The sequence below is a fragment of the Zingiber officinale genome, chromosome 1A (genome assembly GCF_018446385.1).
Source record: "Zingiber officinale cultivar Zhangliang chromosome 1A, Zo_v1.1, whole genome shotgun sequence".
Classification (NCBI taxonomy): domain Eukaryota; kingdom Viridiplantae; phylum Streptophyta; class Magnoliopsida; order Zingiberales; family Zingiberaceae; genus Zingiber; species Zingiber officinale.
In genome coordinates this window covers 47,024,141-47,096,229 of record NC_055987.1, presented here as the reverse complement: position 1 = coordinate 47,096,229, position 72,089 = coordinate 47,024,141, and the positions used below count along the sequence as shown (strand labels likewise).

The following is a 72,089-nucleotide window of genomic DNA, read 5'->3' as shown; positions in this document are numbered from 1 at the left end:
CATGAGAAAGTATCATGGATCGTTATATGAGTGTCATATACTTTCTCATGTGGCTATTAGTATGACTATTAGTCCTTAGACCTGAAGTCACCATGGATCCCTACATAAGGAGTTATGTACTTTAGTTTCGTCAAACGTCACCCGTAACTGGGTGGACTATAAAGGCGATTACTGGGTATGTAACGAATTATGCAGAGTGATGTAGATGGGATCTATCCTCCCATATGACGGGAGCGACATCGCTATTCTTGATAGAGTGAGACCACGAAGTGCATGACCATGCCCAAATGAGTCAACATTAGATGTTGAGCTCATTTGATCGAGTGAGTCTACTTGGAGTTCAAGATTTAGATTGATTAGAGGATGACACGGTCTATGCCTCACATTAATCAATCTAGATGTCTAGGATAGAAGGACACTTGTCACATATTGTGAGGAGTCACAATTAGTAGTCACAAGGTGATGTTGGATCTCAACATTCTTGTAACTTGGGTAGCAATGATGTATTGCTAGATGCCGCTCATTGCTTATGTTTCTAAAGGAGTTTAGAAACATTGCCAACGTTACAAGAACCTATTGGGTCACACACAAAGAACAAGTGGATGGAGATTAGGTTCATATGATGAACCAATTGGATTAGGTTCATGTGATGAACCAATTGGATTAGGTTCATGTGATGAACCAAATTGGATTAAGAGTAATCCAAATTGGGCTAATTGAGTTAGACTCAAGTTGATTCATGTGTTCAATGAGTCTAATTTGGATTATGACTCATTGAATCAATTTAATTAAATGAATTAGATTCATTATATTAAGTTGGCTTGAATCAAATGGTTAGATTAGATCAACCATGAGAGAGATTTGGTCAAGTTTGACTTGATTTGAGAAGGAAGATCAAAGGTCAATTTTGAATTGACCATTTGCCACCTCATTTGTGAGTTGGCATAAGGTGGACCATTGATGATGCTCCACATCATCATGGTTGCACATGTGTGTGACACCTCATGGAGGTTATAAATCCCCTCTTTAATGGCCACATTAAATGGGAAGGGGGTTACACACACATGAAGGAGAGTGAATGCAATTCATTCTCATTCATTCCATCTTCTTCCTCCTTAGCTCTCTCTTGCTTTCTCCTCTCTTTTGGTCGTGGGTTCCATGAAGGGAGAGAAGGTGGTTGAGTTGTATTCCAAGAGAAGAAAGAAAGGGTGAAGGTCACAAAAGAGGAGACTACTTCTTGAGTGTAAGAGTTTCCTTTCTTCTTTCTTTTCCCTCCATTTAAATCCTATCCGAGAGCTCTAGAAAGTGCTAGCACACTTGGGGCTCTCTTCTCCATCCTTTGAGTGTGAGAGACACTCCTTGTTCGTGTGGATATCACTAGAGAAGTATCTACCTTGATACTTTGGAGATCCGACAAGTACCTTGGACGAGCGGGATTTTGCAAGGGCACGCATCGAAGGTAAAATGGTTTTTCCTTTGTAGATCTACTGTAGATCGTAGTATAGAACTCGTATTTGTGTTTTCGAAATTTTTCCTTGCACGGATCTACGGCTTTGGGTGATTCGGGGTTTCCGCGACGCGAAAAGCGCTTTTCGCGGCCCGAAAAACCCAACAAACCATTGCTCTATCTCCATCATGAAGAAATTTTTGATCCTTGATTTCCAAAGATCAAAACTTGTCATTGTGAATGGTGGAGGCATCCTTGTGTCAAATCCGAGTCCATCTCGGAAATTCATCTTGAAGTTGAGCTCCCTTTGATGAAGTCTTTGACTTTGTTGACTTTAGGGCTTTAACTTCTTCTTCTTCCTCTAGCTTGTTGCCTTTCGGTGATGCGCCTAGGAAAGAGTGGCCTTACTCTAATACTACTTATTGGATCACTTTGGAGCTAAAGGGGGGGGGGGGGGTGAATAGCTCACTCTCTTCATTGAAGATGATTTGCAGCAGAATTGACTCTTAGAAAGCTCCTCCAATTCTAACAAAATGGATTTACTTAGTAACCATCTCAAATGAGGTGACTAATCCAAGGATCTGATCCTCTCTCACACATCCTCTATATAAATCCTCCTTTTTAGAAATAATCTGAAGGTGGAGAAGCCTCGTACAAGCCCACACATAAAAATACAAGAAGAAGAAGAAAAAAGCTAATATAATATGAAATCTTATAAGATTTACAACATAATGAAACTCTAGCTTCTTACTTCTTGCTTGTAGACACCTCTTGATGAACTTGGAAGTGTAGCAACACTTCTCTCTAAGTCTCCAAGAACTGGTGTGAAGATCTGTGAGATTGGTGAAGAGAGTGGAAGAGGAGAGTTGCTGAAATAGTGCTCGCGCCCACCTTTTTCTTCGGTTCTTTGGGCGTCTTAATCGATTAAGAATCTCCTTAATTGACTACCACATCAACAACCTGTTAGGATAGAAAAGAATTTAGATATCTCCACAATGATATGATATTATTCACTTTAGGCCTAAGCCCTCATGGTTTTGCTCTTGGGCTCTCCCTAAAAGGCCTCATGCCAATGGAGATATTTTTTTTTTTTTATAAATCCATGATCTTTCCTGATTCGATGGTAAGATGGGGGCCGTCCGGCAGGAGTTCAAAGTGGTCAACATCCTAGGAATGAGGCTGATCAGGCGAGCTACCTTCTCGGTCAGCATGAAGAATAGCCGATCCGACACTTCGACAGCTTGGTCAGATACCGAGGTTCCGACGCTCATAAAGCTCAAGCAGGGAGGGACAAAGGTCGAGCGGTCGTCTCACTCCGCTAAATAGTGGACGCAGGCTCGACCCAGCAGGCAGGGCTCCTTTGCTCGGCAGGGCGGAGCCAGGTAGCAGATCATTGGCCGAGCAGACACTCGGCCCTGCCATTGTATCACCCAGATGACAGACTAGACAAGCGGCTCTCCCGCTCGACCCAATAACAGACAAAAGGGGCAGTTGGCGATATCTTCCTAGGGACCAGTGTCACCGACGGGCTACATGGTTGGCGGCATGGTCGGGCAGAGAATCGTATGGTGGAAGCTTCCACTATCACGTCAGAGATATGCTCGGGTTGTTCGGGTATGACGTCAGACACGCTTTTCTGACACTTCCTTTCCAAGTATTCTTTGAGAAGCGTGCACACCTTGGGAAGCGTGAACGCGCCTCCTGGTAGCCCTATATAAGGACCCCCAGGCTTCTACGGAGGTATGTTCACTACTGTAGCTACAGTTACGCTTCTCCTTTCTTTACTTCATTCACTTGCCGCCGGTAACTGATTTGAGCGTCGGAGGGCCATCGCCGGGGAACCCCTCCCTGGCTCGGCACTAACAACTTGTGGTTGCAGGCTCAGCTCATTGGAGGTCCACGTCATTTTCAGTCGACATCTAATCAACGTGAGCGCCATCTCCCTAGCGTCCATTGACTCACTCTCGGACAGGATCAAATTTGGCGTTGTCTATGGAAACGCACCTGAATTCGAGCCGAGAAGATGGAAGAAGATGGACGTCTCCACACCGTGACGCTCGCGCAAGAGGAGACTCTCTGAGCCTACATCCAGCGCTTCAGCCAGGTGGCGATGGATATCCCCTCGGTCTCATCTGAGACCATGATGAACGCGTTCACACAAGGGCTCGTGGACGGGGACTTCTTCCGATCGCTTGTCAGGAAGTCGCCTCGCGACTACGACCACATGCTGAAGAAGGCCAACGAGTATATCAATGTAGAGGAAGCTTAGACAGCAAGAAGAAAGGAGGCACCGTCCGACCGCCCTCGGCGGTCGAACGAAGGCCGCCGGTTAGCCATCAACCTCTGAGAGGGCCCCGAGCCGAAAGAGTACGCCCACACCAGGAAGCAAGGCCACACGCTGTCCAATATGTTGCCGCCAAGCGACCGAGACCCAAGGGGAAGGTATGGACCCCTTTGTTCTGCTCATTCCATCAGTCTGCAACTCACAACACCCGCGATTGTCGCGGATTCAACTCGGTCACCCAACCAGTGCCTAAGAGTTATCGTCGCCGGTCCCCCTCTCCTGACCGGCGACACGAGCATCATCGTTCCGATCTACGAGAGGACATGAGAAGATCATCGCAGCAACCTCGTCAGAGAAGCGCCGATCCGACCAGAGCCGCACGTGACCGAAGCAGGCCGTCCGCTCGGGAGGAAGAAAATAGGAGTAACATCGCACGGGGCGAAATCAACATCATTGCTGGTGGGCTGACTAGCGGAGACTCCAACCGGGCCCGAAAGTCCTATGCTCCACGGTTGGAGATCCATGCTGTAGGTTGCAACAGGGAAAAGGCGAGCAAACCAGAGATCAGCTTCGACCCTAGGGATCTTGAAGAAGTTAAAGTGTCGCACGACGACACCCTCATGATCCGAGCGGTAATCGCCAACTATACCATTCACTGTGTATTCATTGACATTGGCATCTCGGTCAACATCATCTTCAAAAAGGCGTTCGATCAACTCTAAATCGATCGCGGTGAGCTGTTGCAGATGACAACCTCACTATACGGGTTCACCGACAATGAGGTCCAACCGATCAGCCAAATCAAGTTGGTCATATCACTTGGGGAGGAGTCGCTCAGAAGGACGAGGACCACAAACTTCATCGTGGTAAACACCCCCTCCGCCTACAATGTCATTCTGAGCCAACTGACCCTCAATGAATTTCGAGAGGTCATCTCAACCTTCTGCCAGAAAATCAAGTTCCCGGTGGAGGATCAGGTAGGAGAAGTGAGAGGAGATCAGTTGGTTGCTCGGCGCTGCTACGTCGAAATGGTCAAAACGGAAGCAAAGTCCGCTCGGAAGACGCCCCGGATGGAGGTAAGTGTCATAATCGAGAAGCCTCCTACTTTAATTTATGAAGAAAAAGAAGAAGTGCAGATACATCCAGGTCGAGCAGAGGCAATGACCTTCATAGCGTCTGACCTGGAGGCTGAGCAGAAGACCGTGCTGATCAGATATCTTCGGCAGAATCATGATGTCTTTGCATGGTCAATGCATGAGCTATCCGACATTTCCTCGAGCGTCGCGTAGCATGAGCTCCACATTCGACCGGACGCTCGGCCGGTGAAGCAGAGGAGGAGAGACTTTAGCGTTGAGCGGAATTTGATTATCCGGGCGGAGATTGAGAAGCTACTGGAGGCCGACCACATACGCGAGGTTCAGTTCCCGAGCTGGCTCACCAATATGGTGCTGGTCTCCAAGCCAGGCAGTAAATGGAGGGTCTTCATCGACTTCTAGGATCTTAACAAGGCGTGCCCAAAGGACTTCTATCCCTTGCACAGGATAGAGCATATGGTAGACTCCACGGCTGGGTGCGAGCTGATATGCATGCTGAACGTATATCAAGGGTATCATCAAGTGCCACTCACCCGTGAAGACCAGGATAAAGTCAGCTTCAGCACTGCCGACGGTACGTACTGCTACAACGTAATGTCGTTCGGCCTAAAGAATGCAGGAGCCACCTATCAGAGATTGATGAACAAAGTGTTCCGACGACAGATCAGCCACAACATGGAGGTATATGTCGACAACATACTAATTAAATCCTTCCGAGCCGTGGATCTCTGTGCAGATATCAAGGAGACCTACCAGACTCTCTGGGCGTACGGAATTAAGTTAAATCCTCAGAAGTGTCTGTTTGGTGTGAAAAGTGGGCGCTTCCTGGGATATATCATCACCGAGTGGGGCATTGAGGCAAACCCCAACAAGGTGAAGGCACTTCAAGATATGCCACCATCGAGAAACTTGAAGGAAGCTCAGCGCCTCACCGGCCGGATAACAACATTATCACGGTTCATCTCCAAGTCATCCGACTAGAGCCTTCCTTTCTTCAAGATTCTACGCCGGGCCACCAAGTTTCAGTGGAACGAAGTGTGTGACCAGACCTTCGAGGAACTCAAGGCGTATTGTTACGCAACTACAAGTGTACGATTTCGTCGTCAGTAATATATAAGATTTGTCTAATCCACAGGGGCTGTTGATTAAACACTAGAGATGTCGCAAAGTAAGTTATCTAGACGATCAAAAGTTGGCTTTGGCGCTTGCAAACTAACGAGAGTGATTGAAGAGAGAAAGAGAAGGTTGAGACGAAGAGAGAGGAGAGAGAGAGAATTGATCTTGGAGGGAATGAGCTTTGGGAGATGGATTCTAGGATTTCGATTTCATTATAATACTAGGAGATATTACATAGATTGCTTAGTTTCTACCCTCTATGTCTATGCTCTTGCAAGAAGTTAAATTGGTCAATATCCCTAAGTATCGAATAGAGAGGATTCATGTGAAATCCTGTAACGGTTAACCCCTGTTACGAGGGCGCCTCGGTAGATCACAGGAATACATGTCTAGTAAATAACAATAAGGATAAAGGTAGAGATTTGGTACAGTTTGCTACTTCCTTATAGAGGAATTGTCTCTCCTTTCAAGAGAATATCCTTAACGTCCGTGAACGGGTTACCCTTATCACTAGGGCCCCTCGGGTATACGATCTAGAGCACTCTTTCTACGAGAGCAGCAATTCCTGAGGGGTTGTTTCTCCTTTTAAGGGAACGCTTGTCACTAGGGCACCTTAGTCAATACACTCTAGGGCATACCCTTTGCGTGATTAACAATCCTCCACATCAATCAACAAATCATGCGAAGAAATATAAATATGTCACACACACAATTCATCAAGCATGAACAAGGCATTAACTAGTCATTGAATAGAAATATGGCAAATCTACATAGTTCTACATCTCCATCATATTACAAATACTTCCTAATCCTAGAAGAGGATATCTACTCCATTGTGAGGGAAGAACAACCCCAAAACATAAAGCAAAGCATACTTACAACCCTTGATGTGAGAAGAAGGGGAAGAAGAGATGCTTGCCGAGGTTTCCGATGTCTTGGGGATACCTTCTTGCTCTGGAGATGGACGGAACGTCAAGGGATGGCGGTGGATGAAGCTCTAGGGTTTCCAAGGAGAGGGACGAAGTCTAAAACCAAAGATGCCCCCAAGAATAGGGTTCTTGGCCCTTATATAGGTTAGGGCACGGGCGCCGCATGACCCATGCCACGACCGTGCGAGATCCGCACGGTCAACTGCCTCCTCCCTTCGGGTTGAGTGGCACGACCGTGCGAATTGACACGGTCATGCCTTCCTCTGCTCTGGTTACACCGCACGGTCGTGCGAATTACCACGGTCGTGCCTTTCTTCTACTTTGGTTACACCGCACGGCCGTACGAATTTCCATGGTTGTTCCTTCCTTCTACTCTGGTTACACTGCACGACCGTGCAAATTGACACGGTCGTGCCTTCCTTCTGCTCTGGTTACACCGCACGGTCGTACAGAATTGACACGACCGTGTATCAAGACTGTGTGGACTTTTAGATCATTTTATCATATCTTAACGTGGTATTCTTAAGTTGAAGTCTTCATCAAAGCTGTAGATCTTGAAGTTATCTACAATTCTGTATAAAGAACAGCCCAAAACTCCAACTGAACAGAAAGTTATGGCCATTTTGGTTTTAGTCTGCAGTGCAGAAATTTCACACGGCCTGGACACGATACCTTGGAAGCTCTAGACTCCACTTAAGCTTTGTTTCTGCTCCAAATCGCGTCCTGTCAACAAAAAAATACACAAAGAGCAGATCTCCAAACAAAAGAGTATTTATGCTGAATATATGCTAAGAGAGGTGAACATGCATAGAATATACGTGAATAAAGTAAGTGAATGTGCGTCAAAACATGTATAAATTATCATAAGATCTACGCACATCACACCCCCAGACTTGAACTTTTGCTTGTCCTCAAGCAAAACACGCAATCTAAATTTATGTGTGTAGATGACATGTAATAATCCCTAATGAATCAATATAAACCTATCATATAGTTTTATTGATGAGCATGATAAAAAAATTATTTGAGTGTGGCCTACGTAGAAGTTCTCCGTGCTTAGTGTAATAAGTGGCTTAACTTTTTCAAGTGTCAATCTCTAAGCCTAGTCAATTTTCCATTTAACCGTGTTCCTCATACTTCCGACGATAGGCACTTACCTGCCACACGCAAGGTTCGTTCCCCTCAAAAATGCTATGCATCGTCTACACAAGGTCTTAAATGAATACTCAGTATCAAGAGAAACATAGCATTCATTTCCCCAGTAACCTAACTCGGTCTTAAATGGATGAATTGCTAGTTTCCACTCACGATAACTATTTTTTATCCCATATATTTTTTATTTTTTTTATTGTTTGCAAAGTATCAAACTTGAACAAACTTTCATTTTTTTTGGGGGGATTTATTTTTCCAAATGAGCTTACATGATTTGAATCTATCCAGTAACCAAAATGTAGTTGAGAGGTCACCATAGAAGCAAGAGTACTAGTCCGGTTCTATGAATCATGACTATTTTCAAAAATATCTACCATCAAAGTCAAGCATAATGTGAAGAGATCCTAAAACTAAGCCAACATTCAAATTCTTCTAGTAATAACAATGCTCACTTCGTGCTACTATGGATAGGAAAATAAAGATCAATAGACATACTAGCATACCAAATCACACAACATAAATATCTAGATGAAACGTGCTAGCATTTTGTATTAAAGAACAAACAATCATTATGTGATAAATGATGCAACTAGGAAAAATTTATTATGCAAAAGAAATAAGCAAAAACTAAACTAAACCAAATACATCTAATGCATCCCCCCAAACTTAAACTTTTCATTGTCCTAATGAAAACTAAAAATAATGTGGAGGAGATTAAAAGTAAGAGAAGTTACCAAATGATGTCATTAACTTCTCCATCATATAATTGCACTCCTCCTAATCTTTGAGTCATATAAAAGAAAATTAACAACAAAAATTAAGTAGAAGATACATGCTTATTATGAGAAAAGAAATGAAACTAGAAAGGAACAAAAAATATGAATGGAAACAAGATATAAATTGGGTTGCCTCCCAAGAAGCACTTGTTTAAGGTCATTAGCTAGACCACCTCATTAAATTCATCGAAATCTCGCTCTTGGAGGGGTAAGATATTTCAATACCCTCCTACCAAGGGCTCTTATTAGGGAGAGAGCTTTCATAAGAGAAACTACAGAGTAAAGTATAACTCTCTCCATCTTCGTCTTCTTTGAAGTTCTTTCAGGTGATCAAAGACAGTTCAGTCTGAGCTTCCAATTATTGGCCTCTTGAAAACCTACACCCCCAAAAGAAAGGCAAACCTCCCACAAGCATGTAACATAAGAAGGAACTAGACCCGTATTAGTATGAACTGAATATGTACCAAAAATTAAATCACATCCAACAAAATCAATTATAGGTACCTCTATAAAATTTTTCAAAAGATCACTAGAAATACTAACCTTGCATTGTTGAGATGTACCTGAAAGTTCTAAACAAGTGGGCATGACCCCTTCAGAATTATGTAGTGGCTCTAGCTCTGACTCAAGTGGTGGTGCTTCTGAAAGTGGTGATTCTTGAGGCTTTGCTTCCATTGCACAAGTCCCTACACATTTATCATCAACCAATTCCATTCTTACAAATTCCATTGTATCAATTGGTTGTGCGACCAAAGGAGATGATCCTTGGAACATTTCCTCCATAGTACATGCCCCTACACTTTTATCCACCACATCATCATCATAAGTAGTGAAGAGTCCACTGACATCAATATCATCAATAGAAGAATCAACAGCTTTATTAGAAATTTGTAGTAATAGTTGTAAAGCTAGGATCCCCCGTTGCACCATTAGCTCTTTAGAATCATGTGTTGTGGTCTTTATCTGACTTGGAGCAGGAATGTTTGGGTTTTGAGAGTCCTCCAAGTTAATCAGCTCATCTGGTTGTGAATAATGTGGTATGTCCAATGAAAAATTATCTTGAAACTCTAACAGACTCTGATACACATGGGAAGAATGCTTAACATTTTGTATGTATTTGTAGTCCAAATTTTGATGGTTCATCCAAGATTGATTGTAATGTTGAGACAGGCCAGAGGTCCGCTGCTGGAATAATAACTGCTCACTCTGCTCTTGAATTAGCTGGAGTTGAAGGTTCTGAATTTGATGATCTCCCCAGTCATAACCATAAGTATCAGGAACTTGCTCATATGTATCTTGATGTTGATGTTGGAATAAGTGCTGAAGTTCCGTGGAAGAGCTTGCAGCATTTTGGAAGAAGTGACATAAAACAGCTGGATGGGATGAACTGCCACAAGCCGTGCTGATATTATCAGTTGGTTCTGTGGGAGGGCAATCTTCCTTTTGAAAGAGCTGACATATGGCAGACGGATGAGACGTGCCACCACATCCTCCACAAAGGAACTCAAGTTGCTCATCTAGATCATAGCCTTTATCAATGGGAGATCTGGGTCTTACACCCATGGGTGTGAAAAATTCTCTTAAACACCTACTTGACATGTTAGTGCTCAAGATATCTAAAAAAAATAAGAGACAAAATGTAGAATTTAAATTGCAAGAAAAAAAATAAATACAGAATTTAAAGACAAGAAAGAAAATGCAAGGTTTTTTTTTTTTTGATTATGTATATGGAAAATAAATTGCAATATTTTTTTTTGAATTAAGAAAATGGAAAAACAAAAACTATTCACAAGTCTAGATTAACTAAATTGCTAATCTACTAATGTTAATGCGAACAGTCCCCGGCAACGGCGCCAAAAACTTGTTACGCAACCGCAAGTGTACGATTTCATCGTCAGTAATATATAAGATTTGTCAAATCCACAGGGACTGTTGATTAAGCACTAGAGATGTCGCAAAGTAAGTTATCTAGACGGTTGAAAGTTGGATTTGGCGCTTGCAAACTAACGAGAGTGATTGAAGAGAGAAAGAGAAGGTTGAGACGAAGAGATAGGAGAGAGAGAGAATTGATCTTGGAGGGAATGAGCTTTGGGAGATGGATTCTAGGATTTCGATTTCATTATAATACTAGGAGATATTACATAGATTGCTTAGTTTCTACCCTCTATGTCCATGCTCTTGCAGGAAGTTAAATTGGTCAATATCCCTAAGTATCAAATAGAGACGATTCCTGTGAAATCCTGTAACGGTTAACCCCTGTCACGAGGGCGCCTCGGTAGATCACAGGAATACATGTCTAGTAAATAACAATAAGGATAAAGGTAGAGATTTGGTATGGTTTCCTACTTCCTTATGGAGGAATTACCTCTCCTTGCAAGAGAATATCCTAAACGTCCGTGAACGGGTTACCCTTACCACTAGGGCCCCTCGGGTATATGATCTAGAACACTCTTTCTACGAGAGCAGCAATTCCTGAGGGATTGTTTCTCCTTTTAAGGGAACATCCTAGACGTCTGGAAAGGGTTACCCCTGTCACTAGGGCACCTTGGTCAATACACTCTAGGGCATACCCTTTGCGTGATTAACAATCCTCCACATCAATCAATAAATCATGCGAAGAAATATAAATATGTCACACACACAATTCATCAAGCATGAACAAGGCATTAACTAGTCATTGAATAGAAATATGGCGAATCTACATAGTTTTACATCTCCATCATATTACAAATACTTCCTAATCCTAGAAGAGGATATCTACTCCATTGTGAGGGAAGAACAACCCTAAAACATAAAGTAAAGCATACTTACAACTCTTGATGTGAGAAGAAGGGGAAGAAGAGATGCTTGCCGAGATTTCCGATGTCTTGGGGATGCCTCCTTGCTCTAGAGATGGACGGAACGTCAAGGGATGGAGGTGGATGAAGCTCTAGGGTTTCCCCCGAAGGGGAGAACCCTTTCCCAAGCAGAGGGACGAAGTCCAAAACCAAATATGCCCCCAAGAATAGGGTTCTTGACCCTTATATAGGTTAGGGCACGGGGGTCGCACGGCCCGTGCCACGACCGTGCGAGATCCACACGGCTAACTGCCTCCTTCCTTTGGGTTGAGTGGCACGGTCGTGCGAATTGACACGGGCATGCCTTTCTTTTGGTCTGGTTACAACGCACGGTCGTACGAATTGCCACGGTCGTGCCTTCCTTCTACTCTGGTTACACCTCACGATCGTGCGAATTGCCACGACCGTGCCTTCCTTCTACTCTGGTTACACCGCACGATCGTGCGAATTACCACGGTCGTGCCTTCCTTCTACTCTTGTTACACCGCATGGCCGTGCGAATTGACACGACCATGCATTCCTTCTGCTTTGGTTACACCGCATGACCGTGCAGAATTGACACAGCCGTGTATCAAGGTTGTGTGGACTTGTAGATCATTTTAGCTCATCTTAACGTGGTATTCTTGAGTTGAGGTCTCCATCAAAGTTGTAGATCTTGAAGTTATCTACAATTTATTATAAAGAACAATCCATAACTCCAACTGAGAAGAAAGTTATGGCCATTTTAGTTTTAGTCTGCAGTGTAGAAATTTCACACGGCCTGGACACGACACCTTGGAAGCTCTAGACTCCACTTAAGCTTTGTTTCTGCTCCAAATCACGTCCTGTCAACAAGAAAACACACAAAGAGCATATCTCCGAACAAAAGAATATTTATGCTAAATATATGCTAAAAGAGGTGAACATGCATAGAATATACGTGAATAAAATAAGTGAATTTGCATCAAAACATGTATAAATAATCATAAGATCTACGCACATCATGTATCTGAACTCGCTACCCATACTAGCTAAGCCTACTGCCAGTGAACCACTCCGGATCTATCTGTCTTCGACCAAGCACGCTGTCAGCTCGGCGCTGGTTCGGCCGAACGACGAAGAACAACCAGTATACTTCTTGAGTCATATATTAAAGGATGTTGAATCTCGCTACACCGATCTTGAGAAGCTCGCATTTGCATTTGTACTCGTCGCTCGAAGGCTCCGTCCTTATTTCCTCGCTCACACTATCATTGTGATGACCAACAACCCTCTGGGAAGAGTCCTGCTTAACCCAGAGGCGTCCGGTCGGTTAATCAAATGGACAACGGAGCTCAGCGAGATCGATATCCAATATCAACCCGAATGGTCATCAAGGCGCAATCCTTGGTAGATTTTGTCACGGAGGTACAAAACCCTGAACCCGACTCGATCTGGAAAGTATATGTGGATGGGTCGTCCACCCGGCAGGGCAGTGGGATCAGCATACTACTTATCTCCCCGCAAGAAGAGCAGGTGCAGTTGTCCGTTCGGCTAGAATACCGGGCAACTAACAACGAAGCTGAGTATGAGGCGCTTATAGCCGGCCTATAAGCTGCTCGGCATGTCGGCGCTGGCAAGGTGCTTATCGACTCTGACTCTCAATTAGCCGCTCAGCAACTGATTGGAGCATTCGATATCAGTAACACGCGGCTCAAGTTGTACGCTGAAGCCTTCGAAAAGCTGAAGGCAAACTTTCAAGAGGTGGTCACCCAGAAGATCCCCCGAGCAGAAAACCACGGGGCGGACGAGCTGGCCAAATTGGTAAGCTCACTCTCGCTGGTCATCATTGCGCAGTCGATTGAGTAAGTATCTTTGGTGGTGCACGTCAATAGGATGGAGGGGCTCACTTTCCCTAGCGATTGGAGAACAGCCATAGCCGAGTTTCTACGATCGGGAGCTACGCCGTCCGATCGGGAGGAAGCTCGCTTATTGAGAAGAAGAGCTGGTCGTTTCACCCTAGTCGGGGACCAACTCTATAAGAAGGGCTTCTCCAGGTCATTGCTTAAATGTGTCGAATCGGGGGACACCGACTATATACTGCAAGAAGTACATCAAGGCTCCTGTGAAGGACATCCGGGTGGTCGGTCACTAGCAAGGAAGATTTTGTTGGCCGGGTACTTCTGGCCAACTCTATAAGAGGATGTCGCTCGGACAGTAGCTAACTGCCTATCCTGCTAGAAGGACCACCACCTCTCCCACTGGTCGATCGAAGAGATGAAGGTTTCCACTGTGTCATGCCCGTTTGACCAATGAGGCATGGATATTGCGGGACCCTTCCCCATGGCGACCGAGCAGCGAAAGTTTTTGCTCGTCACAGTGGACTACTTCTCCAAGTGGGTTGAAGTTGAGCCGCTGGCGAGAATAACCGAGCAGATGGTCCAAAAATTCATCTGGCAGCATATCATCTGTCGGTTCGGCATTCCGCGTCAACTCGTCTCAGACAATGGTAGACAGTTCATCGGACGGAAACTCAAAGAGTGGTGTGAGGAGTATGACATCCAGCAGGCCTTTACCTCCATAGCATACCCTCAGAGCAACGAACAGACTGAAGTCGCCAATTGGGAGATCTTGCAAATTTTGCGAGTTCAGCTAGACCACAACAAAGGGAGCTGGGTGGACGAGCTCCTTGGCATGTTATGGGCAATCCGCACGACCCTTAAGGAAGGCACGGGGGTAACCCCATTCCACCTGGTGTACGGCGGTGAAGCAGTCATCCAAGTCGAGGTTGGAGTCGATTCCAATCGAATACAACACTACAGCGAAGACAATGTCGAGCGGAGGCTTCTGGAGCTGGACTTTGTGGATGAGACGCGCAACAAAGTAGCCGTTCGGCTGATGGCTTATATGCAGAGGATGAGACGGAACTACAATCGACGGGTGATCCCAAAGTCGTTCTAGGTCGGCGACCTTGTGTGGAAGAAGGTGAAGTCGGTCGACGACGTCACTAAACTAGAAGCTTCGTGGGCCGGACCATTCAAAGTCGTGGAGAAGCTCCGCTCAGGCACCTGTAGGGGATCGGTGGCCGGCTAGAAGGGGGGTTGGATAGCTAGGTCACCCCAACTTCGATTTCTTCTCTACACGGTTAGTTTGCGCAAGCGGAAATGAAACTAAAACAAGAAAGCAATGAGTAAGAACACAAACGCTAACACGATTCTTTTACGTGATTCGGAGATTGCTTGCTCCTACTCCACGGCGTGTCCTTGAGGTGGACGAGCCCTTGATCCTTCGGTGGATCAGTCCCCGGCAATCTCCGGCTAGCTCTTACTCCTTTTCGGTGGAGTACAACCTCTTACAAGATGAACTTAGGTTTAGGAGGAAGAGAGTAGGCTTGGAAGCTTTGGGCAATGACAAGGAGTGATTCAACAATAATCAGTAACCTCCTTCAAGCCCCAAAGCTTTCCTTAAATAAGAGGAGAGAGTTGATCATCATATCAACTCATCTCGGCACCAGTCGACTGGCAAAACCATCAGTCGACTGGTGTTACCGTTAGAGGTAGCCAACGACTACTTTTCAGCACCAACGGTCATTTACCAATCGACTGCTAAAACTTGCAGTCGACTGATCCACACCGACCGAACGAACAGAACCATTCTGTCGCGCCCAGTCGACTGCACCAGTCGACTGCTAAAACATGCAGTCGACTGCTACAGTACTGGTATAGTAACGCTACAGTACTGCTACAGTAAACCCTAAAATTTATGCTTTTACTCCGAGTACAATCTCTCGTGCACTCGTACCCTCACCCTTACGAATCTTTTGACGCTTCCTTTGCAGCTTTAACAGAACCTTCAAGCATACTTTCTTTGGCTCTCGTCCCTCGGATGCATTCAAGCCTGCGGCTCGTCCCCAATGCCATCCTTCGCGTATGCCTCGAAATTGCTTCCCTCGGCCCTTGTCCTCGCTGCCTCGTCCACGGTCCCTCGGATGCTTCATCCTTCACCGGACCTGAAGCCATCAACCTGAGTTGCATGTGTATCCTGTGAACCTGCACAACTCAAATACACATATCAGATACAAGGGTGAACTTAACTTAAACTCTTTGACACACACATCAAAACTATGATCGTACCGATCAAAACCTAGGTCGATTGCACCAACAATCTCCCCCTTTTTGATGTGTGGCAATATGTTTAAGTTAGGCATAAATATCAACATGAAAATTAGAAGCAATATGTAAACATGAAGCATAATACCCAAGCTCCCCCTTAACATATGCTCTCAACCATATTTTTCAAGTTTTGCACATAATTAGGTTTTTAACTTAAACCTTTGCATTTCTCCCCCTTTGACAACATCAAAAATTGTACCAAACATGTATATATACTATGGTATCAATATGGACTTAAAAATACCCAAAACCAGCTCTTGAAGGTGCTGGAAAATAGCTACCAGTCGACTGCTATCTGTCGCAGTCGACTGGCACAAACCAACCCGAATTTCAACATTTTACAGCCAACTTCAGAAATGCATAGAAAATTCTAGAAAATTCAAAAAATCATGTAATTTTGAACACATATTTCTTATAATGTTCTTTAATAAGGAAAAATATGTTTTCATGAAAATTCATCATATTTTTGAAGTTTTGATAAAAACTCAAACACTTTAAAAATCAATCAAGTTTGTATCAATTTTAAACCTTGTTTTGCAATCATATGTTTCAAAATAGCTAAACCACAGTAAATAAATCATAGAATTGTTTTCAAAACATTTGAAATGTCCAACTATGATCTATGGGCAAGATGTCTATTAATTAAACATTTGCTTTCCCCATAGTTGGTCTATGATCACTAAAAATTGATACATTTCATAACTCATCAAAATGCCATAAGCATATGTGAATTACTTGAATCATCCTAGTATCTCACATTTATTGTTAGAAAATAATGCAAGTCATTGTGAGATAAAGGTAATCTCTACTTAGCCCTTTTTATCATGAATTTCTATCAAGGCTAAGTGTTCATCCTTAAGGCATCAAGTCAACCAAAAAAAAAAAAATTAGAATTATGATTTCTATGGTTGACTTGACCTAAAATCCTCTAACCCTTGAGGATTGATTTTGGCACCCAATAGAAGTTCTCTCTAATTGGGTTGACCAAGTACTCCTTAGGGATCCATTTCCTATCTATGGTCTTTGTCTTTGATTTCCCCCTAGCAAGTAGACAATGATAAGTCTTTTCATTATTGGGTTCATTGTATCCTAGCCCATTTTTCTTAAAACTTGCCCTTTGGCTCCCAATAATCATGTTTAAGGTATTTGAGCCAATTTCAAATTTTCTAAGGGCTATGGTGAGGTATTCTACCTTTTCCCTTAATTTCCTATTTTCCTCTTCTAAACATGAATCATTTGAACTTGTAGAGGAAGCATGCAAATCATCATCCCTAATATGCATGGATTCTAATTTTTCTTTAAGCATGCAAATGTCATTTCTCAAAGATTTGTTCTTTCTTTTTGCCTTAAACAAATCATCATTTGTGCTTGAAATAATTTTAATTAAAATATGGGGAGGAATATTATGTACCTCACTTACCGAGAAGTCCGAATCCGAAGTTTGACCTCCCCCTTCACTTGAGCTCCCCTCTTCATCTTCGCTTGAGCTCCTTCCTTCTTCTTGCTCGGATGAGGTGGAGGCTACATCATCAATTCCCATTAAAGCAAAATTTACTACATGGTGCTTTTCTTCCTCCGATGAAGGATCATCCCATGTTGCTTTTAGGTTTTGAGCCTTCTTCCCCTTTTCTTTTGTCTTCTTCTCCTCCTTCTTCTTCCCTTCCTTCTTCTTCAAGAGAGGGCAATCATCTCTCATATGTCCCTCTCCTTGACAATTGTAGCATTTGATCTTTCTTCTTCTACTCTTGCCCCTTGAACTTCTCCTAGCATGTGATTTGTTAGAAGAAAAAGATTTAAATGCTTTTCTCATTTTTCTTACCATATATGCCTTTTGATCACTATCCATTGAGGCACTTGATTCTTCGGAGTCGGAGGATGGTGGGGATGAAGACTTCTTCTTCTTACCCTTTCCCTTGTTTGCCACAAGGGCTACTCCTCTTGATCTATTTGCTTCTCCTTCTAATCCTTCAACCCTTGTTTCGTGAAGCTCCATTGTTGAGAAGAATTCATCTAGAGAGCTCTTCTCTAGATCCTTTGAAATGTAGAATGAATCTACAATGGAGCTCCATGTCGAGTTTCTTGGGAAGACATTGATGGCTTTCATTATGATGTCTCGGTTGGAGAGCTTCTCACCTACACTTGTTAGTCCACTTAAAATTTCTTTAATTTTAGCATGAAGTGTAGATACCTTATCTCCCTTCTCAAGCTTTACATTATTGAGTTGAGTTCGGAGAAGATCTCTTCTTGCCAACTTAGCCTCCGATGTGCCTTCATGAAGCTCCACTAGCTTTTCCCATAACTCCTTGGCGCTTGAGTAGGTTCCCACCCTTGTTACTTCTTGTTGGGGAAGAACATTTAGTAGATGATGGATGGCTTTTGAATTCGCTAAATGTTCTTCTCTTTGCTTCTTGCTTCACCTTGTTTTCTCAAGTATCTTATTGTCTTGATCCCTAGGCACTTCGAAACCATTTTCCATGATTAGCATAATATCAAAATCGGTTTCGAAGAATACCTCCATTCTCTTCTTCCACCAAGAGAAATCCCCTTCGAATTTGGGTGGATGAATGTTTGAACCGGCCATTGATGATGTTGTTCTTCTTGGCGATTAGTCCGTTGAAGAGCGTCCTCGCTCTGATACTACTTGTAGGGGATCGGTGGCCGGCTAGAAGGGGGGTTGGATAGCTAGGTCACCCCCAACTTCGATTTCTTCTCTACACGGTTAGTTTGCGCAAGCGGAAATGAAACTAAAACAAGAAAGCAATGAGTAAGAACACAAACGCTAACACGATTCTTTTACGTGGTTCGGAGATTGCTTGCTCCTACTCCACGGCGTGTCCTTGAGGTGGACGAGTCCTTGATCCTTCGGTGGATCAGTCTCCGGCAATCTCCGGCTAGCTCTTACTCCTTCTCGGTGGAGTACAACCTCTCACAAGGTTCTCTTCCTCTTACAAGATGAACTTAGGTTTAGGAGGAAGAGAGTAGGCTTGGAAGCTTTGGGCAATGACAAGGAGTGATTCAACAATAATCAGTAACCTCCTTCAAGCCCCAAAGCTTTCCTTAAATAAGAGGAGAGAGTTGATCATCATATCAACTCATCTCGGCACTAGTCGACTGGCAAAACCATCAGTCGACTGGTGTTACCGTTAGAGGTAGTCAACGGCTACTTTTCAGCACTAACGGTCATTTACCAGTCGACTGCTAAAACTAGCAGTCGACTGGTGCAGTCGACTGCTAAAACTTACAGTCGACTGATCCACACCGACCGAACGAACAGAACCATTTTGTTCGCGCCCAGTCGACTGCACCAGTCGACTGCTAAAACATGCAGTCGACTGCTACAGTACTGCTACAGTAATGCTACAGTAAACCCTAAAATTTATGCTTTTACTCCGAGTACAATCTCTCGTGCACTCGTACCCTCACCCTTATGACTCTTTTGACGCTTCCTTTGCAGCTTTAACAGAACCTTCAAACATACTTTCTTTGGCTCTCGTCCCTCGGATGCATTCAAGCCTGCGGCTCGTCCCCAATGCCATCCTTCGCGTATGCCTCGAAATTGCTTCCCTCGGCCCTTGTCCTCGCTGCCTCGTCCACGGTCCCTCGGATGCTTCATCCTTCACCGGACCTGAAGCCATCAACCTGAGTCGCATGTGTATCCTGCGAACCTGCACAACTCAAATACACATATCAGATACAAGGGTGAACCTAACTTAAACTCTTTGACACACACATCAAAACTATGATCGTACCGATCAAAACCTAGGTCGATTGCACCAACAGCGCCTATTACTTAGAGGATAAAGACGGGCGACAACTCGAACGTCCTTGGAGAGTGAACCATCTCCAGCCGTACCAAGCTGGACAAAAGGTGCGCCAATGTAATTGAGGTGTACTCTCCGTTTTTCTTGTTTCCTTTGAGTGCAGGATTGGAATGAAAAACAAAAGATTACCAAAATTCTCGTCGAGCCGTGACGTTAAACACAGGTCTCCACCGACGGTCGAGCAGCGACCTTAAACCCCGGTCTTCACCAAATCGTCGAGCGACGACGTTAAACTCATGTCTCCACCGACGGTCGAGCGACGACCTTAAACCCCGGTCTTCACCAAATCGTCGAGCGACGACGTTAAACCTAGGTCTCCACCGACGGTCGAGCGGCGACCTTAAACCTCGGTCTTCACCAAACCGTCGAGCGACGATGTTAAATCCTAGAGTCGAGCGGTGACTATAAACCCTAGGGTCGAGCGGCGACCTTAAACGCCTGACCTCATCAAATCTTTGAGCGGCGACGTTAAACCCAAGTCTCCACCAACGGTCGAGCGACGACCTTAAACTCTTGCCTTAAAAGACCGTCGAGCGGCGATGTTAAACCCCAGAGTCGAGCGGCGACTATAAACCCTAGGGTCGAGCGGTGACCTTAAACTCCTGCCTTACAAGACCGTCGAGCGACGACGTTAAACCCCAGAGTCGAGCGGCGACGTTAAACCCCAGAGTTGAGCGGTGACTATAAACTCTAGGGTCGAGCGGCGACCCTAAATTCCTGCCTTAGAAGACCGTCGAGTGGCGACGTTAAACCCCAGACTCTATCGGCGACTATAAACCCTAGGGTCGAGCGGCGACCTTAAACTCCCGTCTTAGAAGACTGTCGAGCGGCGACGTTAAGCCCCAGAGTCGAGCGGCGACTATAAACCCCCTGGTCGAGTGGCGACTTTAAACCCAAGAGGTATGATCCTAGAGAATTTATCAATAATGAAAGCATGGTCATAGCATTCGTTCGGGACTATACAACCATATACTAGCAAAAAGATAACATATGAAGAAAAATCACAAAAAGACTTCATTTGATAATAAGTCAAGCCGACCGAGCGACAAGAATACATTCAAGGCTTCCAAAATGTATTCTCTCTACAAACCCCTCGCTCACTCGATATAATCAAAGGCTTCGTCAGGAATGGAGTCGAGGAGTTGGACGCGGTTAACATCGCAGTCAGACAGGGCTTCAGAGATGTGGTCGTTCGCCTTCAACTGGCTGAGCGTCGCGTCGATGGCCAGCTCAAACGATCGGACAATCTGATTGGTCGCCTTTTCAAGGAATTGGTCCGAGCGGAGGCATTGTTGCCTTAGGACCGTGAAGCGGTCCAGTTCAGCCTCCTGGTAGGCTGTCAGTGCAACACGGGAGGCCTTCAGATCCTCTCCCAGGCGCTTCACCTAATCTTGAAGCTCAGCCTCCTTAGCCGAATGTCTCTCCCGCTCGGAAACTAGGGTGTTATCCGCATTATTGAGCTTCTCGGCCAACTGACGAGCCTCCTGGTTCTTCAGTTCCAGGTCGGCGATGGCCCGCTATTTCCTTTTGGAAGCCAGCTCAAGCTTTCGGTCATAAGTCTTCAGTTGCGCCTCGATCTGACCCAACCTGCTAGCCTGGTAAGTCGACTTCTGCTATTCCGTCGCGAGAAGTTGTCGGGCCTTTTCCAGGTCGGCCTGCAGCTGAGCGATCGGTGGCCCCTGGGAGGAAGAGGAAGCACCTATAGAGATCTTGAGCCTCTTCAGCTCGTCCTCCACTTGAGCCAACCGCTAGCACATGGCAATATTCTCCACCCAGAACTACAAGCAAGCATTAGTGTCGATCGGAGGTAACTCATGAATTGATAGTTGAGAATACTAACCCCGGTGGACATTTCCAGATGACTATCGGTGAGCGCGCCGGGGGTTTCATCGCCGCTCATGTCCTTGCTTCCTCCCAAATACGAGCGAGCCGACCGCGAATATAGACCTGATGCTGGGGAGAGCTGGGTTGGTCGCCCAGTGCAAGAAGGTCCTCCGTCGACAGGCGAAGCGTGGCGGTGATGGATCGTCGCCCGCTCAGCGCTGATTGAGAAGAGGCTGTCGGGCCGGAGGGACTGAAAGAATAACGGACCGTGTTATCCTCCGCCTAGCCGGAGGCAAGGAAGTGATCAGCTGAATGGCGAGCGGCTCTGGCGGTAGCTTAGCTAAGGACGGAGTCCGATCAGAGGAAGTAGCCTCCACTGTTTCGGGGGCGGCGGGAGACGGGGTGCCTCCCCTCTCGGAAGCTTCTACGTTCGAAGTGGCGGAACGAGAGGGTGCATCCGTTTGGCGTCTCTTTCGAGTCAGCCGTACCTCATCGCCCGAAGACCCCGAGCCCTCAGTATTGACGGCGGTCGGCACTTCTCAGACCAGGCGTGGGTCAGCCGCCCCTCCTACGTTGGGCGTCCGTTAGGCGGTCCCCTCGCCCACAGTTGAGGTCTCCCCACCTGTACCCTCCTATGAGCCGACGGGAGTTAAGCTGAGCCGTTCTATCTCCTTGGCTACAGTTGCTTCAATCTCAGCTTGCTTGACCTTCATTATGTCGGTTGCCCGAGCGCGCATCATGATGTCGGCTGCAAAAGAAGAAAAGAATCAGTTATACTCAAGGGAAGAAGGTTGAGAAATTTCATACTTAGGCTACTCGGGAGCTTCATTCAGATCAGACTCAACCCGAACATGTACATCACACCCTCTGACAACAACTTATGGATGTCAAACTTTAGGTCGGCCAGCGTGTTAGCAGCATGGAGGTAGTCTAGCCGGGTCTTGTACTTCTTCAAATTGGGTTGAGGAGGAAGCTCGACCTACCATTTGGTCTGGTAGCTTGGTCGCTCGGGGAGTCTCAAAAAGAAGAAGTACTCCTTCCAGTGTTTGTTGGAAGTGGATATTTTGTCAAAAAAGACCAGACCGATCCGGGATTGGAAAAGGTAAGTGCCCAACTCGGACTGTTTGGGATAATAGAAGTAGTGGAAGACCTGAGAGGTCAGTGGAATGTTGTGTACTCAGAACAACACTACCACGTCGCACAACAGGCATAATGAGTTAGGAACAAGCTGGGCGAGCGGGACACGAAAGTAATTGCAAACCTCGGTTATGAAAGGGTGGACGGGAAACTGAAGACCGGCCATGAATTGGTCTCGGAAGAAACAAATTGTGCCGACATGCGGATCATTGGGTCGGTCGGACGGGGAGGCTAGAATTATTTCATGGTCAGAAGGGATGTCAAAGGTGTTTATCAGGCTCGCGACATCATCCGCGTCGAATCGAGTCTCCATGGCATTATACTAGAGACCGGGAGCTGGGTCGGAAGGCTGAGAGGAACTCGCTATCGCCGTAAAACTAAAAAGCAAAGAACTCGACGGGCGCAGGGAGAGAAAAACGCAAAACGAACGCTGGACAGACGCCAGAACAGTGGCGGAGAAAGAGCAGCGGAAGAGCAGCGACAGAAAGGGAGAAGGAAAGCTTACGAGAGGAAGAGGACCGCCGCAGGGAACAATGGATCGTCACAGCAAAGAGCTGAGGTTCGTCGGAGCAACTAAACGCACTAAATCGCCGGAGCACACTGCAGAAGCAAGACGATGGAACAGAAACCGACACCGCTGCTTTATAAAGAATGGCTCAGTCGACCGGAGCCGTCCGATCTAGGGCACAGAAATCGGAGCGTAATTCAGCCACTGAATTCAAACCGCTAAACGTCACATCAGCAGATGTCACCTCGGACGACACGTGGCACCCTCCCACAGGGCAGCATTTAATGGGCGTGGTCGCGTACTCGGCCTTAATGAGGGTGATTTACATGTATCCCGAGGAGATTTAGGTGGCGTCGGCATTGATCGCCTGGCTCGCGCCCCTCTGGGAACAATGAAGAAAAAATATCCAAGTACGAAGGCTCAAAGCGTCGACCGGCAAAGAAAGATTAGTCCTACACGGGCCGATCGGGATCCAACCAACCCATTGGCCGATCGGCCAATCGGTCGCCAGACTACTTGTCCAGTCAGTCGGACTTGCAGCCTCCTTCGACTAGACTTCAGAGGAAGGCACATGATCCGGTGGTAAGATGGTGCCCGTCCGGCAGGAGGTCAAAGTGGTCAACGTCCTAGGCATGAGGTCGATCGGGCGAGCTACCTTCTCGGTCAGCATGAAGAATAGCCTATCCGACACTTCGACAGCTTTGTCAGATACAGAGCTTCCGATGCTCATCAAGCTCAAGCAGGGAGGGACAAAGACTGAGCTGTCGTCTTGCTCGACTAAACAGTGGGCGCAACCTCGATTCGGCAGGCATGGCTCCTTTGCTCGGCAAGGCGGAGCCGGGTAGTATATCATTGGTCAAGCGGACACTCGGCCCGCCCATTGTATCACCCAGACGACAGACTGGCCCAGCGGCTCTCGCGCTCGGCCCAATAACAGACAAAAGGGGCAGTTGGCGATATTTTCCTACGGACCAGTGTCACCGACGGGCTGCATGGTTGGCGGCATGGTCGGACAGAGAATCGTACGGTGGAAGCTTCCACTGTCACGTCAAGGATATGCTCGGGCTGTTCGGGTATAGCGTCAGACACGCTTTTCTGACACGCCCTTTCTAGGTATGCTTTGAGAAGCGTGCATATCTTGGGAAGCGTGCACGCACCTCCTGGTAGCCCTATATAAGGACCCCCAGGCTTCGATAGAGGTAATCTCACTACTGTAGCTACAGTTACGTTGCTCTTTTCTTTACTTCATTCGCTTGCCGCCGGTAACTGACTTGAGCGTCGGAAGGCCATCGCCAGGGAACCCCTCCCTGGCTCGGCACTAATGACTTGTGGTTGCAGGCTCAGCTCGTTGGAGGTCCACGTCATCTTTAGTCGATATCTAGTCAACGTGAGAGCCATCTCCCTAGCGTCCACCGACCCACTCTTGGACAGGATCATTTCCCATGTGTTTTTAATGTGAGATTATGTTTGCAACCTTGCAACCCCAACAATCCCCCCTCCCCGCCCCCCTCAAACAAAGGACCACAGGGTCCCCCTCAAGTATTGAATCACTTTGACCTGCTTAGGGTCTCCCCTCAAGAATCGGGTCACTCTTGACCTGCTCAGGGGCTCCCCTTGAGAATCCGGTCACTCTTGACCTGCTCAGGGCCTCCCCTCAAGCATCGAGTCACTCTTGAGCTACTTAGGGCTTCCTCTACTTTGTTCAAGGTTTCACCCACATGGTTTAATCTTGGATCATGTCTCTGTCTCGTGCTTCTTCTGGCGGTTAGTCTGGTGAAGAGCGCCCTCACTCTGATACCAATTATTAGGATCGAAAAAAATTTAGATATCTCCACAATGGTATGATATTATCCACTTTGAGCTTAAACCCTCATGGTTTTGCTCTTGGGCTCTCCCCAAAATGCCTCATGCCAATGGAGATATCTTTTTTTTTATAAATCCATGATCTTTCCCATGTGTTTTCAATGTAGGACTATGTTTGCAACCTTGCAACCCAACACAACTTACATAATGACTATTTTTCTGAAGTTCAATCGATTACCCTAATCGATTACACATTCCTAATCGACTAGCTTGATCGATTAGCTATGCTTCTATTTGCGTGAGCACGACCTGTAAGTGATTAAGCAACCTTGCTTAATCGCTTACCAATCGCTTAATCGCTTACCTAAGTCTAAGGTTCATTCACCCAACATCTGGTCAACCGTGACCTATTGGAACTCCTTCTTGCCTAGCATCTGATCAATCTTAACCTGTTAGGACTTTTTCATCAAGTGTCCAGTCAATCCTTTAACCCACTTGGACTTTTCTCCTCGTGCCAAGTGTTTGGTCAACCTTGACCCACTTAGACTTACCATCTCGTGCCAAGTGTCCAGTCAGCATTGATCCACTTGGAATTCCACCAAGTGTCCAGTCAACCATTGACCCACTTGGACTTTCAATTGCCAGCTTCACTCACTAGGACTTTCCATCATCTAGCTTCACTCAGTAGGGCTTTTCAACTGCCTGGTTTCACTCACAAGGACTTTCCAACTATCTAACTTCATTCACTAGGACTTTCCAACTGCTTGATTTCACTCACCAGAACTTTCCACCTGACTTTACTCATCAGGACTTTCACAACAAGTGTCCGATCAACATTGACCTACATGAATTTTCTTCTTCTACCAACCTTCCCGTTGGTCTTACCCTTGCCTAATATCCAGTTAGGACTTCCTAATCAAGTATCTAGTCAACCTTGACATACTTCACTTTGCTTCACATCGAACTAGTCAACCTTGACCAATCTCCCCTAACGAACAATTGCACCTGTAATCTTCGTATATTGTCAAACATCAAGACTCAAGCTTGAGCCAACTCAAGTTTAGTCAAATTGATCAACCTTGACTTAAGAAAATTGCACCAAGATACCTAAGTATGGTCAATTTGACTAAGGGTTAGTTAATCCAAACAAGACTTGATGTTTGGAAGAGAGAAGTCTAGTCAGGACTAGATGACTAGTAAGGATAAATCCTAACTGGAGGTTAGGCAGGTGAGAAGTCTATTAAGTGACTAGTCCTAACTGGAAGGGGAAGTTATGGTGAGCAAAGTCAGACCCTAATGAGTAAAGTTAGGTGGTGGAAGTCCTGATGAGTGAAGTCAGACCCTAGTGAGTAAAGTTAGGGGGTGAAAGTCCTAGCGAGTGAAGCTAGGCAAATGGAAAACTCTAGGGGAAGGTAACCCTAGATAATAGAAAGTCTTGAAGGAGTGAACTCCAAGATGATGCTTAGTAGGTCGCATAGAATTACAAGAGTGCGTCTTGATCCTAAGGGATTGACCCTTAGGTGGTAGACTTGGAGGAGGGACCTTCAAGCAAAAGGTAAGCCTAGTAGGTCAAGTAGACTTACAAGAGTGCGGGTTAATCCTAAGGGATTAACCCTTAAGTAATAAACTTAGAGAAGGGACCTTCAAGTAAAAGGTAAGTTTAGTAAGTCAAGTAAACTTACAGATATAGGCTAGGTTACTTGTTTGTGTTTTGTATGGTTGTTTTACAGGAACCTAAAGTTGGAAACAAAATAGAGAGTAGACAAACGCAAATGGGTGAACTAGACTTGACTTGGGTCGAACAGAATCTAAACTGATTCAATAAACAGAACTAGTGATTTGTAGACTGAACCAGCTGTTTGGTAGACCGAACCAGTGGTTTGGTAAACTGACTAGGTTTGGTCCAGATTGCTGAGTTATGAAATGTTGACATGAAAGATGATGTGGCAAAAGATCTGATTCATCTTTATGATTTGGATGAGGATAAGGATAAGACAGATGATATGTATAGAGATAAGACTTGATCTAGATATGACTCCATTCAAATATGACTTCATCCAGATAAGAGTTGATCCAGATAAAGATTTGATCCAACTCTATAAAAGGAGATGAAGACTCTATGTTCAAGATATCAATTCTTCATTTACTCATACTCCGAGTTCTTGAAATAAAAGCTACAACGTGAAGCTCTACAACTGGGGAAGCTCCAAGAGGAGTGCGCTATGCTTAGGACTTCTGGATCGACCGCCATTATTTATTTGGTTTGCTTATTACAAGTTACATTCATTTATTATTCTATTTGTACTTGCATTCTAAATTATAAGATGGGTTTCTTCACCTTCGAAAAAGCTTCCAGAAAGGAGACCATTAGTGGACTCATGCTGGGTGCATATGACTCTAGGGTTAGGAACCAAGTAAAAAAAATCTCATGTGTCTTTTTTTCTATCTATTTATTATTTTATATTCCGTTGCGTACTAACGACTTTGATAGAATGAACAAAAGTGTATTAAAAAAAAGAACGGTCAATATTCATCCACCCCCAAATCGACGCACAATGTTCCTACAACTAATTATAGATGTTACAATAGCCTTGAAAATAAGAAATAATGTTGTAACAACTACTTAATAATTTTTACATATTATAATAATTACTTATAAATGTTACAATAATACTATAATAAGGAGTATTCTCGGGATAAAATATCACCTTTTGACCTTTAAAAAAAAAACAGAGAAGTGCCTTTTTTATGGTTTTCATAATTTAAGGCGGCCTTGCTTATTTTTATTCAATTTTGGGTAAAAATTAAAAGGGCGTTATGCAAATGGTAAGAAAGATACTTTAAAATGAAAGCTTTAAAAATTTTATTTGTGTGAAGTAAGTCTTTTTCTATAAGATTACTTAAATGAATTTTAAGTTACTCTTAACAATTAATGAAAGATGAACCTATAAACAAAATACAAAGATGGTAGTAATTAGGACTTTAACATAACCTACAAAGCCTACGTAAGTAACCGTAATCATGCATTAACCTTCCTAAACCCCACCTTTAAATATGCATCCATTTCTTCTTTCCTTCCCACCAACTAATTCATATCAGTAAATCCAGAATATTACTTCCATGAGGCGATCACTGGAGCTGTTGTCCGTGCTGCTTGTGGTGATGCTGGCCGTGTGGCCGCCACCGGCAGCGGAAGCTCTGCCCCGGTGGCCGACTTTCTGCAGGGGAGAAGCCCGGTGGTTGTGCTTACGGCCGCCGCGTATAGGGATGCCTCCGCCGCCGAGCGCGAAGCAATGCATGGCCCCGATCCGCCCCGTCAAGGGCTGCGTGCACTCGCTCTTCCGGTCCGACACTTCAGGCAAGCTGCAGGTGGAGGGGGACTGCTGCGGGGCGGTGAGGAGCATGGAGGGGCAGTGCTTCGACGCCGTCTTCACCAGTTTTTACTTCAGCAGCGATTTCGCGCCGAAGCTGAAGGAGCACTGCACGCCGCCGGCGACTGATTGAAGACTTGCTGCTCCTCTCGTTTAGTTTCTCGTGGTGTTTCGATCAGATCAATAAAATAAGGAATTTCTTTCTTTATTTTGAAACTTTTAATAAGAATTATTAATTTTTAGCACCCATAAATTAAATTCCTTTTAATGTAGAATTCTAAGTTAAAATCTCTCAACATTTTACAATTACAACACAACATTAAAATCTTAATTGGTGAAGGAGAATCTTAAATTATTATCTGTAATTTGACAGATCTCATTAGATTAGATTCTTCTTCAAAATCTATAAGAAGATTCTTCTTGAAAATTTTATATTTATAGAAAGAAGCTTTGTGTCATTTATTAAATTAGGTAGCTTTAAATAACTTAATGAAAGATTATGAAATAGTTAAAGTTTGAACTCGTGTTTTTCCAACAAATAATCGAAAATGTATAATCAAATGGTAAAAAACAATGTCTGATGTTAAATAAATCCACTCAAACCTTTTGGATGGGAGAGGGAAAGGCAACTTTTTCAGAAATTATTACAAACGAGATTGAGAAACTGTTGTTTGAAGGTGGACCAGAACCATCTTATTCCTCATCAAAACACTATAAACAATAAGTGTTACAATTCTAAGGAACCATGAAACTACCAAAACGCTTGTAACTCATGAATCGGAGGGAAAGTACATGGGCGCTGGTAGAAAGGGGAACGGAGCAACAGAAGCATAGGCAATTGGCGGACCTGTTTGCGTTCGACATTTCCTCTTCTTGTAGCTGCTGCTGCTGCTGCTGCCCTCAGACGCAACAATTTCGGTTTCAGTGAGGACTTCGTCATTTCTTGTTGGTTCAGCCATCGTCTCGTTTTGTTCGTTAGGCAGCCTATGCAGTAGCAGACCAGACATGAAAACAGGGAGATAAATGAGACTTCCATGAAACATTCTTCGTGCATTCTTTGAGCTTCGATCACGAACAAATAACAGAGCTCCTATGCTGATACCCATTGTCACAAGTGTGGATTCAAGTGCAAACCATTTTGAAGTAAGGCCCCCTACATGATGAAGGTTTATTGGGTAGGTCAGTCAACAGAGAGCAAAACATAAAAAATTCTTGATGTAAATTAGCCAATGCAGCTGAAAGCATACATTTAGAATGTGGTACTACCAAAGTACCAAATTATTCATAGCAGAGATTAGAATGTTGAGAAAGGTCATCATTCTAATCGTGAAAGGTCATCACATTCTAAAAAGCATATGCAACTTCCAGAGATAAAAAGCATGTGCACTCTATGTAGCTCAGCTCCCTTACTGGATAAAAAATGAGGACAAATATTAAAATTGTTTGGACTGTGGACATGCTCAAGACAAATAATAGAGACAAGTTGACTCTAATAAGGTTGAAGATATTAGAAATTGAACGAGATGAAAGAAAATACTAGTTAACATAAGGTAATTTAAAAGATCAGAATATTATTCTACAGAGGCATCTCATAAGATGGACTCCAATAGTTGTGACTAACATTGCTTGTCTTCTCTGGGTGATATTATGCAGAACAAGAGGAAGGAACAGAATTGGGTGTCGAATGAAGGGGAGTTAAAAGTAGAAGTTGGATCGTGTTAAAACTCAAGTACAAAGAAATTGCTGAAAAAGATGGCTGTATCAAACTCATTAGCAAAGGGGATCTGATGATTGTATCTAAAAAATTATCACAGTAGGAGGAACTTGGAATAATTTAAACCAAAGACAAAGGCAGTTTGCAAGATTTGGAGCTAGATCAACCATAACACCAATGGGGTAGATGTCCAATGCTCAGACAAATGCAGTTTGCAAGATTTCTTAGCTAGATCAACCATAACTGCCTCTGATGTCATCATGTCAATGATTCTGAAGTAGTGGAGAATACCAAAAAAAAAATATCATTACCTATTGATTCCTCCAAGGATAATAATTATATTAGCATTATAGGTTTATTTATTTCCTTTTTAATATTCTGAGTTTTAGTCTTTCCTTTGTTCTTGCAAGAACTTTCTGAATCTACAAGCTCACATTAAAGAGGAGTTATCTTAATCTATGGTGAAATTATCACACAGAAGAATTCTTTTTTTCTTCTTCTTGGTGAATGTGATTTTCCCGATTGTTGGTTCATTGCATCAATTATACCTCACACTAAGAAACTAAGATCCGTAGTATCGATCCTGATGTGTACTAGTATTGATATCAAGTAAATATCAAACCAAAAGATTAGTTAAGAAATACCAAAAACCAAAGCAATATAGTTAAAATTTACAAATACCAATTAATAATTTAAAAGTGTCATCCCAAACTGGAATATCAGTCCCATGCTAGAATGACATTGTACCAATGTCGTGCCAGTGGGTTGACATGCACTAGTTAGGAAGGTCAAACTGTGGGGCAGGATGATAAGAAGAAGAAGAGCAGTATGTAGTTTAACTTGTCTAACATTGGCATAGACCACACAAACCCGCATGTCAACGAATAATCCTGCTGCAGAAGCATAGCTCTTGCATCCCATTGCAGCTCGTGGACAACAAAAGAAGCCTTTGCATCCCATCATAGCTTGAGGAAGGCTGAAAGAGAAGCCTCGCTGTGTTAGTTATCTAATCGTGAAAGGTCATCATAGAATCTCCTTTGCAGAAAACTGACCCTCACCTCCTATTTCTGCTCAGAAAAGGCCAGAAGTGGTATTCACATTGAATTACAGCTCATGGAAACCAAAAACCTACTCACCTCATCTCGAGTCTCAAGTCTATTTTGTTCATCAACCAACAGGTGGAATTGTAAATTTTACCTATGCTAACTAGCATGGAACAATTTAAAAACCATGCACTATATCTTTAAACAAGTAATGTCTATCTTCCATGAAGAATATAGAATAAAAGAAAAAAAATCACTAAGTGCACTGCCTAAGCTTTTGGTTATTTTCACCTTCATCCCTGATTATACCGTATATAAAATCTTTGCTGAAAGAATGAGTAATTTGTGAACAAATGCAAAAGGAGAAACTCCTGTTATGTTAGAAACTTACAATCATATGCCAAAAATCCTAGTGGAAGCAGATAGAGACAGTTTCTCAAAGACACTAAAGCAGTTCTTTGACCAGAAGCATCTGCAAGAGTGAACATCCGAAACCTGTTCAAACATGCAAGTATAGAATCATCTGAGAGACTGCTTCCCAATGAACTACAATTGAGTTTTTATAGTCAAATAGAAACACAAACCCTCCAGTAATGTAGTCATCGCGGCATAAGTAAGCAAGGGCCATGAAGTGTGGAATCTGCCAATAATACAAAGCTGCTGGAAGAATCATTGAATTTAAAGATACTTCACCAGATGCAGCTGCCCACCTGAAATTGAATAATGTTTAGGGGCAAAGCAAGCGTGTGAACCATAAACATAAAGGGTAAATCATGAGAATTGCTAGCAAACAAGCTATATTGCACCACCACTTTTACCATACTTCTTAGTTGTATGATCCAGCATGGATCCCACATAAAACTTATGTTTTATATGTAGAATATTACACGAAAATGCTGATTAAAACTAAATCCATGCTTAGATTAGATTGGTTTCTAGTTTCATTCTCCAAGGAGGCAACAACCAAATTGCAACTGCTTTGACAAAACAGGATGAACGAAGAATCATACTACTACATGCAGATGGTCATAAAAAAAACTCAGATGCCACCTCCACAGAGCTTATTCTGATATATAGCTTATTGAAAATAAGTTGTAGCAGAAAGGCACTACTTCAATAAATACACCAACAACAGATAAGAATAAATAAACAAGAACCTGAAGAAAAATGCATATAAATTTTACTAAATAAAGCTTGGATAATAGGAAATCTCTGTGCAAGGGTGAACATAATGTCAGATTATTTGCAGGAATAAAATATTACCCGAGAAGTGGAGGAATGGCACCAACTACTGCTCCAACCCATGTATTAATGGGGTGTATTTGTTTCAATGGAGTATACACAAAAGCATAAAGAACCAAATTACTAGCTGCAAGCCCCGCTGCCAAATAGTTAGCCTGCAATGTACCTTGTCAATGAAGTTTTTCAAACCATCAGCCAAAATCTCATTTATGTGAATGCAAATCAAAGTTTAAACCAGTTAGTTTATCAATGGAAATATTACTAAACCTTCCAAGCCAACAAAATGGTGCCAGCTAACCCAACACTTGATGCCCACATAGCAGCATGAGGAACACCTATACGTCCAGAAGGAAGTGGTCTCTGCCTTGTCCTTTTCATCTTAGCATCATTCTGTCTTTCAAACACCTAACACACACAACTTGGTGAGAAGTCAAAGAAAAAAACTGAATACAAAAACCCACTATTAAAAACTAAACTAAAAAGAACAAAGTTAATATTTGAAATACTGAAAACATGCACTTAAACAAAGGGCATAAAATTGTGCATTAATTGATAAGTTTATGTTTCCTTGCATTAAGCAGATGGACCAACTTCAAAAATCTCGAAGAAATCAAATGAAGAAACATCATGAAAAATGTCACAAGCATAAGCACATTAGTTATAAATACCAAAGTTCACCACCTTCTGCCTACGATGATACTAAACAAAGTCCAGCAACTCAGCTAGTTATGGACCGTGGGCAAGTCCATGCAACAAAAGAGAATCTAGAACCCGTCAAATACAAAAGATACACGCACTATAGCTTTAGAAAGAAGGGTGCATGTCAAGAGAATTGATTTAGCTATAGTAATTGATTTTTATTTAAGTCGAGTATCTTTTATTTTCATAGGATTGAGTCTAGTATCTTTATTTTTAGTAAGAATAAAACCTTTCTTATTCCGTGTTTGTTTTTCTTCCTTTGTCGGGAAGGAATGTTAGTAGTTGTATTTAAATGGCTGGAATAATGCAATAAAGATTACGACTGAGTTTACAAAAAAACAATGAAACCTCCTAGATCGAGAGGTTCTCTAATCCCAACGAGCCTCAAATTATCCCTAGCACAATAGGTTGTCAAGATCGTAAAACCAAGAAGACAAAGATTAATTCCACCAATCAACTTATAAACCGTCCCATTCCGTGATCCATATCCAAGGGCCATAACAAATTGGTATCAAAGCTCATTGTAATGGGTGACTACCAAGCACTTCAAGAATGCTTTGATGTTTTTCTCAAAATTTATTAGGAGGACAAAGTCGCCAATGAAAAACGGCAGCAACTCATCCACTCACAACTAGAGGAATTGTCCAAAGGCTTCTCTAAGCTACACTCGCACATCAGTCATCCAAGTGAAGAGAGCAGCAACCATCCTAACCCACAAGGGCACGTGGCCATGAGGAGGGATCCTCATATATACCACGGTATTCGAAACTAGATTTCCCACGTTATGATGGTCAGTCAGATCCTTTGGTATGACTCAATCAATGTGACCATTTTTTTCACCATCAATGCACGCAGGAGGAAGAAAAGGTTAGCCAGCCTCATTCCATCTTAAGGGAGATGGTCAATTATGGTTCATCAAACTAGAACGTAATCGACCTCATATTCAACGAGAGGAATTTAAAGATCAGTGTAATTAATCTGAGGTTTTGGCCACTTATTCGCAACAACAAATTGGGCGAGCTTGCCAAACTTCAACAATCAGGATCCGTGGAAGACTACCTGAGAAAGATGAACAATTGGCGGCATGAGCGAGTTCCTTAACATTAGAACAAGAAGTTTAAATATTCATTAGTGACCTCCAAGATCACATCGCTACGGAAGTCTAGCTTCACCACCCAAAAGATCTCACATTGGCTATGAGTTTGACCCGTCTTTATAAACGACGCTCTACGCGATACACCCCCATCCAGCCACCGAAGCAACCATTTATCAAATGATTAAATCAGGAGGAAATGGAAGAACGAAGTGCCAAGGGCCTTTGTTTTAATTGTGATGAACTTTACTCCCCGTCACCGTTGCAAACATCTTTTTTGACTTGAGGGATTAGAAGAGTATGATGAACAAGACCATGTCGAGGATGTTGAAATTCCCTCAATTCAATCACAGACACTCGCACTCCTCAAACCATGCAGATTCAGGGAAGACTTAGTAGCTATCATGGAACGTTATTCATTATTCGTGTTTGCAGACAAACATGTTTTCGGGGAGGGGGGAGTAATGTTAATGCCCATGCAACAAATGAGAATCTAGAGCTCATCAAATATAAAAGATACACACACGACAGATTTAGAAAGAAGGGTGCATATTAAGAGAATTGATTCGGCTATAATAATTGATTTTTCGTAAGATTGAGTCCAATATCTTTATTTTTAGTAAGAATAAAAGCTTTCTTATTCGGTATTTGTTTTCTTCCTTTGTCACGAAGGAACGTCAGTAGTTGTATTTAAATGTATGGAATAATGCAAGAAAGATTACGACTGAGTTTACAAAAAGAAATCAAACCTCCTAGACCGAAGGTTCTCTAATCCTAACGAGCCTCAAATTATGCCTACCACCATAGGTCGTCAAGGTCATAAAACCAAGAAGACAAAGATTGATTCCACCGATCAACCAGTAAACCGTCCCATTACGCGATTCATATCCAAGGGCCATAACAAAATACAAGTTTAATAGTGATGAGTCAGTATAATTAGAGATGACTTATTCCTAGTGTAGGAAATATTTGAGGCCTACTAAATAGGAACCACTTGATACTGTCCACAAGTTCAACAACAAATATATCAAGACAACCTCTGATTTGTCTCGATGGGCTGTGATTTATGACTAAAAGCGTATTCAACGACACAAGCAAAAAAAAAAAAAAACTCATGGCCAAAACTTCATACATCGACCAATTCAATAATTGAAATATTTGGTGTTATTGTCCTCTTGTCCATTGTTGGGTAGCAAATTCATGAGTGATTCTTTATGCTTTAATTCTACATTATAGGCCTCAACGTTAAATGATGGAATTAGAGACAACGATTAGGAGAACCAGTCCACAATTAAGCATATTTCCCCAATCAAATAGAAACATATCTAACATTACATATTAAAGCTCCTACATTTTATCCTGTTGTTTCACAGATTGTGGTTTCATTCATGAAAAGGTGCAATATCCAATTCCTTGGGACTTAGGACGTAGAAACACACAATGGTAGAGCAAATCATAGAAACACACAACAGGATATCATATCTCTGTTATGATATTACAGCACATATTGCATACAAGATGTTCTTACCTAAATAGCAGTACAAGGACAACTAGCTAAAATGTGCAAGTGAGGAAATTCAGTTTAAAAAGTATGGTATGGCATAGCCAGAAAAGTTAAGAATACCTGATTTAGAGAGTTAGCAGATGCTGCAACCATCATAGTACCAGCACAAGTGCAACAAAGCCCAGCAAGATCAATAGAACTACTGCTCCCAAGAACAAAACCAGCTCCAGAAGTTGCAACCACTAGCATGCTGGAGAAAACCACTATGATTACGCATCTGGACTGAAAAGATAGAAAAGATAGTTTCTATAGAAACAAAAAAATCAGAAAACAAATGCATGCTTCTTTAATGCATGGCAGCAAATTGACCTAACACCTCTTTTAGTTATAAAAACTATATATGCATATTGGGGAAATACTACACAGAAGGTTCACAATATGCTCATGCCAAGTCATATGGCACCAAAAGCTAGAGCTAACAAGATCAGTGAAGACTACAAACCTAGTCAGGTGGTAGATATGGATATGAAACACTTGTTTTAATATCATTTCATTAAAATTATAGAGCTTATAACAAGTTGCAACTTCCATCTATATAAGGTCAACCATGAGTTTTATTCTTCCAATTGGACTCCGCAACTTCCATCTATAAAAGGTCAACCATGAGCTTTATTCTTCCAATTGAACTCCGCAACTTCCATCTATATAAGGTCAACCATGAGTTTTATTCTTCCAATTGAACTCCGTTATATTGTTATTAGAAATATAGACCTTCAGTACTAAAAGACATTATATGCCAGCATTCATGAAAGAACAAGTATTTATGAGCATCACTAGGGTGTCCCTGATGAAAATATTTCCATCAATGTGGTTTACCAGTTTGCCAGGATCATAGAGCATATATACAAAGCTTGATGACAACTGAAATTTAACTGTATCACTTAAGCAAAGTGCAAACAGTCCCCAACTAATATAACTTGTCAATGTTTGATATGGGTCATATCTCATTGGAGATCTTTACTATTGAAGATGCACAAAGATCAAAATCTCATATTCAAAAATTCTCTTTCTGTTCTTGGTCTCAAAATACCATTCACATGGCAATTTTAGAGCCTTTGAACATGTACTATATACTCTATTCACACACATTTAAATCACAAGTTTCTGAATATGTCTCAGTGGCTCATGCCATGTTCTTCAAACTCCAAGACACTCAAGGATGCTTAGACTCAAAATTAAAATTACACCCAAGTTTTCAAATTTCTATTAAGACTTGATCCAAATCAAAAACCATACAGCTAAATTTTGAATTACTGAAATGTACCTAATTTCAAACAATTAATTTAGTCTCTTAATCAAAGGTTCTCTAGCTTTTTGCCAGAGGTACTTGACAAGAAGTGGTAGTCAGAGCTCAGAAGCTTCGAAACTCACTTCAATAAAACTTCCTTTCAAGAGGGCAAAACTTGCAAAAGGTCTAGCACATTCATTTATGTTCCTTAAATTTCAAATTCCAAAAAAGGGATAATTTTGTCCTCGCACTCGCTAACTTTGAAGACAATAACACTACACCTCTTGATGACAGAGGGATGCTGTCTTACTAAACATTACCTTCAAATTTCCTTCCTCACCTGTCTAAAATGAGCATTTCAGGGGATCTGGCAAGGTCAAGTCCAATGCCAACGTGACATTGCTGGTCTTACAAGCCTTTTATCCTCTGGATAAATGATTAAACATTCCACTCTAGCATGTCACTTAGTGTTACCCCTTCTATTCCAACAATTCTGTCATAATGTCTCTAAGTTAACCCTTTTATTCCAACAATTATGCCATATAATCTCTAGGTTAACCCTTCTATTCCAACAACAATTCCATTCCTAGATTACCAGTTGCGAAGCAGAAAGTCAATCATGAATTCTAATGCAAAGAACACCTGTTCACATGAATATATCCTTAGAGAAATGATAGTTTTATGACTACTTCATCACTATCAAATATATCCCGAAACATAATAACTGGATAATAGTAGATTATTCAATCACAAACAGATAGTAGTAAATTATTCAAATCCAAAATAATAGAAAAAAAGGAAATTGTATCAAAGTGGAGAAACCTAAGACGAGCTTTGGATAGTTCCCAGTAGCAACGACCGTAGTGACGGATGCCCTCAGAGAACTCTCTCGCCTTGTGCGCGATAGACGACGAAGCAAGCCCCAAAGATCCGACGACTTCCGCTGCAATCTCAGGCGACGAAGCAGCGGAGGAAAAGGTGGAACCCGCAGAAGCAAGACGATCGATCCTTGGATCTACTGCGGCCTGGAGTCCCCGAGCAAAACGAAGAGTCGCTAAGCCGCCAGCGATGCCCTCGAAGCGGGATGGAATAGAGCGATCAGGCATAAGGTTAGGCGTCGCTCCGCGAGATGAGAGGAGGCCCCTCGAGGCCGCGGCGGCGATCCTCCACATGGCGGCGGCGTTCGATCTGGGAGCCAGAATGGTAAGCTCTCCGACGATAAATAAAACCAACGAGGGGCTCCAACAGAGAGCTTTTCAATTAAGCCCTCCGATGTACCATATTTACGAAAAAGGACTACAGGTTCCAATCATTTAGCCAAGCCGGGCGGGGCGGGGCGGGGCGGGGCGGGACCGGACGGGACGGGTAGAGCTGTCAATTTGGGTTGGATCTGTCGGGTTGACCCGTCCCGTCAAGCATTTTAAACGGATTGAGTTAGAATTTTATCAACCCAAGCCCACTGCGGGCCAACTCGCCTGCCGGCGACCCGCGCGGGTCAAGCCACGACGACCTTGAGTTGACACGCGAATTGAGAAACACATGTAAACTAAATTTTATATTAATTTATTATCTTTCTTTGTTATAATTTTGAAAAAAAATATTTTTCATCCAACATAAGTACTCTTTGTATCCATTTATATTTAAAATATATGTTTATAGATACATTTGATTGATGAAACTTTTTCAAAATAAAATGTTGAAAATATAAAATATTTTTTTTAAATTTTAATAGCCCCGGGGGTTGACCCGCCAAACCCGCAACCCGCCTTTGATTAGGTTGAGTTAGAAATTTTCCAACCGCCAAGTTGACGGGTCGGCCCGCCCCGTCCCGTCAAATGGTTGGCCCGTCACGGGTCGAGCCGCCCCACCATGGGTTGGTCCGTCTGACAGCTCTAAAGGGCGGGGGTTGCGACGCGACGAGCAAGACCTGTTATCATAAACCTCTAAATACAACTCAAGACGGATTGTAGATTAGAGCATTCATAATAGTTAGAATTCGGTGAGAGTCTCTTTATTATCATATCTGTGTCATATTAAAAGTAAAAAATCTTATATATCTCTCTATTATAAAAAAATCTCTTAACAACTTCTTTACATGTGCCTGCATTAATTTTTTTTAATATGTTATTTTTTTATTTGTTAAAACATAAATTAAAAAAAATATATTAAAAAACAAATGAAGGAGTGACTTTGTAAACACGAAGTTTCTCCTTCTGTAAAACTCTCATAGTGGGAGGGAGCTTTTTCTTCCACGTCACAATGGGAGCTTCCAAAGAAGAAATTAGATCCTCTGTCCCAAGATTCCCACGTCCCCGTGTCCCCTTGTCGATCGAATGATTATGACAATCTCGTGATGTGCACTGTATCCTTGAGATATGATCTAGCCCGTCTGATCGACGAGGAAACACGGGAACACAAGAAATCTCGGGACAGAGGATTTGATCTCCCCAAAGAACTCTCATTACCCTTAGAACTAATCTATCATCTCGCCAAAAAAAAATATTAAAAATATATATTAAAAAATTTTAAATTGAGGTAGGTCAAATCCGCCATTTAAATTTTTTAAGAAATTTTTTTTCAATCTGCGGATCAATCCAAGCCCGCAACAAGCCTAAAAGGGTGAGCCTGTTTAGACCGACTTTTAAATGGTTTGTTAAAATTTTAAATAAACTCACTTAAATTGTTTGACGTGGCAGACGAATCCAACGGATATAATCTAAATTGACGGTCATGATAGTTTATTAGAATAGTCCGTACAGATTTATAAAAAAAAATAGAATTAATCATTTAAAAATTTGATTAGAATGAATTTAATAAGTAAATTAATAATAATAACGGATACTCCTTTATAAAAAATTAATTTAAATTTTTATATCAAATATTAAATTGATAAGAATAAATACTAACTTAATCTTAGAGAAAAACACAGACTCATCCTTATAAAAAATTAATTTAATATCATACTTTGATCTTAACTAAAAAGTCAAGAAAAATATATTTTCTAACACTGTGACTCAGGATATTTATAGAAGCTTCTTTGTCATAGTATTGTTAATTTTAAGATGTGGGACTAAAGATAACTCTAAAGTTCTAATTGATTAATTAGAAAAATTCTTAATAAGATGCCAACTGAATCTCGAACTCTAGATTCCTGATTGATTAATGAGAAAAATTTTCAATAATACGCTGCAGCTGAGTCTCAAACTCTAGATCCCTGATGCATGTTTGTGAAAATTACTAATAAATCTTAGAATTATTTTTAATACGAATAAAAGAAAATATTACTGTAATTTTATTTTGAGCGTCACTAAAGTTAGCTAGTAAAGGGAAATTCTTAATAAAATTATAACATTAGTTAATGATATGTAAAATAAATTAATTTAAATATATAAGATGTATTTAGGAATGTTTAGAATTTAAAATAAATTTTATATAATATTTATAGAGGATAATTGTTACAATCTAATTAAGTCATATTTAAATTCGGAATTTATTGGATAATTAACCTAGGTTTCAAATAATTTCCGAAATTTTATTCCTACACCGCCTTCCTCACTTCGCCCGCGCGCCGTCTCTTCCGTCGCCACCAAACCACTTCCTCCGCCGCTGCTTTTCACCTCTCCCGCACGCGCCGCCGCCTCCACCTCCGCAGCCGTGAGCTGTCACCGGAGAAGGCGACGCCGCCGCCGTGATCTGTCGCCGGAGAAGACGCCGCCGCTTCAAGACGCTGCCAAAGTCTTTAACGTTATCTACCGGAAATTTGGTACAGCTCATTCATTCCGTTCCCGTGGCGTCCGTTCTGACGAACCATACTTCCCATTGCAACCTATACATTTTTTATCCCCAAATTTCTTTTTCTTCCCTGTGCAACAGCGATGGCTACGCCTTTCACAAGACGTTTGGACGCAGTTGCCCGTGAATTGGCTTCTAAGAAAGGTTCTGGAAGATGGTGTGCTTCTCGCATTGCTGCTGCCGAGCGGGCCATCCTCGATCGTATCCCACTCGTTGACCTTGTTCTCGAAGTCCGCGATGCTCGGGTTTGTTCCTCTTTCTCTTTGTTTTTGTTCAATGGTTTTGCTTTCCTATTTGTTTTCATTATGTTACTGTTTGCATGGATGATTTGAAGCTTTTTTGTTGTCGAGATATGTTTTGTGAATTTTCTTCACCTTTTCTATCCGTGATCTATCATACAAATCTTTACAAACATGTAGCTGCCGATTGTTTAGTTGTTTTTTTTGTCAGGAATAAGCAAAAAATGGATTTCCTTGAATTGTTAGAAAAATTCAACTTTTGGAAAGAACTCACTTATTGGCATTAGTCATGTGAAAACACTTCTGTTGTTGAGGCTCGTATCTTCTCAATTGGATTGAGTTATACAAATATTTTCTTTAGCTTCTGGATGCTCTGGTTGTATAGATACAATTTGTTGCCAGGAACGCACCTTTACTTCTAAGAACCACAATATTGTTAACGTACTACTAAACATTGGGGGGAAAAGTAATATTGTCTGTGATTCATGAAATTTTGATTTTGTCTCAGAGTAATAATAAAGTATTGAAGAAATCTAGGTATATAAGTTCCTAAGGCATTTTTTTGTGTTAATCAGAGGAACTATGTACTAAATTTTTTTAGCCTTGTGGTTTAACTTATTCTGCAGATCCCAACTACATCTGCTTTTGAGTCCTTAAGAAAAGCGTGTTGCTCCCATAAGCAAGTGATTGTGCTGAACAAGGTTGACTTGGCTAATGATTCCCTAACCAAGGTAATATCTTTGAAGCATTGGGTCTTCTGTTGTTTATTTTTGCAACAGAAGTCCCCCCCAAGAGAATGATAACCTTTTTTTACTTTGTATATATCTAAGTTTTTCTCTTTATAACTGACCATCTTTGTTTTTAGAAATGGATTGAGAACTTCAAAAACCAGAACTATCCAACGTGTGGACTCAATGCTCACAATAAGGATAGTGTCAAAGAGGTAATATGATACTGCATTTACTAAATAGCTTCAGTTCGTAAATGGTGTCCAATAGAGAAATTTGTTGTGCTCAATGTAGGGATGTCTTTATGGGCATTACCAAACACTTATCCATTATGGTTTTTGAGGGAGTTGATCAAAATTATCTTCTTGGTCAGCTACTGAGAATTGTACGAGCTAAACTGAAAGAACTAAAGTTTGGTCAGAGTAAGTATACTGCAACTATACTCCTTGCTGGAATCCCGAATGTTGGAAAATCATCCATAGCCAATAATATGCATCAAATAGGAAGGATTGGAGCAGCAGGTGCTCTCTCAACCATTGATTATGAAATTTTGATTTTTTTCATTATTTATTTTTCTGTATGCTTCTACGTAACACAGTTGGCCAGTCAACTATCTGAGTCTCAGGGTTCATTGTTGTTATTGTTGTTGCTATGCAACACCATTTTGCAGAGAAAGGAAAACTAAAGCATGCAGTAGTTAGCCCATATCCTGGGGAAACAGAAGATATCAGCAGTTATAAGGTATGTTTCTTCTATGGGAGCATTGTTTTGCATCTTTCCATCTGTCTTGTTTAAAGAAAAGAAATGCATGTAGTGGCATCTGAGAATTTATGTGAAACATCAGCATTTAATGTTATCCAAGGAATAGGAAAATTTGAGGCTAGGAATTGAATGGTGAAAGCAAAATTTGGCTCACCTAGCTATCTATAATGTGATGTGAAGCACAATCTATTTTGAGTTGAAATTCTGGAATAAATGCTGATAATATGATGAAGTTTTATAATAACTAAAAGTTTCTTAAGATGTTACTCTGTTGTCCTGGTGCTGTTGAAGTTTTGGAACCATCAAGAATAAAAGGACAACTCAGTGCTCTGCTTTATAATGGTTTAGTATTTTGTTTGGAGGTTTAAATGAGTTACTCATAATTGTTGGTAAAACAAACTAGGAGCACTCATTGCATAATTTGCAAGTCATAGCTTGTTCTTTATTGTAATATCTTATTCCATGAAGATTCAAGCAAGTGGAAAATAGTTAGTCAAGTTTGGGAGTGGCAAAGAAGAGTTAGCAACCTTCAAAGGTAAGGTGTTGCAAGGAGGAAAGAATGCTGACAATAAACTCTTAAGCACTTGGTGGTAGAAATTGTTTACAAGGTTGCACTTCTTCTATTATGTCCCGGTATGAACTAACAATAAAAATTCTACTATGTGTAAAATTTTATGAAATCATTCAAAAAAGCATATAAATTTTCACTCAATCACTCAGCACATGCTAATGTCACTTGAATACAAATTTCACAATAACCCCTGCTAAAAAAATGCTGTAAATGTAACATATTCGCAACGATACTAGGTAGGTCCCTATAGTATTGTTAGAATTGGAGTGCAGCAGAATATATATATTAAAATCAGATTTTTTCCGTTAAATCATGAATCTCTTCGTGGTGCATATAGTTTTAATAAAATAACATAAAAACATACCTTGAGTCCTCGATAGGCGTGAATGATATCACAAACAAATAAGAGCCTCATTATGACTCCTCTAGCGATATCTACGCGCACTAGATCACGGAGTTGATACGATCCGTTAGGTACTAGCCTTTTGGATCGACAAAACCTTTTGGAAGCACTATCGATCCTTTTGATGGAAGAAAAAGAGAAATGAAAAAGAGCTCATCCATCCAACTTTTCCAAGGGTGACTATTTATAGCCTCCAAGGAAGATGAAGAGTTAAGGTCTCCATTAATTTTTCATTTAAGTAGAATTATGTCCTCCATTAATTAGGAAGATGAAAAGTTATGACCTCCATTAATTCTTCATTTAAGTAGAATTATGGCATCCATTAATTCTTCAAGGAATATGAAGAGTTATAACTCTTCAAATTTTCCAAGGATCACCATTATTGTGTCTATCCAAATTCTCTACTCCCTCTTCTTTGAATCAAATAAAACCATATTTGATCTTGACCCGTATTAGCTTCCAATATCTCAGAATTAATTAATAATACAATTAATTCTTATTGATTAATTTTAGTATCCACTAAAATAATCAATTATAGATAATGTTCATGTCTACGTGTTATGCGTGTGACCCTCTAGATTTTATACACGAAGGCAGTAACACAGACTAAGGTAACCGTCTAGGAACAGTTTTTAGTCGCACAACATAATAAAATTAATATTAGTCATAAACTATAAACCATCATGAACCGATTACTGTGTAATTCAATCTCTTCATCTAAGCCTACATCCCAATTAATTCGGTACATTATGCATCATTAACAAATTAATTGTTTTACTTGATTTCCAAGATATAATAGACTTCTCTTGAATAATAGAATTATTCTTCCCATGGCCATGGATTTCAAGTCACTAATATCTCTATCAAGCGGTCAGGATGTTAACTCCTAATCCAAGAGAATGATGAATCCTTTATTGACTTAATATTATTCTCTCTACACTTTGCCATACACCCAACTGCCGTATTAATCGCAATTTAATTAAAGACTGCTTTTAACGGCGTCAAAGTAAATAACTCCACGCATAGAATAAATGAAGGTCTCAAGTCAAAAGATCAGTTATACTCATTCATAAAAAGAATGGTCAATGATACTTAATATGTGGGTTCCTCTTAAGCAGGTTGTGTCTAGTGTATCTCTAAACTCAAGGCACCCCAAGTACAACTTGGATATCCATCCCTTGGTTAACTTGACCTAATCATACTCAGCGTTGATCTAGATATCTATGTCTCCTCCATATATCTATCCGATCAAGGACTATTTTTTAGATTAATATAACCATTAATCTATGAGACTTTATCATTAATCATATACGTACAGAAAAGTAAATGATTAACGATACATACTTACCTTTATGAAATAATTATCCAAAAAATACATAAGGAGTGTCTTGGCACATAAGTGCACACTAACAAGTATATGGTTAAGAACTAGGAGTTCAAAAAATAAAATCTAGTAAACAACTATAGGCGCAAATAAGCCATCAAGTCACAATAACATAGTTGTGCACATATAGATACAAATTTAACATAAGCTCATTAAAAAAAGAGAATACACAATCATGAATCAACAAATCAAGCAAAAGAATATCATAAATAAGCAAAATCAGCAATGAAACATAAAATGTGAAAAACAAACATTGGTCAACTTGATTGACACCCCATACTATTGATCTCACAATTTTATCCAATGACACCCGCTATCTTAAACAAGTACTCAAAAGAGCCCCAGTCAATATCCAAGAATGACCTATTGAGATCAAACATATACTTAAGATGAGAGTTGCCCATGGTGAAACTTTCGCACTCCCTTGGACTGGCCACAATATGCCATGAGTTCAAGTAGTGAATCTTGTTGTTGACACATGTGACAAATTATAAGCCAAAAGTTCTCTATCTCATGGGGCAAAATGAGAATTCGAGTATGCTAACAATGTGTCAAATATAAAGTCAAGGTGACAGCAGTGTGAAACAAGTGATAACTATCTAGACTATCATGTGATAGAGTTGAGTACATTACATTGGTAATTTTATAAAGGAATTATTGAGCCGATAAAGAGAATTATGAATGATCATCAGCGACAACCTTTCCATAAGAAGAAGTATCATAATCTAACTATGATTGTGGATATGAGAGAAAAGGATCATGCATTAAACTTGTTTCAAGATTGAATTGATAATTAAAATCAATAGAATATAATCCATGAGAGAAAATGAGAATTCCAGGATGCTAATAGTAAGTCACAATGAAGTCAAGGTGGTAGCAATGCGAAATAAGTGATACTATCTAATCTATGAAGTGATAGAGTTGAGTACATCATATTGGTAATTGTATCAAGGAATTATTGAGTCTCTAAAGAAAATTATCAATGATCAACAACAACAACCTTTCCATAAGAAGTATCATACTTTATCTGTGATTGTAGATATGAGGGAAAGGATCATAAACATGGCATCAAACTTATTTCAAAATTGAATTGATAATAAAATCAATTGAATTTAATCCATAAGAGAAAAATATATTTTCATAATGACAATCTTTATTATATCATAAATAAAATCAGGTATAATGGGCAAGATTCACAATCTTGAGTCGTGCTAGAGTTTTAGTCTTTGACTAAAACGATATTGTCTCAGTATCATGCCGACATTTAAACACTTGATGTTGGTGAAGAATTGGAGATGGAAGGAGAAAGAAGAAAAAAAATAAAAAAATAAGAAGATACACCAACTATATATTTAAGTTTGCATTTTAGTTCCTTTTGTCCCCATGGGACGGGCAGATGGTCATTGCATAGGGTGTTGCCACCAAGAGGTTTGGAGGTCAATTCCTGACAGCGAAATGCTTGCTAGGTGCCTACCCTCCTTCATGCAATGGTCATTGTTCAAAGGCAAAGTCATCCGTGATTTACCTATCTACAAATGACTATGGGACCAGTTGTGTGGGGTGCTCAGGCTAGCGTATGCCTTTTTGCCCCCAAGTTTGGATTTTGTGTTTTATTTGGAATGATCAAGTTTTGACGTTATCTTGTATGGGCACAAGATAAAAAATTAACAATATTACCTCAATTCATTTTGACTCATGTTGTAGCATGCGACGATACTTATGGACATAATTGACACATCGGCACAAGAAATAGTGCTTGTGCTAAGTAGTATTAAGTTTTGATAATTTATTGGAATGATACCGTTTTGATTGTGCCGCTCAGCACGACATAAGATTTCAAGCCATAACAATGGGGCATTATCAATAGCAAGAGTATTATATTTTAAAGGTACAAATCAAGGACAATCTATCATCAAAAATTAAAATGAATGAAGAAATCTGATTAATCTATAACTGTATCATCAGCAATTGTATTTTTTTTTTCTGCCAAAGAGATTATGATTATGGTCATTGATTCAACTTAACGTATAGTTTTATTACACTCCTAATCATTCTCATTAAATTAAGGCATGTCTAGCTTAAACCAACATTCTTTTAAAATAAATGTAAGGACTGATCATTCCAAAACATACAAATTTCCTAAAATCATAGAAAGACTAAGCTAGCTAATTAGTCGAACTCTTGGTATTGTTCTCATAGAGATGGAGAAGTTGAGTTCATTATACATTGATCACTAATCCATAATCACTGCTCCAATCCTTTATAGTCAAGAAAATCATTTCATTAGTGAATATCACACCAAACAATTTCAAATTAGATATTAAACAAATCCTAAGTGCTTTTGGTAGCATCTATGTTGATCCATGTCAATAAGAAATTGACACTATATACTTTTCAAGTGTGCAGAATAATTGAAATGCAACTCCAAAAACCCAAGTAAAATAACTAGATCAACATCCATCTAAACCTTTAACAAATTGAATGATCAGATTGATTAATCAAGATAGTTGATATATCTTACTCTATATTGATGGCTCACCTAGTAGAGTCTAATCCATTAAATTCTAACTCTATTCTTGGTTACTAGGTCTAAGTCAATACCTCAATCAAGTTCTAGTTTTGAGCAAAAGATGATTACCATAGTCAAAGCCATAACGTGTTAATCAAGTACCCTAAAGCAATCATTTCTTGGTCAATTCTCCTCTATTTTAACCTTAGCAAAATATTATTTGCTAAATTTTAGTTCAACTACCAAAATTAAATGAAATTGAACTTAGACCAAGACTTGATTTAATATATGAAGTTTACATGGGCCTCTGTCGAGATCTAAAATTAACTTGGATTGCAGGTCAGTACTATCAACAGAATAAGGCTCCAAAATGAGTCTTTACGTATGCTCATTGTATCAGGGTCTGAAATTTATTTTAGAAAGATTAATTTTGATAAAACAATAGACTAATTGTAAATTAATCTTGCAATGGTGGAAGTAGATAGTGTAGGACCGTTGGGCCGGTTATAAGAGTTGGTAAATAACCTGTCAATTAAAAACAAACAACCCTTCCTCGAACGATTAAGCTAACACTTGTAAAATGAATTAAGCAGATAAATAAAAGCATAAAAGAAAAGACGAGGCACCAGATGTTTACTTGGTTACAACCGATGTGGTTGTTAATCCAAGGAAGATTAAGCTCAAAAACTCCTTCAGGCGGAGAAGCCTCTTACAGCGTTTAGGCACAGAAAACAGAAGCTTAACTACAACTAAAGCACACAAGTGTTTGGAAATAGAATGATCGTGATTGTTTTTAAAAGCTTCTAGACCAAGGCTATATTTATAACCTTGGTCGGGGCGCCTGGAAGGGTTCCGGGCGCCCTGGGGGGATAAAACTTTATCCCCCAACGTCCAGAACGCAAAAGAAGCGTTCTGGTCAAACTTCAGGTTCCGGGCGCCCCGGACAGTTCCGGGCGCCCCGGAGCCAAAAGTCAACCCAGTTGACTTTTGGTCCGTGCTCTCTTCTCCGGTTCAGCTCGCTTGGGTGATCTCTGACATCCGGAATAGGGCTCACCCGAACCCATCTTCCGGTCTTCTCGAGCGTGCTTCCCTCCGGCTTCTCGTCCCTCGGAATTACCGCGTGTCCCTTCTCGTCCACCAGCGTACTCATCCGCAGACTTCGTCCCTCGGTCGCACCCCGTGCCGACCTTCGCGCTAGCTGCGTCTCTTGCTCCCCGAGCAATCTTCCGCTCCGGCTTTCGTACCTCGGAACCACCGCGCGCACTTCCTTCTCGTCCGCCGGTGTACTCTTCCGCAGCACCTCGTCCCTCGGACGCACCGCGTGCCGTCCTTCCGCTCGAGTACCTGTGCTCCTAAGCTCCTGCACACTTAGACACAAGGTTAAATACAACGCAGGACCTAACTTAACTTATTGATCACACCAAAACAACCTTGGGGTTCCAACAATCTCCCCCTTTTTGGTGTGATCAACCCAAGTTAAGCTAGGGTCAACACAGATATAAAATAAAATTAAGTCAATTAACTTAATTTGCAATTTAAGTGCAAAAGGGTAGAAAAAATTAGATTTCAAAAAAAAATTTAATTTTCAATATTTCTACCTCCCCCTAGACTTATACTTTCTCTTCTCCCCCTTTGATCACAATAAAAATGGGGTTTAAAAAAAACAATCTAAGGGCTAAAGACTTAGAAAAAAAATATCTCTAAATCAAATAAAAAAAAAAATTTCTAAGTCATTAAGAGCAATTTCGAGAATCTTTGAAAATTTTGCAATAATTTTCACAAAAAAAATCATTCTAAGCCCAAATATTTATGTAAGAAAATTTATCAGAATTGATAACGTAAAAAAAATTTCTTTGCATTTATTTAATTGTTGTTCTAATGCTCTTTATCAACAGGATTTAAATTTCCATTTTAATTTATCAAAACTTCTTAAATCACACTATTTCAAATTTAAAGCCACAAATATTAAACATGCAACAATTTGTATCATGTTAATTTCTATTATTTTTTGAATTGCAACTTCACAAAAATATTCAAATAGCATAGATTCTAACTTGATAAAATTTTTCGACAATATAAAAAATTCTTTCGGCAATGTGCAAAATTCGTTTGAAAGACTTTTTTCTAATTTGCTAGAATTTTTTAACAATAAGAATTTGCAGGAATCTTTTAATAATAGATTTCTTAATCCGAAAATATTTTTCGATGAATCAATTTCTAATTCATAAAACTTTTTCAATAAAGTAATTTGTAATTCCAAATTTTTAGGACCAGAAAAAGTTTTCGATAATATTTCTAAGTTGCATAATTCTTTCGAAAAACTTCTTTGTGATTCACAAAAGTTTTTTAGCAAAGTTTCCAACTTGCAAAATTCTTTTGTTAAGATATTTTGAAATTCGAAGAACTCTTTCGATAATATTTCAAATTTGCAGGATAAGTTTGACAATTGATTTTCTAATATAAAAAACTCTTTCGATGATTCGCAAAAATTTTCAGGCAATTCTTCGATTGAATCATTCAATTGATCAGAGGTTCGAGTCCATACCTGACTTACCTTGTCAGTAATTGATTCTCCCCCTATCGAGTTGCTTTCTTCCGAAGATTCTCCCCCTTCATCGATCTCGGGATGTACTTCGGCTGTTGTAGTACTTACCTCGATTTCGGACTCTTCTGTCGGTGGCTCGGTGTCTATTGAGGTGTCAGCTTCTGAAGGTTCTTCGTAGAGTTGCAAGAACTTTTCCCAAAGTTCTTTTGCGCTTTCATAATCTGCGACCTTTTTGAAATCTTCCTTTGGTATTACATTCAGAAGATAATATTTTGCCCGCCCATTTGCCATAGACTCCTCACGTTGCTTTTCGTTCCAGAGGCGTAGATCGAGTCCTTCTCCGTTCGTGTTCTTTGGTTCTTCATAACCAAATTTCATTATTAAAGAAATACCAGAATCTGAGTTAAGGTATACCTCCATGTTTTGTTTCCAGATGGAAAACTCCCCCTCGAATGCAGGTGGATAGTCGCTAGCTCCGACCATCGTTTTTGTTGCGTCAGACGGCGGTTAGTCCTTCTGAGGCATACTCGGCTCTGATACCACTTGTAGGACCGTTGGGCCGGTTAGAAGAGTTGGTAAATAACCTAACATTAAAACAAAACAACCCTTCCTCGAACGATTAAGCTAACACTTGCAAAATGAATTAAGCAGTAAATAATAAAGCATAAAAAAGACGAGGCACCGATGGTTTACTTGGTTACAACCGATGTGGTTGTTAATCCAAGGAAGATTAATAACAGTGTTTAGGCACAGAAAACAGAAACTTAACTACAACTAAAGCACACAAGTGTTTGGAAATAGAATGATCGTTGTTAAAGCTTCTAGACCAAGGCTATATTTATAACCTTGGTCGGGGCGCCTGGAAGGGTTCCGGCGCCTGGGGATAAAACTTTATCCCCAACGTCCAGAACGAGATTGACTCAATCTGGTCAAACTTCACGGTCCGGGCGCCCGGAGGGGTTCCGGGCGCCCCGGAGCCAAAAGTCAACCGACGTTGATTTCTGCTCCGGTTCAGCTCGCTTGGCTGATCTCTGACATCCGGAATAGGGCTCACCCGAACCCATCTTCCGGTCTTCTCGAGCGTGCTTCCCTCCGGCTTCTCGTCCCTCGGAATTACCGCGTGTCCCTTCTCGTCCACCAGCGTACTCATCCGCAGACTTCGTCCCTCGGTCCACCCCGTGCCGACCTTCGTGCTAGCTGCGTCTCTTGCTCCCCGAGCAATCTTCCGCTCCGGCTTTCGTACCTCGGAACCACCGCGCGCACTTCTTTCTCGTCCGCCGGTGTACTCTTCCGCAGCACCTCGTCCCTCGGACGCACCGCGTGCCGTCCTTCTCGCTAGCTGCGTCTTTCGCTCGAGTACCTGTGCTCCTAAGCTCCTGCACACTTAGACACAAGGTTAAATACAACGCAGGACCTAACTTAACTTGTTGATCACACCAAAACAACCTTGGGGTTCCAACAGATAGGAAGATTATTAGTAAATAAATCACTACATAAGTCCAGAATTTAGTCAACCATACTAATATCATGGTATAATCATTTTTAAGAGATTTAAAAATTAAAATCTCACTATTTAATGGAGATTTCATGCTCAAATCAATAATAAGCATCAGTTGAGAGAAATTATGAAGATTATCAAAAGAAAAAATATATATGCGCCATATGCGCCAAAAAGGGTGAATGGAGAACTTAGTTCCAGCTCAAGTCTAAAAATAGCTCCTTCCCTCAGTGATAGAGCAATCTCATTCAAATTGTGAGGGAGGTTGACTTATAATTAGTTGACTTATAATTAATTTAGAATATGAAATTACTAAAAATCAAAGTATTTTAGACTTTAAGCTCAAAAATAAAAATCTCAAATTTAGTTTATAACATCTAATTTGAAAATTTTCCTAAATTAGGTTATAACATCTTTGGTTTAAATTTAAGGGCAATCTCATTCAAATTGCAAACGCTGAAGTAACTTATCCATCTAGCGCTGTGGATTGTTTGTGACTTTTGTCTTCTCTAGATTCAGGCTGCCAAAACTCTCAATAGCTTTATGATAATATGTGGTTTAAATCTAAGGTCAATCTCATTCACGTTGCAAACAGTTTGTAACGCCTTTTGAGCAGCACCTTGCATGGTAGTAACTAAAACAATGATAATAATGGTATGCCCTTGTTTTTTGAGTAATGATACGCAGAGGGAAAAAATCTCATGGAAAAACTATAGACACATAAATTCATTACCCACTATTTTCACTTTTGTGGGTCCATCATTTTATGTGTCTATCCTTGAGATTTTTCCCTCTGCAAATCATTTTTCTTGTTTTTTTTTTCTTTCATGTAGACCTTATGATATTGTTTTGCATTTTCAACATTTTGAAACATGGTCTTTACAGTTTGGAAGTCATCCCAACCTCTACGTATTGGATACACCTGGTATTCTTCGACCTGAAATTGCTCACTATCATTCAGGGGCTAAACTAGCCTTGACAGGTCTGAAGCTGCCTGAACTTCTATCTTGTTTTCTGTTTCTTGCTGGATCAGTACATTTCTTAGCTCTCTCCGCAACAGGAGCTATCAAGGATAATCTATTGGATGAGCATGAACTTGCTCGGTATTTTCTGGCTATTCTAAACTTGTCTGAAGAATACAAACGATGGGTAACACCGAAGGATACTACAGATAGCATGCCTGGTAGCTTAGAGAAACATAGAAGAAAGGGACAATATGCTTCAGATTTTACACAGGTCAGCAGATCCAAAGTCTATTCACCTTTTACTTTCAGAATCATTAAACACAAGTGTCTTCCTCTAAAATCTATCCTTGTCTCACTTTCTAATTTTTTATTAATAAGTAGTTCATTTACTTGAAAAAGGAAAAAAAGGAAAAGATCAATGTTAGGGTTCATAAAATCACGAGCATATTAATATATGTTACTTCATCCCTCTACTTTTGTTTTGCATTGCTGTGTTCGTCCAACATGCAGAACTTGATGATTAGGATTCTGTGCAGGATTTCATTGTCAAAGATGTTCGTCAAACCCTTTTCGATTGCATATCATCGTTTGAGGGAGATTTGGAAAATGAATGTGACATGGAGAGATTGATCGAATCTCAGATTAAAGCATTGCAAGTGCCTCTTAAAGCTTCTCTAGAGTCAAGTGCGCACAGACATAGCACGGTTGCTACAAAATTACTAAAGCTTTATAGAACTGGAAGACTTGGCCACTACACCTTAGATCTTGTAGATAGTTAAGTTCAGTAGGATCATACTTCTCTTCACACGATGCCTAAATGACTTAGTAGTCTTGTTCCAAAGATGCCTAAATGACGTCCCAAAATTTACTCCCCATAATGCAGCACAAGCAAGAAAATGGCAGGAAACACGATGAGCTCCAATATGAGTGGAATCAAGGCATCATACTCTAATTCTCTCTCTGGCCACAGTTAACCGTGCACGAAGAAGATGTTGCAGGTGAAGGATGAGCAGTGCCGCCAGTGCCATGTACATTGGGTTCTCCATTTTCTCCTCCTCGCCGGGGAGATGGAGAAGCTAGATGCCAATGCAACTGTCGCCGCCAGCTAGATGTAAAGAAGTAAGCTTTGATCTTAATGTCGCCTCTTCTCCTATGCAAATCTATTTTTCCATGGCATGCATTGTCCATATCACGGAGGTGAAGAAAATTTTTATTTTACTATCAAAATGCTTACTCTACAAGTGATATAGTGGTCATTTAGAAAGGTTAAATATAGAGATAAGACATTTTGATACTCAAGTGAAACATTTTGGCATTAATGGAAAAAGTTGCTGAACTATTGAAATTTTTTGATAACTTTTCTTATTTCAAATGCCATGTTTGCCCTTATAAACTCTGCTCAAGTTATGCACCTAAATGAACAATGTCTCTTCTATTATGAGTGCTGACAAAGAAGAGGTATTGTTTTTTTGTATTCCTTTTTATAAATTATAGGATCAGAAAGTAGTATTCTTAATTATTGGGTTACAATAGAAAAAGTAGATAAAATTTATGGGTAAGTTGAAATTCCGTTTAAAAATAAATTAGTTGAAGAATCGAACACACACATTGGATTGGATTAATCGTTGTTTACCTTAAATCATCTGAAATACAAATAAATAAAAATTTGAACTGTTATTTTTTTTAAAAAATATCATTAGATATTCAATTTATGTTGACTAATTTTAATGACGATTAGCCCGACTTTATATGAAAGTTTTCCATTGATTACGAAAGTAAATTTGGAGGAAGCATTAGCAATGAACATCAGTCTAGCATGTTGGTGGATTTGACATCAATGATCAAACTTGAGTTTTGATCAATATAAGTGAATTACAGTTAGATATATAATTGATCTAATCTTGTTACTGAGTATGCAAGGTTGACTAACATGACAGGTCAAGAAGACCAGACACTAGATAGGAAGTTCAGTCGGGATGTGTGATTCCTGATTGGCAAAGTCCAGATATGAGATTCTGGCAAGAGGTCGGAATGTTTGATTCCTAATGGGTTGAAGTCCTGATGAGCAATTCCGACTGGAGGTTGGGATGTTTGATTTTAATTGGAAAAGTCCGGATGTGCAATTTTGGTAGGAAGACCTGGTGGGTCAGATTAGACGTTAAGGGGGTAACTTAACACTTGGTAAGTCACTGGAGGAGAGTAACTCAATGAGGGCGCGCCCCGGTTGAGGGGATAGTAGGTGTCAGTTCAATCAAAAATCTAAATTGAGACACTCGGGAGGACAGAATCTAATTACTAATTAATATTATTTTTTATTGTACTAACTCTGTTTTGCAGGTTATTATTTGTTTTGAGCTAACATAAACTTGCAAGGCAAAAGGAGCACAAGTTGCCTCGGGTGAACAGTAGAGCTGTCAGACGGGCCAACCCATGGCGGGGTAGGTCAGCCCGTGGCGGGCCAACCATTTGGCTAGGCGAGGCGGGTTGACCAGTCAACTTGGCGGATTAGGAAATTTCCATCCCAACCCAATGTAAGGCGGGTTGCAGGTTTGGCGGGCCAACTCGCGGGCCCATTAAATTTTTTAAAAAATTAAAAATATTTCATATCTTCAACATTTTACTTCGGAAAGGTTTCATCAATCAAATGCATTCATAAACATATATTTTAAATATAAATAGACACAAAAGAGTACTTATGTTGGATGAAAAGTATTATTTTTATTTCAAAATTATAACAAAGAAAGATAATAAATTGACATAAAACTTAGTTTATATATGTTTCTCAACCAGTGGGCCAACCTAAGCCCGTTATGAGCCGACTCGCGCGGGTCGCGACCCTAGGTGGGTTGGCTCGCGGCGGGCTTGGGTTGATAAAATTTCAACCCAACCCGCTTGAATTGTTTGATGGGTTGGGCCAACCCGACGGGCCCAACCCAAATTAACGACTCTAGTGAACAGTACATGAAGCGCCTTCTATGCGATGAAAGACGTCTTGAGTACTGTTTATGAAAGGCTCTTTCGAGAGCTTGGAAGACGTCTTCAGTCGGATAACACAGAAGACCTTGGCGACGATAAGAGTCGGGTTTTAAGAGATAGATTTTGTGGTTGAAGGCGCTTTCAGTGGCGTTGAATGCACCTTCCATCCCCCTTAAAGGGCTACTCGACCAAGGCATTGAACACACCTCATTTACGAGCTTCTACGCAATCATGTGATGTTTTGACTATTCTAACTTCGTGTTGTTGCTCTGCTATGACTCTGCTACACTCAACTACTACTGAGGAGCCGTCCAATCGAGTCGACTGTCTACAAAGTGTGGTGGGTAACGAATTTTGATTCATGTACTTAAATTTGCATAAAGGAAAGTGCAGCTTGTTACACTTTTCTTGTAAAATACGACCCCCAGATAATAATGAAATAATAAGCTTTAATAGGCAAATAGTCTTAACGAAATTTTTAGGATTTTTAAGAATTTTTTTGAAATTTAATCGGAGCTCGTATGACGAGTTTAAGGGGATGCATTTATAGGTGTGGGAAAAGTCTGTTTGGAATATCCAAAAGTGGGAGTTGATTGATGAGTGTACTTAGGGTTTGATTAAGCAAACCTAAGTTCATTTTTCTTTTTCTATTCTTTTCTTTTTCTTTTCTTTTCTCCCCATGCGTCGAACCCTAAGCTTCCCGATTCCCTCTCTTCTCTTTCCGATCTTTTCTCCGGTACAAGGGAGATGTTGTTGGATTTTCCTCTAGCAGAGACTCCTTTAGGGCGTGACAATTTATTGGTATCAGATTCAGGTTTACGATATCTATTTTTCTTGTATTTGGATTTCGTGTTTTGGTTTTCTCGATATGACTTTTTTCGGATTTTGGGACCAGATAGCAGCAGGACATTTCCAAACTATAGGAGGTATGTTTGTTTTACTAGCATCATGCACTTCCTTTAGTACATATATAGTTACGTTATCTATGATAGTTAGTATGATATGTGTTAGTACTCTTTTAGTACCTATCTAATTGGTTGTAGCATATATTGCATGTGATGGGTCAACCACGGATCACGGTCGACCCTACTGGAAATTTAGGATAATAGTCTTTAGAGGATTCGTCATATCATACTACCAGTAATAATCATGTTAACTTAGTCTGAAAAGAGGATTAATTTATATTCTCTTTGGTTTTGTCTGTAGAGGACTGATTTATCCTTATTGACTTGGGTAGTTGTGGATTGATGTTGTAACGACCACCCTTCTTACTACTATTCTCTAAGGATGACCGTTACTTAACTACTACTCTACTCACTAGTGTCACTTATGCTATTATTAGCGACACTTAGATTTATCACGACCCTAGAGGAATTCCTACCGAAAAATTTCGACAGAGTCTCCCCTGTACTGGTGACTAAATCAACAATACAAACACTATATACACAGCCACATGCGGCTGGAATATATTTTTCCACACCCACGCAGTAATAATAACACAGTAAGTAAAAGAAAATTATTCTAACAATAGTAAACAAATATCTAACTCCAACAATAGGACATATCAAGCTACAAGTACGGAATAAACTCAATTACAATCCCAACTTCATAATAGTATTTAAACTAAAAGAACTCTAAATAGGAAAGTCTTGATAATTCCTTAACAAACTCTTGATCTCCCCATAGTCCAGCCATCACACACCTTCACCACCACCACATTGTCACATTCCTTTCATACTTTAGCTTTTCCTTTATCTGCAGTAGGAGGAAAAAGAAATATATAAGCGAAACGCTTAGTAAGTACTAAACTATCTCACAAAAACTCGAAGTGCATAAAAATGCAAACGATACTGAAACTGAAATGCTAAATGAAAAGCTACATGTACTCATCTAATAGCAAAGTACTCAAATAAACTGCATACTCATGATATACCAGAATAAAGCTGAATACTGGAAATAAAACTAAACATGCTCACTAAACTAATAAGAAAAGTAATGAAACTCATGCTGTATGTTAGAATTCAAAAGAACTAAACTTACTGATTCTAAGCATATGTGAAACTTATTTCATTTGTTCCAAATCTTATACTTTATTACTTCAAAATAATAATAAAGTTCTTCTTGGTTAAAAACTTATATTTTAATACTTAAAAATAATAATCAACTTTTTTTCTTGTCTTGGACCCAGGCATAGTATCATCTTATGCGCGCTCCCTAATAGAGACTGTTGTAGTCCTACAGGATAAAGACCTTGGTCTTACTAGGGCCGAGACCTCGGAAACGGTCACCTGGATTTGTTTAACGACAACCTCGGAAGTCGGGTACTAGCCTTTCTTTAAAATAAAATACTTATTATCTTTTAACATTCTTATAATAAAATGCCTTGGCATTTTTTTGAGCACTTGGTATGCTGCTGAACCCAATACTTAAACTTAGGGATCCTATTAAGACATTGGTCTCTCTTTCTTATAACTTCTTATAAACCTCTAAAGAATTTATTAGAACTCTTATTTTTTTTTTCCACCTACAGGCAGATCCTAGAGTTTTTATAGAGCAACTGGATTCTTTAAGCATGTATCAACAGAATCAAGCAAAAGAAAGCAAATCTGACTTCTTTAAGCATGCTACCATAAACATAAATCAAGGAAAACTGAATCTGATTTCTTTAAGCATACTCTAAAATAAAACTGCTCATGTTAGTCTAATAGCAAAAGACTAAAAATAGGAATCAATACTGCTCATGTTAAACTGATAGCAAAGAAAAACTGCAAGTCTAATAGTAATAGAAAAGAAGTCTGCTCATGCTTACAAATAGCTAAGGAAAAGCTAAAAAAAAACTGCACTTCTATTAGCAATGGAAAAGAAATCTGCTCATGCTTACAAATAGCTAAGATTAAGCTAGAAAAGGAAAACTGCACTTCTATTAGCAATGGAAAAGAAATCTGCTCATGCTTACAAATAACTAACATAAAGCTAGAAAAGAAAAACTGCACTTCTATTAGCAATGGAAAAGAAATATGCTCATGCTTTACTAACAACAAATGAAAACTAAACAGCAAGAGAAAAATCTAAACAACATAGGAAAAGTCTAAACAGCAAGGAACAGTCTAAACAACATGCTAAATCCATTCAAATCCCTTCTCCTCTTCTTTATCAAACGGAAACTGGAATCTGAAACTTCAATTCATGACAATAAATAAAGGAATCGAAACTACTCATCACTGTGACAAATGAAATAAAGACTACTTGCTCAAAAGAACTAAACTATTTCATACTCAGATTTAACAAAGAAATTTTTAAATTGAAATACTAAACTACACTATCAATGGATCTAAAAATTGCATGTACAATCGGAAAACACACAACCTGTAGCCTATCCCAATCAAATTCTCTAGCAAGGAAAGAAAACTCTAGCATATGTTTCTACTCGGCACTGTGAAGTTCGGAAGCAAGGAAAGAAACCCTAGCATGTATTTCTACTCGGCACTGTGAAATCCGGAAGTAAGGAAGAAAATCGAAGCTCGGAGCAACTCCTACCATAGGTGAGTAGTACTTACATCGCTGTTCTTGGACTTACAACCGTAGGGAAGCTTCTAGGGTTTCGGCTAGTTCACAATCTTGGCGTTCCCTTCGTGTCCGCGCATCCTCCTTGACAAGACGAGCTCGAATCCGAGAAGAGCTCGCCGATTCACCTCTTAGCCGACCGCTGGAGACAAAGCCTTCGCCTCGTCTTCGTTTTCGCCTGAGAGCAGGGGACGTCGTCCGGAGAGAAAGAAAGGGCAGATAGGGTTTTCGGCGAGAAAGGGAAAAACTTAATCCCTTTATAACTAGGTTTTCTATTACAAACTATACCTTAAATACAATCCGTTCTTTCCTTAATCAACAAAACTCGCTGGCACAGCTGGTCAACCACGATTTGGCCAAGTCAAAGGTCATGGGTTCGAATCCCCAGCCCAGCGTTTTATTCCCCTTTTATTTAAAATGCTCCTATCTACTGCTTAAATAGAATATTTCTCCTTCTTTAATAAGAAACGCCCGCTGGAACTGTTGGTTGACTGTGTTTGACCGAAACCTCTGGTCGCGGTTTCGAAACCTTAACCGAGCGTTTAATTTTCCTTTTATTTTAACTGTTCTTAACTACTGCTTAAATGTATTTCGTCCCATATATGTTCACAAAAAGGGCGTGGATCAGTTGGCTGGCCGGATTTGGTTAAGGTTCGGTTCAGGTCTGAGGTTCACAGTTCGAATCTCGGCTTTGACAATTTTTGTCAAAACTTCCTTCGTTTAGTAAAAATACCAAACGTCCTCCAAAAATTACATAAAAATACTTCAAAAATTTCTAAAAATCTCTAAAACATTTTAAAAGCATTTCCAGATATTTTTGATGACATTTAGAACTCGAAATAGGGAAAATTGGGTTGTTACAGATGTATTCTTAATGGATCAGTTAGTTGATGATCGATATATTTTTGTTGGTTCGATCAATAGGGGACCGACTTACTCTAGTTTTATAGAGATTTTGATTTTTTTTTTATTTGCTCGTTCTTGGTTAGATATTTTGAGGCACATTTGGATACATGACTTATACCAATGTAGAGAAGACTGAATTAGCCGTATACGATTGTCGGCTTGGTCAGCCTGCAGAGGTTTGATGTATCCTATTCCATGGGGACTTTGACCCTGGATCGTCTGTACCTGGTAGGATGACTTAGGAGGTGTATTCGGATAGGATACCCCCACTGGTGTGGAAAAGTGTAAAGCTACTTGCTTAACACTTACGAGATACAACCATTTCATGGGCGTATGAATTGGTGAGTACATTCGAATATGTAATTTGTACTGGTGTAAGAAAAGTTGAAATTAGTTGCTTATCTTTACGCGACAAGACATCACGTGAAGGAAGAAGCAAATGATGATTTTTGAGATCGAGGCATCATTTGGTGATTACGTTGAGGTGTTTTTAGAGCGAGTATTTTACTACCTCTTTCGGTAGCATGATGGATTATAAGGTGATTGTAAAATACCGGAAAAATGGCGAATAATAATAAGGGAATTTTCTGGAATTTTTGGAAATTTTTCGGGAATTTTTCGGAGCTCGTATGGACGAGTTAACGGGGGTAAAAATGGGGCCCCAGAAAGCTTGTTTAAGCTACCCCATTTAAGCGAGGAAAAGTTTTATTTCTTTTCCTTTTTCTTTTTCTCTTTATTTTCTTTCTCCTCCCGATTTTTCCCCCGTGACACAGAATCCCTAACTTCCTTCTCCGCCGTTCCTTTTCTCCTTCTTCCTCGCGCCGGTTTCCTCTCCCGAACCCGATCTTCTCCTCTTCTTCCCTCTCCTCTGCCGTCGAGGAACCTCCTGTTCCTCTCTGTCTTAATGTCGGCGGTCGCTCTCTTCGCCTCTGCCAAGTGCCGCCGGCCACAGGGAACTTAGCATCGAGCACCCGAGCCGGCGACGGGGACACACTGGTGGTTTCCCTAAGGTATTTACCGATCTAGGGTTTCCGGCGACACCCATCTCCTTGGCGCCACCAGTCCAATTTGTCGAGTTCTGTTCGGCAGTTGCCCCTTTCACTGATCTTTCCGGGGCCCCAAGCCCGCCCTTGCCTCCCTACTGGTAAGGGCTTTGCCACACTGATCTCTGATAGAGCAGTCCGAGACCAGCACTCGGTGACCACAGATCCACCACCCGACGCCACTGCCTTTTCCCCACAGCGAGGTTCTTCCATCTCCGGCAAAGGCAAATTGTCCGACAGTGGAACACTGCTGAGGCTTCGGATTTAGGTAAGGTTGTAGTGTTTTGGGGTTTAATAATAGTAAGAATTGATTGTGCTAATTGGGGTTGTTTATAGTAACTTCACAGCAGCCATTGGTTCCTCGATAGCAATACCCTGATCGAAGTTGGGTTGAATTTGGTATGAGTTGGATTGTGGATTATGTTTATGTTATTGTTGATTAAGGTAAACCTTAACTAAATTTGATTGTTGTGATTGATCTAGGATTTGCTGCTAACTTAGGGATATTTGGTTTGGTGGACAGCATTTTTGATAAGAGCCGAGAAGTAGATTCTGGCAGCGTCTCCTTTCCGGCAGCAACCTTTTTGGGCCGTGGATTAAGGTAAGAAGTAAGGTAGTTGGTTTGTATTATTGATGAATTAGATATGTGTTGAATTGGAGATGATATGGATTTCTAGATGGTTAGTATATCACTAGTTGATACATGATTAGTGTGATTGATTAGTTTAATGTAGGTTTTGATCTTGGATGTAGATCATGACTGGATTTGATTATTTTAGATGATTATGCATGCTGTAGTAGGTTGATAAATGGGAGGTTAATCAATAGTCGTATTTGATAAAGATTATCCTAAATAGGTTTGAGGATTTGATTTAGCTAATTAATTTATAAGTAATTAGCTAAATCTGGATACCATGTACTACAAGGCTTTGACACGAGACGAGCATCTCGACGTTGGATTTGACTGGATTGGACCTTTCTTATTGGAGGCGGGTACTTTTGACTTTATGTCTTTGATATGCATAGTAGTGAATTTAACAAATAGCAATAATTATGTTTCTTATTTTGTTTCGGTTAGTCACTACCCGCTACCTGTTACATGCTTGGTTGATTGCTTGTTTTGCATTTCATGTTATTGCTTACTTGATTATACATGATTAGGGGTAGTGATATAATCATGCTTCACCATGTTCAGGACCTAGGTGTGATACCTTATCTGATCTGTGTACCCTTGATATGATTTATTGACTATGGTGCACATCATATATGTATATAGATTGGTTCAGTATATTACCATGCATAGTGTCATGCACCATTTGCATGATTGCATGTTGTGTGATAGATTGCTCCATTATTGTCGAGCACATCGCCAGTTTCATCACTGTTCGGTGCTCCGTTGGTCCGCTGACGCAACGTGGTAGCACGTCAGTTTGCTTGTTCGGTGCTCCGTTGGTCCGCTCATGGGTAGTGTGATTGCAGCGTGGTAGCACGTCGAGATCCCTTCCCGTCATCGTGTACCGGGAGATGAGAGCATTGTGCTCCCCCATTTATGATTTGGGGTAGGAGTATGTGTGTACTCCGACAGCATCCCGTCCACTCGGTCACTCATCAGGAGTAGTGACGTCAGAGTGCACGGTTGTCACAGCCCTACCCACTCGGTCCCACCATTGTGTGTGAGATGGCTGACTGGCGTCAGGGGTGACCATGACTGCATTGACATCATATGCATTGATGCATTTATTTCTTGTGATTGTGTTTGCTGCATTTATTTGCTGCATATTGGTTGGATGCCCATGCTTGACATGCATACAGGATTTCTATACCTCTCGGACTGTTTATCCTTGTACCAGGTCCTGGTTAGTACAGTATTCTCCTGGTTCTTTCAGTTTGCATTTACCTTCATTACGTCAGGAGACTGTATGCATGATTAGTGTTAGTTGTTATTGCCTTACTATGTATATCAGTTGTTACCCGCTGAGTGTTGGACTCACACCCTCATCCGTTGCTATTTCAGGTTGATGCTGTTAGGAGAGAATTCCAGTTGCTAGTCCCCTGCAGACCATGAGGATATTGTTGGTCTTTTGGTTTTCTTATTTAGATTATGCTAAACTTGTTCTGTTTGATGGTATGGACATTGTATGGATTTTGTGATGTCGATGGATTTGGTTTTGGATTTGCTTTTACTACATGTCTGCCTAGATGGCAGAAGAGGTAAGTTGGTTTTATCGTCGGATTTGATCTTTACGAGTGTAGTGGAGTAGGAATATGTTTTGAGCTTTATGAGTGTAGTTGAGTAAGGTTGTTTTTGAGTCATATTATCACTGTTACAGTTTGTTAAATTGATATAAACTGTGTGGATGGTGTGCTTATTTAATTACTATTATTGTTATTATTCCAGCCGCATGTGGCTGAGGTATATGGTGATGTAGTAAAGTTTCAGATTGTCCGCCGTACAGGGGAGATGTTGTCGAAATTTCTTCGGACAGAGACTCCTCCGGGGCATGACAGTGATGGTTAGTTGACTCACCTAACGCTATTCCATGGGGGATCCTGACTCATGGACCGATCGCGGATATCCTTGATGGTATCTAGGAATTTATGACCCGCAGTGATACAAGGTGGAGTTAGTTGATTAACACTTAGGAAGTTTCACCTTCATTGAGTGAAAATATTTTATGATGATTTACGAGGAGCAGAGCGCTGATCGACAGTTATGTCGGTTAGCTATTTGTTGATAGTACTTCTTTACCCTTGAGGGCATTGCTTGTCACTAGAGGTTACTGAAATTCAGGTGGGGTAATCATAGTAGGATGTGTTACAAGACAACGGTTACTAGCATTGTCTCCATCGAGTAGCTCGAGACCTTGACCACATGATCATTTTACCAAGGTCTTGAAGTTTATAATTCAGATTGGAGTATTCGATCATTTATCGATATTTGTTAAGGTTCGACATTTTGATGGCAGTTGTTGGAGGATATTTTACGGGTATGATTATGAGATTTGTGGTGATATTCTTTGATGGGTAGACTCTTAGTCAGAAGGTTGAGTAACCTTTTGAAATTTGAATTGTGATTCTTTTATTGTGGATATCTGAGTATCTAAAGGATGAGATTGATATACTCATTAGACATTTTGGATAGGATTAGTAGAATTTTTATACTCATTTTTTGGATTGATCGTATCTCTATTACTTGGAGAGTTGTTGATTATCGATCCGGAGGTGAAGGAATATCTCTTGGATTTTGGTAGTCATACATCTTAGGTGGAATTGTGATATAATTATATATCTTGATAGTACACCCAGATTAGAATTTGTTACTAGAAAGTTATCAGGTTTAATTATTGTTGAGGATGCTTTGAGGTTGAAGGATATTGTGAGATTAGATATTGTGATATGTTGATTTTTATAATTTATTGGATTAAATGTCAAGTTATGTAGTTGTCTGATGATCTATTAGTGGATAATTGTCTGATGATTTATTAGTGAATATTTGCTTTGGTGATCTATTATTTGGGTTTGTCGTTGATGGTGACATAGTGAGTGTCATGTGTGATATTTATGAATTTGGTGATATGTAGTTGGTGATCGGATTACAGATTCGTTGCTAGCAATCTTATGGTTGAGTATGCCTTATATACAGACATTATGAGTTTTTGGTAATGTCATTTGGGCTTACCAATGCTCCAACGATATTTATGGATTTGATGAACCACGACTTCCTGGAGTATCTAGATTGGTTCGTTATCGTCTTCATTGATGACATTTTGATCTACTTGTGTTCTGAGGAGGAACATTCACAACATCTTCGCATAGTCTTGGACACTCTTTGACGACATTGTCTATATGCGAAGTTCAGCAAGAGTGCTTTTTGATTACCCTCAGTCGATTTTCTGTGACACGTGGTTTCTAGCCAAGATATTTCCATAGACCCTCAGAAGATCGAGGCTATCGTCAGCTGGGAACAACCGAAATCTAGTCAAGAGATTCGTAGTTTCTTGGAATTAGCCAGATATTATAGACGGTTCGTTGAGAGTTTCTCTCGCATTGTTATGCCGCTGATACGCCTGACGAGGAAAGGCGTGAAGTTACGTGGTCAGCGCCTGTGAGACCAGCTTCTAAGAGCTAAAGAGGAGATTAATGTCGACACCAGTTCTGGCTTTGCCCTCTGGAGAGGACGGATTCGTACTCTACACCGACGCTTCTCTACAGGGGTTGGGAGCTGTTTTGATGCAACATGGTAGGGTAGTCTCCTATGTTTCTCGTCAGTTGAAGGAGCATGAGAAGAACTACTCAGTACATGATTTGGAACTGGCCGCCATTATATTTGTTTTGAAGATTTGGCGACATCATTTGTATGATATTACGTTTGAGATTCTTACCGATCATAAGAGTCTCAAGTACTTTTTCACCCGGAAGGAACTCAACCTCCGATAGAGGAGATGGATGGAGTTCCTGAAGGATTACGACTGCACCATTAGCTACCACCTGCGGAAAGCTAATGTGGTTGTCGATGCACTTAGCTGAAAGTCCAGAGGGGCTTTAGCTTGTCACCGTTCTTTAGTCACGGACTTGATTCAAGGTTTCTCCGAGTTAGGCCTTGAGGAGCAGGGATAGACAAAGCTGGGTATTATGGTTACCATGGTTGCTCAGTCGTCGATCAAGATGAGGATCCAAAAGGCCTAAGCCGGTGATCAGCGCTTATAGTCCATTAGCAGCTAGATAACTTTCGGGCAGCAGACCGAGTTCACCCGAGATGACGAGCGTGTTATTTATTTCCGAGACAGGTTATGCGTACCTCAATCTTACTCGGTCTTGGAGATGTTACTTCAGGAGGTGATCGCTCCCGATTTGCTATCCACCCAGGTGGAACACGCATGTATCGAGATTTGAGGCGTTCCTATTGGTGGAACGACATGAAGAAAGATATCGCGGGGTTGGTAGCTAGATGTCTAGTCTGTCAGCAAGTGAAGGCTGAGCACTAGGGACCTGCCGGGATTACTTTAGAGGATTCATATTTCGGAGTGGAAATGGGAACATATCACAATGATTTTTGTGGTGGGATTGCCTAGGACATGATGAGGTCATGATGCAATTTGGGTAGTCGTTGACCGATTAATCAAATCCACACATTTCTTAGTGATTCGGAAGATCGATTCTCTGAATCGATTAGCAACTGTATGGTCGAGAGATCATCAGTTTGCATGGTATTCCTTTGAGTATTATATCAGATAGAGATCCACGGTTCACGTCCCAGTTCTGGCAGAGTCTGCAGCAGACCTTGGGCACACAACTTCGTTTTAGTACAGCATTCCATCCATAGACAGCTGAACAGTTAGAGTGGACCATCCAGACATTAGAGGACTTGTTGAAGTCTTGCGTTATGGATTTCGGAGGCAGCTAGGAGGACCACTTGCCATTAGTAGAGTTTGCCTACAACAACAGTTATCATTCGGCTATCCAGATGGCACCGTTTGAAGTGTTGTATGGTAGACCTTGTCGGACACCCACCCTCTGGGAGGAGGTTGGGGAGACTCAGCTGCTAGGACCGCAGAGAGCTCAACATGAAGCAGAGTTGGTCCGTACTATCAGACTGAGGATGTCCGAAGTGCAGGATTGTCAGAAGAGTTATGCGGATCGCAGACGGAGACCCCTGGAGTTCTCTACTGGCGACCATGTATTTCTGAGGGTCTCACCCACGAAAGGGGTGAAGGGATTTAACCTCCGAGGTAAACTAGCTCCATGATATGTTGGGCCTTTTTAGATCTTGGAGAGGATTGGAGCGGTAGCTTACCGTCTAGCGCTACCACCATCTCTGGCAGGCATTCACAATGTATGTCATGTGACCATGTTGAGGAAATACGTATCCGACCCAGCACATGTTCTGTCAGATATATCGGCTCCCATTCAGCTTGAAATTATTTACGAGGAGATTTCGATACGGAATTTTGGACTATAGAGAGCGTCAGTTGCGGAACAAGGCTATCTGACTGGTTAAGGTTGGATGACAACATTTTGACGAGGAGGCTACCTGAGAGCTTGAGAATACGATCCAAGCTCGATACCCCCATCTTTTCGCTTGAGGTATGTGAGTTAGTTTTTCTTTCAACATTTACACTATTTATCTGTTGTTAGAACTTGCTGACGGTAAATAACGAAAATTTGGGGACTAAATTTTTATTAGTGGGGGATAATGTAAAATACAATATCTAGATAATAATGAAATAATAAGGTTTAATAGGCAAATAGCCTTAATGGAATATTTAAAAATTTTTAAAAAAATTTTGGGATTTAATCGGAGCTCGTATGCCGAGTTTAAGGGGATGCATTTATAGGCATGGGAAAAACTTGTTTGGAATACCTAAAAGTGGTTATTTGGGTAGTTGATTGATTTAGATGGATGCATGGTTAATGTTAGGATCATTGAATTGTTGTGGATTAATTGTGTATTTATCTTAGAAGATGACCATGATTAAATTGATTAACTCATGAGTAGGATTGAAGTGAAGGAATTGTGGATTGAGTTACACCTAATTGGATTCAAGAATTAGGTTAATTATTTCGATTAGAGTTTTTCCTAATTAGGTTGGGGATTTTATTTAGCTATTTGCTACATATGTATTAGCTAAATATATTATGTCATTGCAGGATTTTAATTCCAAACGAGCGTCTCGACATGAGATTGGTTTGATACGATCTACGTAAAGGCGGGTACCTTTGACTTATCTTTTGATATTGTCTTTCTGATATGCTTAGTAGGTTATAACTAATAGTAATAGTTATGTTTATATCTGTTTGGTATGTCACTACATGTTACCTGTAGCATGCCTTATTTGTTGCATGTTATGCATTTATATGTATATCCTCTTGATTGTTGTCATATGTACTTTTGTTCATAGAAGTAGTAGCATACTTTGTCCTACTATGTACCAGACTAGTTAATTGACTTACTTGATTTGTGTACCTAGATTTATGATACTTAGATCATTACATGGATTTGTTTCCTTTTTGGTACATATTATATGGAGGTGTATACTATCAGGATTTACATGCTTAGTGTCATGTACTATCTTGCATAATTGCATGTTGAGCAATTGTTGGCTCCATTATTGTTGAGCATATCGGTAGTCACATGATCTGCACACACAACCACTCATGTGTTAGTGGTATATCAGGCAGGGTGTGTGCAGTTTGCTCTGTCAGTCTCCGATGGTCCGCTCATGGGTAGTGTTGACCGCAGCGTGGTATCGGGCAGGGATCCCTTCTCTCGACTGACTCAGGGAGATGAGAGCATTGAGCTCTCCCACTCTGTTTGGGGTAGGAGAATAGGTGTACTCCGACAGTATCCTGTCCACTCGGTCACTCAGGAGTAGTGATGACAAAGTGCACAGTTGTCATAACCCTACTCACTCGATCTCACTATCGTGTGTGAGATGGTTGACTGGTGTTAGGGGTGATCATGTCATTTATGCATCATATGCATGTATTGCATTTATTGTTTGTGATTGCTGCACTTTGGATGTTGCATTTTTGTGGATGCATATGTTTGACATGCATACAGGATACATTATGTATTTTGGTTTGACGACCCTTATATCAGGATAGGAGGCCTTGGTAAGTACAGTTTTTCTCCCCTTGTTCAGTTTTGCATTTCTTGTTATTAGTCAGGAGACTATACTCCATGATTATTACTGGTAGCTATTTCTTACTATGCATGTTAGATTGATACCCGTTGAGTTGTTGAACTCACCCCGTTGCATTATTCCTATTACAAGTAGATGATTAAGCAGTTGCTTGGAGGTATCCTGTCTGTCGGTCCTTCGTCATATCAGAAGACGATTTTACTTCGTTTTTGATTTCTTTTATATATATTCTTTAATGTTTTAGCATTATATTGGTGTTTAGCCATGTGACTATTTTCTTTGATTTTGGTGTTGTATTTGTGTTTAAGCCGTGCCGGCATGCATTGTGTTATTTTGGTTGTATGGGCTTTCCGTTTGTTTTTCCATTATGTTTTTAGTACAACCGAGTGGGTTGTTTTATATATAACTGCGTGGTTGTATTTGTAGTACAGCCGTGTGGGATGTTTAATATATATATAATTGCATGGTTGTGTATATTCCAGCCATGTGGGTTGATGTATTTTGTTGTTGATACATATATGCTTCAGATTATCACTAGTACAGGGGAGGTATTGTCGGATTTTCCTCTGGCAGGGACTCCTCTAGGGTGTGACATTCCTATTCTTTATTTTGTACTCAATTTTCTTTTTCAACGGTTTCAGAAGAAGTTATTAGTGGATTACCCATCAATAGGTCCGCAGAACTTGAGTTTTGGAGTAGGAGTCGTCGAAGGCTCTGAATCAAGTAAAACTGTTTACATTCTTGTACTTTCTTGTTTCTGCTTTTTTCACTGTGTGTACTTACTCTATTTTTAAAAGAAGAAAAAGTTTTTTTTTAAAAAATCACGTGATTCATCCCCCCCTCTCACCTACATCTCGATCCAACAAGTGGTATTAGAGTGTGACCGTTCTAAATTGATAAAATCATTAATCGAGCAGGGTTTTTTTCATTTTTATTTTTTTTACTATTAATATGAATCGGTGAAATATCCCGCTTGACAGAAAATAAAATAATAATAGTTCATAATTATTACATCACACACACCATACACATACAAGGATACAACATGCTAAACATGATTGCATAATTAAAATATTACGGGAAGTAAATTTATGCTAGGTATATCTTACGGATGACATATAACGAGAAGGGCATCAACCGTAGCGACGTTGTCGAACCTCACCTCTATTCATATCCACGCCGAGCTCCTCAAGATAACTCCTTGAGTACTAGCCTCTCATTCGGAAGTTATTAGACACGAGCGAAGAAAAGGGATCAAGAGAAAGAAGAAGAGAAGCACACAAGGGAGAGTTTTTCTCTCTTGTGGTGGTCACAGCAACAAGAGGGAGTACCCTCTTGTTGGTGGTGGGAGAGAGGAGGATTGAGTTTCCAAAAGTAAATCAACCAAATGATTAAACTTGTATCTAATTATCTCCCAATTACATTTATATATAATTCTCTTTAATGAGTTGGATTAGAAAGCTCAAATTCAACTCATTATCCCTTAATAAAAAATTAGCCCATTAACTCCTTGGTTTGGTTAACAACTAAACCAAATTAGTTCATAACTAATTTATGATTAAATCAAATATGGTCCAACTCTTCCATAAGAGATGTGGCACATCCGTGCTTTCATTGCGACAAATATTTCCATATTTATCTTATGTATGGTCCAACTAAACATTTATCTCTTGATTTAAGAATCCTATTCTTTAACTTGTTTTATGTCTTTTAGAGACTCGTTAGTACGTGTGACCTAATAGATTCCCGATTTATCTTGGTCGTCCATAATTAACTACTTAATTATAGAACGATCATGAGTGTCATCTAGTAGTACATCATGATTTCCAATTAGCTGAAAAATCATAGTTAATCTTAGAATTAATTCTAAACCTTTCAGCAGCTACAGTGAGTCTTGCCTCGTTCCTTTCACTCGTCTTATACCCACTTGGTTCAGGACATGGTCTATGTGTCTGTCCCCACTAGACTAACTATGTCACACCTAGTCCAAGTAATATTTCCTCGTTTTATGGATTCAAATTATTCATACATGTGTACAAGAGTCTCGTATTCTTAACATGTGATGCTTTGGCCAAAGACTTTGAGTAATAATCCTAATGAGTGACCATAAGGTATACTTCTCCTCGCAAGGAGCTGTGAATCCTCTATAGGCTATCCACACATCTTCGGGCATTTCGACTTATACTCAATCATTCCGGGTTCACACTTCAATGAGGTGCTTGCTTAAGATGTCAAAGTATAAGTCTCCGTGACCAAGATGACTTGTATACCTCAAGTCGAAGGAAACTTGCACTCGAGCTGCAGTAAGAGCTTCATAGACATATCCATATATATAGATAACCATATGAAATCTTACAGCGAGTCACTTCAATGAACTAGTTATCATAACTAGCATCCATGTTTAACTCTCGACATCTTAATATCTTCAACCAGTGAGAAAATAGCTGCTTGGTGAACCAAGGAGTATAACTCGTGTTAGTCAACTAGGAAAATTCTAATACGTTTATAATTACACATGTAAAGATAATCACTAGTTGTGATCCAATCATAATTTCTCTCATGCTATGAATTGTATTGCGGGCATTCAGTAACTGAGTTTAAGACAATCAAATATATAATATGCACTCAAATAGTGAATATATATTTAGTAAAAATCGTAAGATTATAGCCTTAGGACATCCCTCAAAATCTAGCAGAAGGTGTCTTCCGTAGACAAAAGTTTATCTCGAAAAGTGTGGCTCCTTATTGCCGACAAAGTTAGATTTTATCCGATGGAAGGCTCCTTCCAAGCACTCAAAAGTGTCTTACATGAACAGTACTCAAGGCATATTTCGTCATCTAGAAGGCGTCTCGGGTACTGTTCACCCGAGACTTTTTGTGTTCCCTTTACCCTACAAAAAGTATTAGTCCAAGACAAAAATATTTAATTTGCAAAACAAGGTTAGCATAATATTAATATGATTAATTTTTTACTTACACTCTGTCCTCCAGACCAGGAGCTTGTCAGGGTCTTAATTTAGATTTCCGAATGAACTTAAATTGGATCGATACCTACTGTCCCCTCAGTCGGTACACGTCGTTACTGAGTCATTCTCCTCCAGTGACTTACCTCCACTTACTTTCCAAACATCTGGTCCTCTAGAACTATTTGGACTTTCTCTGGTCTTGCTTAGTATCTAACCAAGCTGATCTACTAAGATTTACCTATAACACTGAGTTAGTACAATAGCTAAAATAGTAAAGTAAAATAGTCTTAATAGATTTCAGGATTCGTTGGTCCGGTCGACCGTGTGCGGTTGGTCTAAAACCACTCGATCACATATTACCAAGGGTTACCTCCCCCAAAGGTTGCTCAGCTTCACTCACTAGGACTTCCATTGTCTGACTTCATTCACCAGGACTTCTACCACCTAGCTTCACTCACTAGGGTCCAACTTCACTCACCAGGACTTCCACTACCTAACTTCACTCACTAGGGTCCGTCTTCACTCACCTGGACTTCCACTACCTAGCTTCACTCACTAAAGCCCGACTTCACTCACTAGGACTTCTACTATCTAGTTTCACTCACTAGGGCCCGACTTCACTCATCAGGACTTCTTCTTGCCTAACCTCTAGTTAGGACTAGTCACTCAGTAGACTTCTCATTTGTCTATCCTTCGGTTAAGACTTACCTGTTGGACCGTGATCGTTCGATAGAGGGGGGTGAATATCGATTACGAAAATTCGTTGAGTAAACGCAGCGAAAA

General features: G+C 40.6%; 2 protein-coding genes across 3 annotated transcripts; one reads left to right on the top strand and one right to left on the bottom strand.

Moving 5' to 3' along the window:
- Positions 1–28,812: 28,812 nt before the first annotated feature.
- LOC122024375 (protoheme IX farnesyltransferase, mitochondrial-like) lies at positions 28,813–38,027 on the bottom strand. Its single transcript, XM_042582997.1, has 7 exons — positions 37,635–38,027; positions 35,645–35,774; positions 32,496–32,633; positions 32,250–32,383; positions 31,571–31,696; positions 31,378–31,481; positions 28,813–29,382 (listed from the first exon to the last, which is right to left on the bottom strand). Exons 1-7 carry the CDS (start codon positions 37,982–37,984, stop codon positions 29,000–29,002), a joined length of 1,365 nt encoding a protein of 454 aa, XP_042438931.1. The 5' UTR covers positions 37,985–38,027; the 3' UTR covers positions 28,813–28,999.
- A 2,316-nt stretch (positions 38,028–40,343) lies between these two features.
- Positions 40,344–62,773, top strand: LOC122002951 (DAR GTPase 2, mitochondrial-like). Of its 2 annotated transcripts, XR_006117754.1 has the most exons (11): positions 40,344–40,575; positions 40,686–40,849; positions 41,470–41,574; positions 41,709–41,786; positions 41,945–42,092; positions 42,242–42,312; positions 52,129–52,225; positions 52,304–52,479; positions 52,745–52,982; positions 53,092–53,327; positions 62,712–62,773. XR_006117754.1 is itself a non-coding variant. In XM_042558359.1 (10 exons), exons 2-10 carry the CDS (start codon positions 40,688–40,690, stop codon positions 53,121–53,123), a joined length of 1,107 nt encoding a protein of 368 aa, XP_042414293.1. In that variant the 5' UTR covers positions 40,344–40,575; positions 40,686–40,687; the 3' UTR covers positions 53,124–53,554. The 2 variants fall into 2 exon arrangements, 1 of the variants encoding a protein (XP_042414293.1); XM_042558359.1 differs by lacking the exon at positions 62,712–62,773 and having other exon boundaries at positions 53,092–53,554.
- Positions 62,774–72,089: the final 9,316 nt, after the last annotated feature.

Excerpts from the sequence above, each read along its gene's own strand:
- LOC122024375 (XM_042582997.1), bottom strand. The coding sequence starts at position 37,984 with ATGTGGAGGATCGCCGCCGCGGCCTCGAGGGGCCTCCTCTCATCTCGC. Across the intron at positions 31,482-31,570 it reads GATGACTACATTACTGGAGG|GTTTCGGATGTTCACTCTTG; the intron begins GTTTGTGTTTCT and ends ATGTTTGAACAG. Across the intron at positions 29,383-31,377 it reads AGGATTTTTGGCATATGATT|GGGGCCTTACTTCAAAATGG; the intron begins GTAAGTTTCTAA and ends TTCATCATGTAG.
- LOC122002951 (XM_042558359.1), top strand. The coding sequence starts at position 40,688 with ATGGCTACGCCTTTCACAAGACGTTTGGACGCAGTTGCCCGTGAATTG. Across the intron at positions 41,575-41,708 it reads CTAATGATTCCCTAACCAAG|AAATGGATTGAGAACTTCAA; the intron begins GTAATATCTTTG and ends CTTTGTTTTTAG. Across the intron at positions 42,313-52,128 it reads AAGATATCAGCAGTTATAAG|TTTGGAAGTCATCCCAACCT; the intron begins GTATGTTTCTTC and ends TGGTCTTTACAG.